Below are 72,089 nucleotides of genomic sequence, written 5' to 3'. Positions count from 1 at the left end.
ATCCATTATTATGAATAGCGACCCTCATCCCTATTATGACTGGCGACCCTCATCCCTATTATGACTGGCGACCCTTATGGTTAATGTAGCCTCTTCCTTTTCATGACTAGCGACTCATCTAGTATTATGAATACCGACCCTCATTGTTGATTATGACTAGCGATCCTTATGATCAATAACCCTTATGGTCCTTTATGAATAGCGACCCTTATCTTGCATTATGAAAATCGGGCTTATGACTCATGGTCCCTATGACCTTATGACTAGCGACCCTTTTCCCCTACAGTGGCGTAGCTAGGATTTTTTTCCCAGGGGGCACTGGGGGGTCCTTGCTTTTTCAGGGGGGCACCGGCCATTTTTCCGGTGTGTGTGTGTATGTGTCGGGGCGGATCCGACTTTCGCCAATAGGGGACGGGGCCCGAATTTATATTCCTATATTTTCCCGGATCAGTCACTTCTTACTTTTATTCTTATAAAACAACATAAACATGAAATAATCTCATAAGCCTTATGAAAAGTGCGAGCGCGAAGCGCGAGCGATTTTTTTTTTTACTTTCATGTATTTTTTCCTGAAAATTTAATTTTCTGGGCAATGTTATGTGTGATCCTGAACAAGATTCGTATGTAACTAGATGGTTCCTGCGAACGCCAATATATTTCAATAATGCGAGCGCGAAGCGCGAGCAAATTTTTTTGACACTCCGACCTAGAAATTGGTCATTCTAATTTTTGTATTAATAAATGGGATAGGTATGTAACTAAACAATTGATGCGAGCGCGAAGCGCGAGAGGAAGAAAATTGAGATTTTAGACCGAAAATTATCATTAATAATGCGATCGTGAATCATGAGTAGATGTGAAACTGGATAATTTAAGAACATTTTAAATAAAGAACATGCAGGCTATCGCGCATGTTTTAGATTTAGATCTAAAATCAATCTGGGCATTCTGAATACATTTGTTTAATGGAACATTATGGAATACACGTAGACAATATGAACTTGGCAAATTAAACAATATAACCACTCAGGGTGAGCTTAAAATGCTGATATGTAGACCATAAAACGGGCATTTAACGGACCACTAAAAAAAATGTAAATGATAAAAAGTAATGAAAGCTCGATGTCCGAGCTAAAATATGTTTTGTATATTGACTTCAAAACTTGTTCATAACAGCCTATTGAACAAGATCTCATCGAACAGGCAATTCTGGCGCGAAGCGCAAGCAAAAATTTTATATAGTAACATGAAAGATTTGTTTTTTTAATTGCAAGTCTTCCTCCTCTTATTTTCCTCTTCTTTTTTTCTTGTCTTCTTTTCCTTTTTCTTTTCTTCTTTCTCCCTTTTTTCTTTTTTTTTTTGCTCTGCCAATTTTTTTCTTGGGGGGCACCTGGGGGGCACACCAAATCCCAGGGGGCACGTGCCCCCCCAGGCCCCCCCTCCCCCCCGTAGCTACAGCACTGTTTCCCTATTATGACTAGCGAACTTTCGGGTATAGGATTTTGTACGTTATGACTAGCGGTCCTTATGACCAGTTAGTATTATGATTTATGGACCTTATGACTGGCGGGCTTATCCCGATAAATACGTGTATGCAAATGAATAACTACTACGAACGTGAAGCGCGAGCAGAAATGATCTGATGAAAATGTACTGTTAAAGACTGCTTGCATTTAGCCACGAAGGCGTTACATATTTTATAAATCAAATAATGTGAGCGCGAAGCGCGAGCTGAATTTTTTTTTAGACATTTTTACCTAAGGAATGGAAATTCTATGCACTTTTTGTAACTTGAATAGAATAGGAATATAACTAAACAATAAAATTTAAGCGAACGCGAAGCGCGAGCAAAAAAAAAATCGAAATTTGGACCTACTGAGCGTTTTGAACTGATCGAAAAGGTACATGTTAAGGACTGCTTGGACTTAGCCATGAAGACGTTACATTTTTCAACAATCAAATAATGCGAGCGCGAGCTGAACAAAAGTGACATTTGTACATAAAGAATGTAAAATTTGAATTAATTTTTTGTAATCGTGTACAGGATAGGTATATAACTAAGCAATTGATGCGAGCGGAAAAAAAATCGATATTTTTTAGACCCCCCAAAACGGGACACTCTATTCATGTTTTGTATATCATGAAAAGAATAAGTGATAGGGAATTTCATACTATTTTATATTCCGATCTGAAAAAAGTCAATTTCAGCTCTATTTCAAGCACTTTGTAAGAAAATTTTGAGGTGGATATGGATCGCACTTGATAAGAGCTGTTATTTTAATTATTTTTACTTTGAGTTTTTAACATAGGACCGGGACTTGTAGGACATACATATGAAAATGATGACTACCTTCCTATTCGTCTTGCTAAGTGCGAGATGAAACAAAAGGACAGTTTAATTATGAAATCAATATCTTATTCATTAATGCCTAATAAAGGCGCGAAATCTGATGATATTATGGTCTGAAAAATGGACATTTCAAGCACTTTTGTAATAATAAATAGGATGCATGAAGTAAATATATTGAACTATTAATGCGAGCCCAAATCGCGAGCCAAATTTTTGATAAACTGTCATGAAAAGGGGATCTTAAGTAGTTTGTTCTATAATCAATATTAAGACATACATAACTCGCCAATCAAATGCGAGCGTGCAGCGCTAGCTCATACGTTTTGACGATCAGACCTAAAAAGGTATATTTTGAAAACTTTATGGAATACACGAAAATAATAGGTACCTGATAAATCAAAATTAGCGAGCATGCAGCACGAACAGAAAATGAGAATATTTAGACCTAAAATTGACATTTTTACAGAGTACTTTTTAAAAACAATTTGTAAATCACACAAAATAATGAAAGTTCGATTTCTGAGGTGAAATATATTTTGTATATTGACTTCCAAACTTGATATTTAAACTCGCGAATATTGAACAAGATATAAAAATCACCCAACAGGTAATGCGAAAATTTTATATAGTGACATGAAAGATTCTTTTTATTTTCCAAGCCTTCCACTCGTCTGATTTTATTCACTCATCTTCCTCTTTTTCTATTTTTCCCTCTATTTTCCCTCCTTTTCTCTTTTTTTCTTTCCTTTTTTTTTCTTTTTTTCTACTCCACCAATGGGGGGGGGGGGCTGGGGGCTGGGCCCGCCTGGATCCGCCTATGAAAATAATATAGTGCGTATAAAAAAAGGACAGATTTTAAAAGTCTATACATTTTTGTTTCAAATTATGATCTCTATATTTTGGTGTCAATAGGTGCTCTGAAGTCTTATCCTTCAAATGCCATCAAAATAATTTAATTTCGTTCATGCTTGAAAGCGAAAACGGAATGTTTTTGTCTGGGGTTAAAAAGGAGGCTTGCGCCAAAATGGCATAAAATGATAAATATGATGGTCGGACTTATTGCTATTCTTGCTAACCTTTTCATTATCTTTGCCATAGTTTTCGAATTATGCGGCCAAAATTCGTTTGAAATCTACTTATTTGCTTGAATAGTTCTGTTATTCTTCATGTTTAATATGTACTCTTTCAGCTTTGAATATTCCTTTTTTAAGAAAAAACAATTTTTTTTTCAACCGAATTATGTGAGAGCGTCATTTTTTTTCAAATCCTTTCATTGTGTGCTACAAAGGTTATGGTGCCTTTGAACAGTGGCATACTGATGGGTGTGGGATCGGGGTGCCCACCCCCCCCCCAAAAAAAAAAAATAGATAAATAAAATGAGATAAATAAATAATAAAAAATCCTGACCATGAAAAAAGTAAGAAGGAAAATCACAGAAAACATAGAAAGTGAAATATGACATCATTTTCTGAATATTTTGTCAAAATGGCAAAATTGGATATTTCAATAAAATATATCCTTCGAAATCGACTCAATTATACACCATTGCCATTGGAAGACATGAATCCTTTCCTGTTTGTCTTGCCAAGCACATAATTAAACTTGAAGGATTCAATAGCCCCTTGAAAATAGGATTCATGTCTTTTATTAGGTACCTTAACATAATGTTTCAAATAATAAAAGGATTTGAATAATTACAAATTCTCTGAACTCATAATGCAAATCTTCTTTCTTGGGTTGATAAAAAGTCTTCTTTTCTTTCTTATGAAGAAAAATAAGTTTAAATGAAAAACAAAACAATTCAGGTAAATAAATAAATAAATTTGTAAATGAAATTTGACAGCATAATTTGAAAATTATTTCAAAAATAATGAAAAGATTAAGAGGAAGTCTGCCGATTGGCCAAAAGTCTACTCATCGAATTTCTCATTTCTGCCATTTTGGCGCAAGCCTCTTTTTGAACCCCTGTCAAAAACGTAACATGTTCGCTCAAGCATGAACAAAATGTATGTATTTTTATTGCATTTCAAAGATAAGATATCAGCAGAGCAGCTATTAATATAAAAATATCGATATAATTATTTGAAACAATTTTTAAAGACTTCAAAACTGTCCCGTTTTTTTATACGCACTGTATAGTTTCGTTCCGTTCATGTTTGAGCGAATGCGGAATGTTTTTGTCTGGGGTTAAAATAGAGACTTGCGCCAAAATGGCATGAAATGATATGATGGTCGGACTTCTTGCTAATCAACAGACTTCCTCTTAACCTTTTCATTATCTGTGCCACAATTTTCGAATTATGCGGTCAAAAATCATTTCCAAACCTTCTTATTTGCTTGAATAGATCTGTTGTTCCTTTTAAATGTTTTCTTTTATCTTTGAATATTCATTATTTAGACAAGAACAATTTTTTAACCGAAGTATGGGAGAGCGTTTTTTTTCAATTTCTTTCATTGTGTGCTACAAGATTATGGTGATTTGTACAGTGGCATAATAATGGGTGGGGGCTCGGGGTGATCCCCCCAAAAAAAAAATAATTAAAAAAAAAATGAAAAATCCTGACCAAGAAAAAAAGTAGAAATGAAAATAATAGAAAACATAGAAATTTAAATATGATATCGTTTACTGAATATTATGTCAAAATCACAAAATTTGATATTTTAATAAAAAAAGTGAAAATTTTTGCTTGCTCGCTTTACAACTTTTTAATACATTTTACACTATCTGAAATATCTTGCTCCTTCAAAATTGACTCAATACACCATTGCCATTGAAAGACATGAAACCTTTCCTGCTTGTCCTGTCACGCACATAATTAAACTTGGTGATAATTAAACTTGATTTAATAACCCCTTGAAAATATGATTCGTGCATTTTATAGGTACCATAACATAATTTTGTTTTACTTTCCAGTTATAAAAGGATTTGAATAATTATAAATTCTCCCAATATATAATGCAAATCTTACTTGGGTTGACAAAAAGTCTTCTTTTCTTACTTATGAAGGAAAATGCAATGGTGAAAGAAGTTTAAATAAAAAACAAAATGATTCAGGTGTCACGTGGGAAGTGACTTTTTTAATTATTATCTACTGCTGCTTGACACCAAATAAGGAATACGTAAAAACTGAGGATTACAGTTATGAAAGATTTAATCAAAGCTCTTAAAATCATTCTGTGGTCTCCTTTGATTTCTTTTACAATGATTTACATGAAAATATACATGGACATGGATAATGGAAAACAAAATATAACTTAACTTAAAACGGTAATCGTTGATGTGAGCCCCCATCATCCTATCTGGTCTGACATGCCCCACTCGGCCCTGGTGGTCGGTCCAGTTCCTGGCCTCCGCAGGTTGCGATGTCTCTTCCACTCTGCCTCGGCCTCCGCAGACTGTGTTACCCCTCGATGAGTAGCCCCCAGATAAGAGAGATGTGGCTTCAACGAATTAGTGGACGAGATCGAGCCCCCAATGATGACATGAATTTTGACCAGTCATGTCGGTGGAGAACCGGCGGCAGCTGGGGTCGTTATCTCGTCACCGACGTAGACCCTCAGTTTTAACTTATACTGCCTATACACGAACATCTGTAGTCTATTCTGACTTAGGTGGTTCTCCCTTAATTACTGAAAATAACCTCCTAATATACCCTACCGTTACTAGGACTAACTGTAAAATTTCTATAAAGTAATCCAAAGAATTTCGATAACAGATGAGTGCATAAAGCAACACATTCTTACAAATAAAAAAACACTTCCTGTGTATCTATACATCTACACTCATCAATGCAAGATCACTTTTGCTCATTTACGACACCTGTATGAAAAATGTTTCGCCTAATACGAAATATTTCGAACACCTGTATAACATATGACATAAACCTGGTACACTTGTACTCTTAAGAGGGGTAAAATTTCTATAAAGTAATCCAAAATTTTCGATAACAGATGAGTGCATAAAGCAACACATTCTTGCAAATAAAAGACACTTCCTGTGTATCTATACATCTACACTCATCAATGCTAGATCACTTTTGCTTATTTACGACACCTGTATGAAAAATGTTTCGCCTAATAAGAAATATTTCTAACACCTGTATAAAATATGACATAAACCTGGTACACTTGTACTCTTAAGAGGGGAGGGTATCAAGCGTTTCCAATGCTTGCTTTTAAAGTATTCAAAACACATGTACCTGTTTTTCTATAAGCCTTTGATCCCTAACCTGGATGAAGTAAAAAAAATGTTTAACACATGTTATAAACTGAAACATTCCACAATTAAATTTCTTTCCTGACATCAGGTAAATAAATAATGTTTTTAATTCAATTTGGAAGCATAATTTGAAAAGTATGGCAAAGACAATGAAAAGATCAAGAGGAAGTCTGCTGATAAGCCAAAAGTCTAATCAACAAATTTCTTATTTCTGCCATCTTGGCGCAAGCCTCTTTTTGACCCCCCCCCCTAAAAAAAAGTCTCGCGTTCGCTCAAGCGTGAACAACAATTATTTTTTAAATGGCCTTTCAAAGATAAGATCCCAGAGCATCTATTAATATAAAAATATAGATATAATTATTTGAAACATTTTTATATAGACTTTTCAAAACTGTCCCGTTTTTTTTTTATACCCAGCGTATATACAAAACATATTTCAGCTCTGATATTCGAACTGTCATTATTTTGTTTGATTTACAAATGAACTTTTAAAAAGTGCTCTGTAAGAATTTGTTTTATCTTCTGAATGTTAACATTTTCTGCTCGCGCTGCGCGCTCTCCAAATTTGATTTGTCAGGTAGGGGAAGGCGGGGTAAGTTTTGACACTTTTTTGCATTTTGCATGTTAGAAGCGATATGACTAATAATATTGTAGAAATAAGTACCTTGCCTTTGAATTTGATTCTTGGGAAATATTTTTCACCTATATATAACTTTCTACCCCCACAATGTAATTCATTGTGACCTTTGAAAAAAACGATATCAAATGGCTCAACTTGCCCCATATGTGGGGTAAGTTGTGCCACCTTCTGGGGAAAGTTAAGCCACAAAAGCTATGTACATAATTTATGCAGGAAGAAGCAGTATGTCAATTTTTTTTATTTCAAGTCTTTTCACTAGCTAATTCTCTATAAAGACTAACATTCTCTAAAAGTGAAAGAACTGTCATGTGAATTTACACATTTTTGCCTGCATATCAATGACTTTTCAATTTTTTTTTTAATTTTTTTTTCATTAACATAAGAATTACCATGGCTCAATTTGCCCCATGCTGGCTGGCTCAAAGTTCCCCACTCCGAACTTAATGCGATATTTTCACATCCACACATTTCATATGAATCCATCCTTTAAAAGACTATGAAAAGAAAGAAGATCCATACCTGGACTAACAATATTGTTCTTATTTCTTTATTATATTTAAAGACGTGTGTGGGTAAAAAGCACTCCTCTATTTTACACCTTTTTTTTTACTTTTTTTGGCTGAAATTTGTATTTTTCTGTCTAAAAAGGTACTTTTTGTTTCAAAGTCGAAAACAATATGGTTGGGTAAAGGGTTATGTAATGGGTCATCAATACATGACACCACCACAATGTCTGACTCATTCATTATTGGCCTGGGGGTGGTGGCTCAACTTGCCCCTATGCTCAACTTACCCCGCCTTCCCCTACCTATTATTTTCCTGTATTTCATAAAGTTCTCAAATATCCCTATTCAGGTCAAATTGTCAAAACTTAATAGCTAGCGCTGCACGCTCGTATTCTGATTGGTGATTTGATATGTAAATCTCAATATTAATTCTGAAACAAACTAATAAAAATTCCCATTTCATCAGTGGCGTAGCTACGGGGGGGCTTGGGGCACGTCCCCCCCCCCCCCCGAGATTTGATGTGCCGCCAGGTGCCCCCCGAAAAAAATTGGCAGAGAAAAAAAAAGAAGGGAGAAAGAAAAAAAGAAAAAAGGAATAGAAGAAAGACAGAAAAAAAAGGAGGAAAATAAGAGGAGGAAGATGAGTGAATGAAAAAATGTGAGGGGAAGACTTGAAAAAAACTTTCACGTTACTATATAATTTTTTTTCCTTGCGCTTCGGCCAGTATTGCCTGTTCGATGAGATTCATATCTTGCTCAATAGGCTGATATGGAGCAAGTTTTGAAGTCAATATACAAAACATATTTTAGCTCGGACATCAAGCTTTCATTATTTTTTGTTCATTTACAAATTTAAGTGCTATGTAAAATGTCCGGTTTATGGTATACATATCAGCATTTTTAAACTCACGCTGCATGGTCACATTGTTTGATTTGCCAAGTTCCTATTATCTACGTGTATTCTATAATGTTCCAATAAACAAATGTATACAGAATGCCCAGATTCTAGGTCTAAACCTAAAACATGCGCGATAGCCTGCATGTTCTTTCTTCAAAATGTACTTAAATTATCCAGTTTCACAGAAGAATATCAATAATTGTCTGCTCACGCTTCACGATCGCATTATTAATGATAAATAGAGTGTCCCGCTTTTAGGTCTAAAATCTCAATTTCCCTCCTCTCGCGCTTTGCGCTCGAATAAATTATTGTTTAGTTACGTACCTATCCCATTTATTAATACAAAAAGTGCTTATAAAATGACGATTTTTTTTTTAGGTCGAAATGTCAAAAAAAATTCCTCGCGCTTCGCGGTCGCATTATTGAAATATATATACCGTTTTCGTGGGTAACTGTAAGCAGTCCTTAACAGGTCCCTTTTCGATAATGCCAGAACAGTTAATAAAAATTTTGCTCGCGCCGTTGGCGTTCGCAGTAACCATCTAGTTACATACGAATCTTCAGGATCACACATAACATTGCCCAGAATATTAAATTTTCAGGACAAAATACATGAAAGTAAAACAATAAAAATCGCTCGCGCTTCGCGCTCGCACTTTTTATAAGGCTCATGGTTTTCCCCCTGAAAAAGCAAGGACCCCCCCATTGCCCCGAGGAAAAAACCCTAGCTACGCCACTGCATTTCATGACAGTTCATCAAAAATTTCGGCTCGCGATTTGCTCTCGCATTGATTGTTGAAAATATACACAACAAGAAAGTAAGTCCCCCTATATCAAATTGCTATAACTTTTGAACGGAATAATTTTGAGATATGATATTTCGCAGTTGATTTTTTACACTTATTAGACAACTCCTGTGGGAAAATGAGATTGATCGGTTGAGTCATGCATGAGTAATTAAAGATTGACTTTAAAATGACCATTTTTGAAAGTCACAAGAGTCGTTTTTGTAAAAACAAAGTTGGGCAAGGGCTATTTTTAGGTGAATTTTAAGGTGTTAATGCTGTTTTACTATCCATCATTTAGCCACTGCACGCACAATTTTGATATTGTCTGTTTATGGTTGTATGTATTGTGTATGTATTGTGACGTATTATCATACAGGGTTTATGGTAGTATCCTCTATAACTTGTTAAAACGTGTTGAAATGGGAAAATATTGGTGGCTCCCCCGATTACTCGCCCCTCCCCCATTTTAGAATTCTGGATTTGTCCATTAATTCAACTGATCCTGAGAAATTGTTTAGGAAAAAAATACAGTAATGGAGTATAAAGAGTATACATTCCCAGGTTTTCGATTGTGCTCGCTTTACCGTATGTTAAAAGTTCGGAAAGTGTGCGGTGATAGAAATGATGGATGATAAATTAAGTCACATTTGAAATTAACCTTCCTTATTCACTTTATTACCCTTCGAAATGACTGTGATATTGAAAATGTCCCTTTTCACACTTTGTTGCGTGCTCACTCATCCATAAAAAAACGAATCAATTTCATTTTTGCACAGAATTTTGCCCATATAGGGTGATAAACATTACTGCCAAATGACATTGCTAAAGATAGCCTTGAAAAAAAGTTCCATCATATTGAATAAGGGGTTAGTAACCCCTTATTCGATATGGTGGAACTTTTTTAAAAATAAGTAATACTTATTTTTAAACATATGCACCCGTAGTGAACACAATGTCTATGAGAGAGGAAGTCATAATTTTAACAAATGTGAAATGAGGGTTTGTTCCATGGACGATTTTTGTTACTTCTGCCAAGAGTCATTTCACGAAACTTCGCACATGACTTAAGAGAGGTCACGCTATTCATCACCTCAAACGATAAAGTATCGGTAATAAGGGATGGTCCGGGAAAGGTGTAATTTTAATCTTAATGAATAGAGTATAAATTCACTAAGCAAAATTTTGAAAATTTCATCAAAATCGGATCACAAATAACAAAGTTATTGAATTTTAAAGTTTAGCAATATTTTGTGAAAACACTCGTCATTAGGTGGGCTGATGTTGTCACATCTCTACTTGTTCTTTTGTATTTTATTATATGAAATTAGGTTTATTCAATTGTTCTCCTCCAAGAACTAGAAAAATTGGATTGACAACTGATTTAGTGCATTAGATATTTATTGCTGCAATTTATTCCATTATAAGGGAGACGTATTATTCACATAAGTATGAAATAATGAAAAAATTATGATTTTATGTAATAACATAAGAAAACGGAAAGTGGAGATGTGACATCATCAGCCCACCTAATGAATATTCATGACGACTGTTTCACAAAATATTACCAAAGTTTAATCTTCAATAACTTTATTATTTGTTATCCGATTTTGATGAAATTTTCGGCATTTTGCTCAGTGAATTCTCTTTGTATTAAGATATAAATATTTTCAGCCCGGACCATCCCTTTAAGTAAAATATATGGGTAATGGGTAATGAGTCTCGTCCTATTCTATTACTATACTATTGTGCATTTTTTTTACAGCTATTAAGATAATTCGACGTTTACACCAGGCGTTGACACTGTCATAATCGCTCTATTTTTTTTTTCAATTTCCTTTATATTTTCGTATTAGAAAACAATGATGCAATGATGAAGAAATATATATTTTTTTTAAATTTTCATCCATGTCCAGTCTTTGTATTGTGTTCGACGTTGAGGGGGGGGGGGTGGGGTGGTGATCGAGGCCATTTAACCACATGCATATAGAACTCAAATATTCACCTCTCGGGCATGTTTTAAAACAGAAATCAGGATTCATAAGATTAGGCCCATAAGAAAATAATGATATTGACAAACCATGATAGAGATGTCAAATTAGTACGTAAACTAAGCACACTCATTCTCCCTCTTTGACATGTTAATTACATAATCCTCATATCCTGTAAAACACATTTCATTTCATAGCCTACTCATAGTTACACATCCATAATAATTAAGATTAACTTTAAGAATTCGGGAAGTTAAATGATTTTAAGAAAGTCATGCTTTATTTAACTTCTATCCCTATCTTAATACCATATCTCATCCTACAATTCTACATCCTAATATACAGTGCGTCCCACATAAAACGAAACCGAGATTTATCGATGATTTATCATAACTTAATCACAAATACAATAAACAAATGACCTACCATTGTAAAGCTTAGAATCTCCTATTTCATCTGAAATTACTTAGATTATTTTTCATTCACGCATGAGTGAGCAAAAACAATTTGAAGAGGGAATACCAAAAAGTCATTTGGCGGGCTGTATCTGGGTTTCAAAAGGAAAACCACATTTTAAACAAGTTCAATATCTGCTCTTTAATTTGATAATTAAACTCAATTACAGAATATGGTCAAGAAATAACAAAGTTCTGGTTATTTGAAATAAGGCTTGAATTTCAATAATTTCATAAAATGAAGAGGTTTTACAGGTTAGCGTTCAAACTCACTCGACACTCCGTTTTGTTGAAGATTAATCACGCATTAAGTCTTTTGTTAAGGTGCGATAGCTTCTGTGGGGAACCGGTGAAAACACGTTTATTTGATGAAATTATGGAAATACAAGCATTGTTTCGTGGCAACATAACTTTTTTACTTCTTGACCATTTTTTTGTGATTGCGGCCCTTCCAACGGCGCCGTTGATCTCCGACCTTAGCGGAGGAAGAACACAGGAGAGAGAGATTAAGGTATCAAATAAAAGAGCAGATATTGAACTTTTTAGGCACGTGATTTTCTTTTTGAAATTCAGATACCCCCCGCCAAATTAGTTTTTAGTATCCTTTCTTCAAATTGTTTTTCCTCACTCATGCGTGAATGAGGAATAATCTAAGTAACATCAGATGAAAGAGGAGATTCTAAGCTTTACATTGGTAGGTAATTTGTCTATTGTATTCGTAATTAAGTTATGATAAATCATCGCTTAATCTCGGTTTCGTTTTTTCTGGGACGCACTGTATATCCTGAGGGAGAAATACAATTTCCCTTTTGTTTGCACCTTTTCGGAGACGCAATACTAATTTTTCCATATTGGTCGAAGATATTCAGACTGGTCGACAGTTTCAACGAGCTCATACGCGTTGTGGACGGTGCGAAGTATGGCTGTGTATCAGAAGATAATCAAACACGAATTCCCTTCTATTGATTTAGAGCTTCTGGATTACGTATCTGGTAAAACACATATCTTGCCCATCTTTTTAATCATGTTACATTTTTAGTAATAGTAAGTAACGTTCATGCGCATGCACGGCGTAGGTCTACATTTTCATGTTGTCACCCCTATGAACCCAGGCCCCAGGCCAGGGAGCTCCGCGGGCCGGAGCCCGGGCCGGGGCACCCATGGCCATGGGTACATTACCGTCGCCTTGCACAGGACAACCACTGGCACGTGCACGGCCCGGCACTTGCAGTACCTTTAGGGTTATTTTTTTTTTAAATTAGCAATAGACTAGAGATGTCATGCATCCATATTGTAAACACTATGAGTCAATAGGCTTGACCCTTGAACCCGCTCCATTGGCAATAAACATGATAAATATTATGTGACAAAAAAAAATGAAAATCCTCAAATCTCAATGAATTTGGTATCATTTGAAAGCCCTTACTAGAAAGACCTTTCAAATGATACCATTAACTAAAATTTCATCAAGAAATTATAAAGTTATTCCAGTTTAAGTCGTGCATATTTATCCAAATTTGTGGTCATTAATGTAAAGTCAATGGAGTGCATAACCGATTTTTGTGACCATTTTGAACCCAAGTCTTCAACGGGCTCTAACTTCTTTGTTTTTGAGCCCTTTGAAGTAATTTAGGTATCAATGGAAAGGTGAAAGAAAAGTCAATTGATGTGTAATCATTTCACTTGGTAATTTTTCTCCTTAATACATGTATGTGTAAAATAATTTCTTTTAATTCTAATTAATTATGCAAAATCACTATTACTCGCCCCTTTTTTTTGCCAAATGAAGGTGATAATGAGAGATAATTTATATATAATTTAGTTGGCATCAAAACAGCATCATGTAGATAATTTCCTAAATGAATTTGTTTAAAGTATTGTTTTTGTAATTTCTAATGTATTTCTTTGTTTTTCTGATATAAATTACAATTGGCTCTTTTTCAACTTTAGTATTGTGTACATGTATGTATGGGGTCTTTTTTTTACAAATGAAAAATATCATTCCTTTTGTACATGTACTTTGTATGGTATAAAAATACAAGTGTGCTTTTCTGATGTATTTGATTGTTTCACCAATTCTTTATGTATTTCATTGTTTCAACAATTTGTTTATAGATGGATAATGTAGCTTTCATTTTGGAGACCGTGGGCATTCGATTACAATTTTTTTAGGAAGTATGAGCAGCAGAGTCTGAGGGTGTTAAGATGTAGCATTGCATGTAATTCAAGTATCAAGAAGGAAACATAAAAATTAAGCTTTAATATATGCATTTCTTAGATATGTATGATTACAACAAAGGCCATGTTCGAGCACTCTTTTTTTAATGAAAAATAAGTTCATTTTCTAGCGTGAAATCACTGCACATAAATAAAGCTCTGAACAGCGACAAAAACAGGCATCAAAGCTCCAACACTCAAAACAAGAGAACAAAAGTGACACAAAAACTTATACAAATCCCATCCCCATTTCAACTTATGAACACCCCCCCCCCCCCCCCCCGCACCCTTCTTGAAAAAAAAAAATAATAATTATAATAAAATAGAAAAAAAATGAATAACATAGAAAAAAAAATAGACAATAGAGCCATGTGGAAGTGAAATATTTCCTCTGAGTTTTCATGTATTTTCTTACAAGAGTGAAAAATTAAACATATTTTTTGCATTTTAATCATGGGCGGAAATTGGCCCCAAAGGTAGGGGGACGCTGGCATCGGCGGCGAAAGCCAACAATTTTAGGGGGGACCACCAAATTATTTTGATAATCAAAAAAATACACCAAAGGTTATCAACCAAAAATTATAGGGGGGACGCAGAAAACTAAATTTGACAAGCAAAAAAAAAAAGAAAAGAAAAAAAAAGGTTATCAAAAAAAAAAATTGAGGTGGGGGGATCGTCCCCCACCTCAAATTAAGGGCGGGGGGGGGGTACACTTCCCCCAGCTTTCGCCTCCTATGGATGCTGGCAACTCTGACAAGTTAAAAAAAAAGTTTATCCCCAAACTGGTGTAAGGTCATTTTAACCCAAAAAAGAAAAAAAGAAAGAAATTTTTTTTATTATTTTTACATGTCCCCCTATTATTTTGGGTAGGGGACGTGTCCCCCTGGGATTTCCACCCATGATTTTAATTTTAGAAAAGTCAACATTGATATTCCACTGTCAAAAGCAAATCCAGTTTCCAAATGAAACGATAATCAACCACCTCGACTCTTGACTTGAGTCACATAACCTTGGGATGATAAAATCTTTCTGTGACAAATGTATGTATTAAAATCAATATCAGAATAATTATCTACGGTATAGTGACAGAGATTTCCCAAAAAAGGCACAACATTATCATCAAGTAAGCAATTTAAGATCTAGTTCAATCGAGCATGAACGACTCACTATCGACCGCTCCCATCACCCTGCCAACCGCAGGCGCATCGGGCAGCTCGACTGCCGAGAGACCGGCTGTGACAAGGGTAGCTGGCATCTCTTATATCTGGACTGCGCAATGTCCGAATGGTATGATTTTGGATTTTGTGAATATGTTAATATATTTAAAGTCAATTTTTATACCTAATCGGAACGTTCTTTTACTTACCATAAAATTTTTTTGAACATTTACGCGTCCAAATATTTGATGAACTTTCAAGCTCCGATATCCACACTTTACAGGCGAGTATCCACATTGAAACTTATATGTAAAGAAAGTGCACATCTTCAACTGTCTGTTAAAAGGCACGAGATAGCATCTACTATGTGCGCATGCGCATTAAACCCCATTTTTGACGAGCCGCCCAGACAGAGGCGATGCCACTTGCAGCAAAACCCGCGCGAAAACCGTGCTACCAAAACCAGCGCTCACGATGCTCCGTATTCGCACATACCTATAAATATGAGTTACGACATAGGCCTAGCCCTAGGCCACCCATGGGTTCATATCATCTCGCGTGCGAAGGATTATCAGTCATACACACGCGACACACACAACACTTTCAAAATACAGTGGGCTTTTGCCTACATAAAACATCATGTATGATTTGGTATTCCACATCCTGCTATGACACTTACCGAATCATTTAGATCCTTCCGTGACTTCTCCTTGAAGTTTCTTTCTAAAAATATGTATATTTTCTTGATCTTTAGTGAAGATTTCACGGAGATAGAAATCAGTCAGCGTGGATATCAATTTTCTCCCGAAGAGGGCGCACGATTTATATTCATATCAAAGACACGACAAGGGAAAGAATAGGCACCTACACTATTTTACACGCATATCGACGCAAGGCATTACGCAAAGTCCGTGAAGTGTCCAATCTTTTCATTGTATAGACTTTGGTATACCGTATACGTATTATTGATGTTCGTCAAAGCTTGTACTGCTGGTTTCTTTCCAGGCACGTATATTATTTTCATTTTTTTTATCAGTCATCTTTTTAAATTAATTGCAAATGAGTGTTATCATCACCAATAATAATCATTAATTATGTTTTGAAGGTATTTCATTCATTGGTGCCCATAATTAGTAAATTAATCATAAGGATTGCGAATTCAAAGAATTTAGATACAGTTATAAAATTACCGAGGAGCTGAATCAAGGTTGTGAAATTATTAGCGCCACCAACGGGCTTCCTTGTATTTCCGTGGAAGAGACAAGCAAAGTCACTTTCAAGGCCGAGGTAAGCGAAATTTGCTTTTTTTTAATGATTATTATTTTATTTTTTTCATATTTAATAAACTATTGCTACTTACCGGCAAGAGCCCCGGTGCGTAGCGAGAAGGAGTTTCGGCAAATATTACTTCAGCAATGAAGCGATGTTTGCCGACTACTTCGAAATCCAGGGTCAAACATGGTCTATTGTACGAGGTTAGTACATACTAACCTCGTACAATGTGTGAGTGGATCGAAGCTACGTACCAGCTACGTACATGTAAGTCATATTTGAGCGGGTTCAAGGGTCAAGCCTATTGACTTGCAGTGTTTACAATATGGATACATGACATCGGTCTGGTAAGAAATGTATAATTTTTATTATTTTAAAATTAATAAAATTTTGGTCTATGTATATACCACAAGTTCTAATGTTAAATATGAAGGGAATTCCCATATGGACTATGATCTTCTCCACACTGGCATAGCCTGCCTTGTCTAGGCTCAGTGATCAAATGACAATATCAAAATCATAAAAAATATGATCACTGAGTCCTCTATGCTAATTCCCTCCCACAGACATAGGCCTGTTCAATGAATTACCAGTACAACTCTCCTGCATTTTTTCCCTCCCTCTCTTCCCCCTCTCTCTCTTAAAACTTTCTCTTGTGGAAAAAAACACTTTACACCTTATACCAATTCTTTCTCCCTTTTCTTTCCCTCATTTTCCCTCCGTATTCTGCTCTCCTCTTCTTTAAAAAGAAATCAATAGCATTTCATCTTTATTTTGTTGTCTGACAATGGTATCCATCAGTAGAGAAGTACTGTTACATGTATATCTAGTTTTGAATCAACATTATCAACACACAGCCCCACACTCAAATGCATATATTGGACTGTTATGTACTCCCCAATGTGTTTTAGTGCATGTTGATGCAGACAATGTCACTCTAAATCTGATTGTTAGGGGCCAAGAAAGAAGTGATAATTTCTTTTTTGATTACTGTAAGTAACGGACTATAAACTGCACCCCCAACTTTGGACTAAAAAAAATCCTCTCATTTACATGTATATTTGAGGTACAAAGAAACAAAATCTAAGTTAAAGATTTCAAAGCATCCAAAGAGATTAACGGTATGCAGAAGTTTGCTGTTCTTGATCAATTCATCTACAAATGTTAGCAAGAAAGAAAGGTCCGACAATATTGGCCACTTATGTCACAGTCACAGTGTACACACACACAGCACTGCCGTTCTTGTACATTGCAAACTACGATACAGCAGGGCTCGACACTAGCGGCGGTCCGACGGTCCCAGACCGGTAAAAATCGCTGTCGGGCCAGTAGATTTTCAGAAATTGGAAGATTTACTGGTCCGACATGACCAGTAAAAAATATCATTGTCAGGCCAGTAATTTTTCCAAAAATAGCAAGATTTAAGGGTCCGACATGACCAGTAATAAAAACTATTGTTGGGCCAATAACTTTTCCAGAAATGGTCAGATTCACAGCAAACCATTTCCCCCCGTTAAATTCTGCCATTCACACACAGAATACACACAGAATGAATCGCACGTAAGTGTTACTAGAGTACTATACAGCATGCATACAGTGTACATGTAGTCTGCCACACAAACCACATGGTAAATTCTCCACTGGCCGCACGAACGAAGCCTGGCTAAACTCTGGCAGAAATCTCTCACATAACTGTCAAAATCCAAGGTTCATACTCATGAAAGGCTCTTATAATGTCCATATTTCCTAAAAATTGGAGCAACTCTGTCATTTGTAAGCAGTAAAAGGAGAAATTTTTACTTCTGTTTTGATTCAAACAGATCAGGTTTCGGGTGATATCGTCTGAATACATAATAGCCCCACATGTGCATTTATGTGTGTGTTGATACACTAATGGTATCTGACTTTCTTTCGTAGCTATTTTAAATGAGAAAAGAAACTGATAAGTTATTTATAATAGTTTTAGCTTTCTTCCTATCTTTCTTTCCTTCTTAATCTTTCTTTGTTTCTTCCCTCGATTTTGTGTTACTGTCTTTCTTTTTTAATTTCCCTTGTTTTCTTTAATTCATTTTTTCTTTCTATCCTTTTATAAAATATTTTCTCTATATTTCCTTTTTCTCTTTCTTTCTTTCTGATATTTTCTTTCTTTAGTTTTTGAGTCCATCCTATATTCATCTCTTCTCTTCTTCCTTTCTTTCCTTCCTTCTTTTTACCCCTTTCTTCATTCTTTGTTACTTTCTTTGTTTCTTTCATCCATCATTTATTTACCCTTTTTTTTTATTTCTTTTCTCAGCCCTTTCTTTCTTACATTTCTTACATTCGTTCCTTTCTTCTATCTGTCTTGTTCTTTCCCTTTTCCCTTTATTAATTATATCATTTTACCTTTCCTTTCTTTTTTTTTGACTACTTGCTTCCTTTCTCTCCTTTATTCTTTCATTCCTTCCTTTCTTTGTCTCTCGATCTTTCTTTTTTTTCTTCCTTTCATCTATTTTTTTTTATAATTGCTTGCTTCTTTCCTTCCCTTCCTTCGTTTATTTCTTTCCTTCTATCTATCATTTCACCTTTCCTTCGTTTCTTCCTTAATTCCTTCCTTCCTTCTTTCAATCTCTCCTTTCTTCTTTTGTCCGTCTTTCCATCTCTCCTTTTACCCTTTAATTTTTATTGCTTCTTCTTTCGTTCCTTTACTACTTTCTGGATTTGTTCTTTCTGTATTGCTCGCTTCATTTCCTTCCTTAATTTCTTTTTTTCTTTTCTTTTCTTTCTTTCTTTCTTTCTTATATTTGTTCCTTCTTTATTCCTTCCTTTCCTTCTTTAGTTCTTACTTTTTTTCTTCATTCACATCTATCCTTTCTTTACCTTTTTTTCTTCCTTCCTTTCTTTAATTCTTTCTTTTCCTTCCTTCCTTCCTTCCTTCCTTCCTTCCTTCCATCCTTCCTTTCTTTCTTCCTTCCTTTCTTTCTTTGTTTCTGTCTTTCTTCGTTTCTGTCTTGCTTTCTTTTTGTCCTTCATTTTCCTTCATTTTTATTTTTTTTTTTGGGGGGGGTAATGAAAGGCTAGAAAAATAAACTTGCACCTTTTCTTAATGTTTTCTTTATTTTTTGGGACCAGTAGATTTTAGGTTCGGACCAGTAAAAATTTGAAAAACTGGGTATCTACTGGTCCGACATGAATAGGTTGGACCAGTAGAAAAAATGGGTTAGTGTGGAGCCCTGGATACAGTACCAGTACATCTTATCAAATTATGATCTGTGTCTTTCCCAGCGTAGGAGGAAGAAATATTCACATTTCTTGCATCACAACCTCACATTCACTTTCAGAAATTTGATGTCTTAGCATGAATTTTGGATACTGGATTACAGGAAGGTTCAAGAAACAAAGAAATTGGCATTTTTTCCAGTTGTTTTTTACTGCTTCGTGCCGTCTCTCGATCTCTCGTGCGTGGTTTACATGGTATCTTATGAAAAGCAAACAGGAAGGAAAAAAAACAAGCTGGTGCGAAACGGGACTTTGAATAGCGCCAGCTTAAGTCGCACTAAAACCACATTACAACGCAATCTCTAAGCTCACTCAACTCTTGCTCAGCGCTGACAAAATATCACCGAGTATGCTTGGCGTCTCTTATAACTTAGCCAGGAAACTTCACTACTTTGAATCGAGAATAAAGTCAAAATTAGTGTCATGAAGGTGGGTGCGTTTGTTATGGACAATATTTAATTAAGATCGTAATAATCGCTTCCCAATACCCGCGGCTCATACCCCTCTAAATGACATTGCCTGGGCGGCCACGCCCGGCCACTCGATGTGTTGTGAACTGGCAGACATCGTACATGTACGGTTATGGCGGGCTGGCTCAGACCCGTCACTGTGTATAAACCGCACCCCCAACTTTTGCTTCTGTCCCGCCGAGAAAAAAGGTGCGGTTAATACACCGTTACTTACGTTACTCACAAATAACAGAGTTACACCATTTTTGAGGAAATGTGGACATAATGAGAGTATTTCATTGGTGTAAAATGTGAAATTTTGTAATTCTTTGGGAGAATTTACAGTCTAACCAAACTTTGTAGCTGGGGTGTGCAGAACGATATATGTTTCAGGCTGTGTGTATCTGTGAAGGAAAATAGTGCAAAAAATATGCTTCATGTACATCTATCGGCCAGAACGGTGAGGTCTACTGGGCATTTTTGCCCAAAACAAAACACACGTGTTCTGTGAAATCATGCCAAGTTTCTTGTTGTCTGTATTATATGTTAAGTGGCTTTCTTGTAATTTTGCACAAAACATTTGACCCCACTTTTAGGGGAGCATTTCCATGTACATGATTTGGAAACTGGTTCAGGAGGAATGTATTAATAGCAATGCTTGAGAAGCTATCTTCTAAACTGGTCTCCTGAACTGGTTTAAGGAACTCAGTTCAAATAAGGAGATGAGATTATGGTCACCACATCACATCTTGAAGAACAAAAATTTGCTATGCATGAGAATAAACATTTTGATGGGAAATACAGAATGCCATTTTGCTTTCCAAAGATTAGTAGCCTCAGTGGGAGCCCTGCCAAATGTATTAGCTGAGCAGCAGATGATAAATGTGTTATTTTCTACACTTGTTTGTAGGAGTGCTTGATGGAGGAGAAGAGTTCAATAATGTAGATGATGTGTATGAGGCTATAGGAGGTGTTCTTCATGAAGTCAATCTAGACAAAGATGAAGATTGTATAAGGACCATTTGTCGGAAACTCTACAAGACTCTACAGTTGTGAGTATTAAAGCTAGAAATCTACTTACAAATACAGTAGAGCAATTTTGTAAAAAAAATGTGCTGAACCCTGAATAAATCCCAACCTATGCAACCTCTGTATGTTACTCTTCAGTGTGTATGAAAAAAACTTACACTATGAAATAATATTGTAATATTATATTTTTGTAATATCTTGCCTTTTCAGCATTTAAACATTGGTACAGTTTTTTTATATTCATACGGTATAAATCTTTCCACTTTAGTGAGTACCACCTTCTTTTGAAAAGTTTGTGAAAAATGATTTCCGCAGAGCAGGTATTTGGGCTCCTTTCTTCAATTACAATTACGTAATTGAAGAAATGTTCAAATACAATTACTTTTCAATTAAATAAAAATTTTTTTTCAATTACAATTATCAATAATTTTGTCATTTACAATTTCAATTACTTATTTTTTAAGTCATCAATGAAATGTAGTGCCACCCATTTCAACACAATTCTACACATGTAAGTTAGAGAGAAACTAACAGCATGAAGGTTTATTAGTTTCAAGAGCATTGATCCTGCCTATTGCTTCATTTAATGCTAAAGTCAATTGACATTCTAAATAAAATGTAGATCTGGATGCTTTATTAATTTGTAGAAATCATGAAAACTTGACTTCTGAGTCGTGACATTGCTCATCATGGGCATATCCAGCTTTCACCTGTAGGGGAGGGGCAGGGGAAAAAGTATTTCCATCTACATCTTCCCTGATCACCCACTTAAAGCTGATTTTTTTTTTGAGGGAGGTATTCCAAATTTAAGAATAAAGATTTTATATATATATTGGTACAAACAAATGAGGCCACTGCATGAGTTACCTTTGCTAGTATGAAAAATTACATAGTTAATTTCTTGTTGGAACCTACCTTCAGCAAAATTTCTCAAATACTAGTATTTCAAATGGTCAATTTGTTCACCTCTTTATTAGCAATAGTGACTCCTCTTTCCTCCACATTTTGGGAAAGGATAGAGTTGCATGCAAGAGATATATAACTGTGGAAAAAGAGAAATAAGCAATCTATATTAAAAGTAAGTAATTAAGTAATGTAATTAAATGTAATTAAAAGTAATTGACGTCAATCACAATTTTTCAATTCAATTTACCTTTAAAAATTTAAATTACAAATTATAATTACAATTACTCAAAAAAAATGTTATTAATTACATAATTGATCAATTACTTTGTACTTGAGCCCAACCCTGGCTCAGTACTTGGAAATAGTTATGTGAATAAAAGAAGATGCTAATAATGAAGAACACGTGAACTTTAGCTAGGAAGATTGAATTGAAGATACAGGTATCTTTCAGCTTATAAGTTTGTTCCTTGCCCAAAGACTAATTTGGATCTGAATTTAGGGCATGAAGATGGCATTTTGAAGGGCAGGTTACATGTTGCAGATGTAAAAACAACTCTTAAATAATCTACAGCAATTTGTTAGAAGTCTGTAGCATGCAGAATAAGGGAGATATGAAAGAATAAAGAATTTGATAAAAATGGGTCTGAAATGGACAAAATGGTGCCTGGATGGTCATGCATGAGTGATTTTGGAAAACTGAGTGTTGGGTGCAAAATTAGGGATTCTGGAGAATGTTCCTACCAAAGTTGGAAGAATTTGGATCAGCGACATGGCCTTAGCAAGGCAAACAAAACCCATGTTTTAAATGAACGGGATTTCGGCAGAAGAAAAAAAAGATTACCGAGTAGGAATATGGAACAAGGCATTGTCGCCTTTAGGTGTCAATGCAACTATTGACAATCCCAATTACCAGTTATGCTGTTTTATCTTTTTCCCCCCATTTGCTCGGAAGGGGTTGTTCTTTCAGCTGAAAATATTGCAACTTCGTGAGTGGAAACCAAATTTCTGTGTAACTTTGTTAAGACCATATGTGACCAGCCACCCCACTTAAACTATTAAACAATAAATGATGAGGGAAGGTTTTCCGTAAATAGCCAAAGTAACAATTTGGTCTTCAAAAGGTAAACATGACAAAAGATTGTTTGATATCTAAAAGAGTAATTCCTTTCTTTATAGTCTTAAGATTTGAAACTGTAAAATTAAATAAATGACAACACAAAAGAGTGTCTTTGACACCATTTTGTGTACGTTTACTGGCTTTTCATTGAGATTGCACTGTGGGCACATCGAGTGAACCCTGAACTTCAAACCTTCTTTTCTCCTTTTTTTTTATAGCTGTCACTAAACTTCTTATAAACTTTTCAAGTACTTGTGTGGTTTATTGGTTATCATTTTGAAGCAGAGGACATGCTTTTACCAGCTCAAAAGAAAAAAAAATCAGAATTCTTTTTGAGCAACTTTCTGTAGGGTTTAGTGTGGTAAGATACATAACCATGTTATATCTTGTATAATCTGCTTATTTTAAGGAATGAAGGAGAAAACCAACAGAATGCTATTTTATTGGATGCTCCAGTGCAGCTTAGTGAACAAGGATTGCAAGATGGTTTGTATATATTGCTTTAATCCTAAGAAGACGGGGGGGGGGGGGGCTGATTCAGCCCCCTCGTAATTTTTCAAGATAAGTCCGCTGCGCAATTTTTTTTATCTCGTCGCTCGCTGATTTTTTACTTTCAAGTCTCACAAAAGTTTTGAGACCAAAATTGTGACACCCTGGTACGCGGTTTCGAAATTACGCAACCCAAAATTGCTCAAAAACATGAATTTGTGTACAAATCCAATGCTATTAGTGTTTTAGCCAAAATTCATAAATGTATCATTATTTTCCTTTTTACTGATTAAAATCAATTCTATCTTCTTTATGGTCCAAATATACTCCTCGACAATTTTCTTTGAAAAAACAATAAGAAACAAAAAGTCTTAAAACAAAGAATTACATAAGAAATGTAGAAAACAATAAAATACATAAGAAATTAAAGGTGATGCTGAAATTTTTTACGTTTGATCAGATCCCGATAAAGAGTCTGTGTACAAAAAATTAGACTTTTAGGGGCATTATTTAAGTAATAAGAGCAAACTTCATTTTATGCATAAATTATCATAATAATTCGAAATGAGATTTTTTGCAGAATTTGATCTTATATTTTTGGAGATTATGCCATGGGTAACACACATGCCATTTTGTCACGATCATGCGATCGACGGCCGAGATCATAAGGGGGGAGCTGAATCAGCCCCCCCCCCCCCTCCCCCAGTCTTCTTAGGTGTAAAATAGCCCAGTCTATTTAGGGTTAATAGTAATGATAATAAAGATTGGGGTTTTTTTGCCCTTGTGCATGGTTGCAGAAGGCATAGTAGTCTTTCCATCCCAAAGTAAATTTGATATCTCATTCTTGTGATAACGAGATAGTCATTTGATGTGATCATGACCTGATAAGTGTTGGATTCCAAGGTCAAAGGGATATTTATTGTCTTATTATTTATTGTGTAACTTGTTCTTATTTGATATTTTCATCAGTTTTGTTCACATTTGGTACAAATGATCCTTGAATAATAATGTGTGTTGTTGAGGATGATGGGGTCAAAGGTGATCTAGGGGTCAAAAGGTTAAGTTTTTGTACAAATTGCTCTCATTCTCTTTATTTCTGCTTCAATTTCGATCACACTTGGTTCAAATGGTCATTTTGTAATGCCACATGTGTATTGAGGATGATGGGTCAAAGGTCATCTAGGGGTCAAAAGATCATATTGCATCTTTTATTGATCGCCAAATCAGGTGAGACCCATGGTTCGTGAACCACTTTGTTTAAAAGAACAGTTATAAAAACTGTTGCTTGAATTTCTCGTATTTATTCTTTTTTTAAGCAAATAAAAATGTCCTTGCTATTTCCATTTTCAAATGATATAAAATTACCAAAGAAAAAAGTATTGAGAATGACAGAGACAGAGTGTGGGCAGAAACAGAAATTCAAAGAACAGAATATTTTGGTCAGGACTGTAATAAAACAATGTCATAGGAAGCGAAATTACCCCGATCGGAAAGTGTTGATCGGGAATGTTGAAACACAAAACAATTAAAGGTCAAGTCCACCCCAGAAAAATGTTGATTGGAAACAATAGAGAAAAATCAGACAAGCACAATGCTGAAAATTTCATCAAAATCGGATGTAAAATAAGAAAGTTATGACATTTCAAAGTTTCGCTTATTTTCAACAAAATAGTTATATGAACGAGCCAGTTATATCCAAATGAGAGAGGCTATGATGTCACTCACTCACTATTTCTTTTGTTTTTTATTGTTTGAATTACACAATATTTCAATTTTTACGAATTTGACGATTAGGACCTCCTTGTCTGAAGTACAAAATGTTAAAATAATGGAATTCCATGTGTCAGGGAGGAATGAAACTTCATTTCACATGACAATGACGAGAAAATAAAAATATTTCATATGTCATATAATAAATTACAAAAGAAATAGTGAGTGAGTGATGTCATCAACTCTCTAATTTGGATGTAACTGGCTTGTTCATATAACTATTTTGTTGAAAATAAGCAAAACTTTAAAATGCCATAACTTTCTTATTTCACATCCGATTTTGATGAAATTTTCAGTGTTATGCTTGTTGAATTTTTCTCTTTTTATTCAAATCAAGTTTTTGTTGGGGTGGGCTTGTCCTTTAAACAACCTCCAATCAACCGCTATTATACTGGTAAAATTCATATTCCAAAGAATACGAATTGTTTGACAATGTTCATAATTTCTTATAAGTGGTTTAATCTGGGCAATTAATCAATTTAAAAAGATAATTTATTAGTCCATTTTTGTTCCAGAAAGTTCAATTCTAAGTGACTTCAAACACATTTCCAACAATGAAATGAATACATGGGACTGTACTCTGTATTTTGGTGTTGTGAAATCACATGACATCGATCTTTCAGGACCAAGAAGGAACCAATAATGTATATTTTTATTTTCAGTAATTGACCAGATTAAACCACTTTTTAGAGAATATTGACTGTGGAAATACATTTCACTTTAAGAATGTAAATGTTACCAGTATAGTAGCACCTGAGAGCAGGTTGTTTGTCTCCTGTTTCAACTCTCCAGATCAACTTTCCCCCAAACACGTTCAGGGTACATGCGTTGCTTTTCTTTGAATTTTTGTAATTTTTTGTCTCACCTGCATAGCAGAGTGAGACGGCAGCGGCAGCGGCGTCAACACCAAATCTTAACCGAAGGTTAAGTTTTTTAAATGACAGCATAACTTAGAAAGTATATGGACCTAGTTCATGAAACTTGGCCATCAGGTTTATCAAGTATTACTGAACATCCTGCCTGAGTTTCATGTCACATGACCAAGGTCAAAGGTCATTTAGGGTCAATGAACTTACCATGTTGGGGGAATCAACATCAAAATCTTAACCTAAGGTTAAGTTTTTGAAATGTCATCATAACTTAGAAAATATATGAACCTAGTTCATGAAATTTGGACATAAGGTTTCAAGTATCACTGAACATCCTGCATGAGTTTCATGTCACATAACCAAGGTCAAAGGTCATTTAATGTCAATGAACTGTGGCCAAATTGTGGGTATTTGTTGAATTACCATCATAACTTTGAAAGTTTATGGATCTGATTCATGAAACTTGGACATAATAGTAATCATTTAAGTATCACTGAACATCCTGAGCAAGTTTCAGGTCACATGATTAAGGTCAAAGGTCATAGGGTCAGTGAACTTTGGCCAAATTGGTGGTATTTGTTGAATTACCATCATAACTTTGAAAGTATATCGGTCTAGTTAAAAAAAAAACTTTGACATAAGAGTAATTAAGTATCACTGAACAACTTGTGCACATTTCAGGTCACATGACCAAGGTCAAAGGTCAATGAACTTTGGCTATAATGGGGGTATCTGTTGAATTTCCATCATAACTTTGAAAGTTTATGGATCTGACTCATGAAACTTGGACATAAGAGTAATCAGGTATCACTGAACATCCTGTGTCATGTAAGGTCATTTAACTTTGGCCATGTTGGGGGTATTTGTTGAATTATCGTCATACATGTATCTCTGTTATTGGTCTAGTTCATAAAACGTGGACATAAGAGTAACCAAGTATCACTGAACATCTTGTGTGAGTTATAGTAGTTTTCAAAGTCAGCACTGCTGCTATATTGAATTGCGTGATGCAGGTGAGACCGCCAGAGGCATTCCACTTGTTTTGTATAGAATTTTATTTTTATCCTCATTCCTTCATTTCTGATTTTTTTCTTATAAATATTATTTTTTATATATTAATATTAACTTCACACACCCACACAAAGATTACAATGCATGTGCACAACAAAAAATGCAAGCCTGAAAGTCTCGCCCTTTAAAAAAACTTTCCTGTATTGATTTCATTTTCGTAAAGTGGTAACCTATGAAGCAGTTTAATCTCCGATCACAACCTGCCATTTGTTTTGGTAAATTTTTGAATTTCGTAAAACGAGAAAAATTCCAGCGGTGTTCCGTAGAACCATTGTGGATTTCAGATTCGATTCAGAAAAGAATCTATGCCTGGTGGGCGGGCCATACACCGTACGAGGGAGTTAGTCTGTTCTCATTGGCATTTACTTTATTTTGTTAACGTTACGTGATGATTCCTATTTTGCTTGAATCATTTCACCGAATTGTTATGTTGATGACATGATCAAATAACATGGTCACATAATCCTTAATAGATGAGGAAATTTTTTTTTTTTAACGAATGTACGCAAAACATGATAGCGCGCCATGACGTGATAACATGACTGAATGTTGCAAACCATAAACTGCAGTTTAAATATTACAGTAAGATTACAGTCATCTCTTTTCACCCCAGCCCATACAGTGCTTCCCAAAAAAAATTGTTGAGCTTAGAATCTCCTCTTTCACCTGGTATAACTCACAAGATTCATCATTCACACATGAGTGAGCTATAAAAAGAGATTCCCAAAAAGTCACTTGGCAGGCAGTATCTCAGAAAATTAAGTGTCCAATATCTGCTCTTTAATTGAATACCTCAAACACAGAAAATGGTCAAGAAATATATTTTATTTATTTGGATTAGGCTTGAATTGCAATAATTTCATAATATAAAGAGGTTTTACAGGCTAGATATCAGCCTTACTCATCTCTCCTTTTGCTGTCAATCATGCATTAATTTTTTTGTTAACCCTGCAATAGCAATGTTCAGAATTCTGTGAAAACATATTTGTTTAATGAAATTGAAATACAAGCATGATTTCAAAGAAAAGAACTTTGTTATTTCTCGACAATCTTCTGTGATTGAGGTAACAAATTAAAGTTCAAATTTTGAACTTCGTTAAAATATGATTTTTGTTTTAAAATTCAGTCCGTTCCCGCCAAGTGACTTTTTGTAACCTTGTTTTTACTCACTCATGCATGAATGTGGAATCTCCAAAGTTGCCTCTCTTCTCATGCATCTTATACTGAAATCTCACAGAATCTACCAATGATGACAAGTCTATATGGATGGCTACAAGAGAAAATGTTTCTGTGAGTAGGATTCTCTTTAAAATTAGTACACCCAATAATTGTTCAAGATGTTGATTGATAATGTTGAGTATTGAAGATACTGAAATATGTTATTGTGCTAAAAGTTATTACATAAGGACATACATGTAAGGGTTACCAAGTATCACTGAACATCCTGCATGAGTTTCACGTCACATAACCAAGGTCAAAGGTCATTTAATGTCAATGAACTGTGGCCAAATTGGGGGTATTTGTTGAATTACCATCATAACTTTGAAATTTTATGAATCTTGTTCATGAAACTTGGATAGAAGAGCAATCAAGTATCCTTGAACATCCTGTGCAAGTTTCAGGTCACATGCCCAAGGTCAAAGGTCATTTAGGGTCAACAAACTTTGGTAATGTTGGGGGTATTTGTGGAACTGTCATCATAACTTTAAAAGTTTACGGATCTAGTTCATGAAATATAAGAACAGCAATGTATCCCTGAATACCCTGTGCGCTTTTAAGGAACATGGCCAAGATCAAAGGTCATTTAAAGGTCAATGAACTCTGGCCATGTTGGGAGTATGTGTTGAATTGGCATCATAACTTGGAAAGTTTATGGATCTAGCTCATTAAACTTCGACATAAGGGTAATCAAGTATGAATGATTCTTTTGTGCCTGTCTTAGGTCACATTATCATGGTCAAATGTAATTTTGGGTCATTGGACATATTTTATTATCATATTAGTGTTTTCTTCTGTGAATAAATTCCATCAGCTCTTTTCAAAGTCAGCACTGCTGCTATATCAAATTGCGTATGCAGGCAAGACTGCCAGAGGCGTTCCACTTGTTCAGTCTTAAGACTAAAAATTATTCGACAGATTCTTTTAACTTGGTCCAAGTATTGGTATGGGAGTGACAATAATCTGATAGATCAAAGGTCACAGAGGTCATTGTTAAAATGAACAAAGATTTGAGGTATCAAATTGATGTCCTATATGAATTTAACAGTGAACATTGTGATTGCATATTTTGGGTAACAACTTCAAAGTTCATAGATCATTCATTGAAAATTTAGTGTAAGGTGTAAAATGTATTTTTGAGGAGAGTTTTATCAATATATTTGTCCGACAAGTTTTCTTGATTCGGCGTAGAAGTACTGTTACTATGGTAATTGTCGGATAAAACGGGACCTGTTATATAAAACGTCCGACAAGTACTTTCAAGCAACGCTCCCCAGGGAAGCGTTTCATGGAAGGACTTTTTCCGACAAGTCCTGTTTTATCTGACAATTGCCATAGTAACAGTGCCTCTCAGCCAATCATAATCAGGGAAAGTTGTCGGACAAAACTGTTGATGAAACGCTCCCCTGGTCTCACAATGTCAAGAATTCATTTTTCATAAAATCTATCATTTATAGCAAGTCAACAAGAAGAAATTAGAAAAAGCAGAAGCTAAACTGAAAGCCAAGCAAGAAAGAAGATTATTACAACCAGATCAACCAGTTAAACAAAATGGGTAAGCAAAACCTAGATTATGCTGTACAGTATTTTATATAATTTTGATATCAATTCTACATCTATAGAGTCATTAAAAAGATATCACACTTCAACCAATGAACAATGAAATGTACCACAATGAATATTATGTATTTAATTAATTTCAGTATTTTCAGTTTTCATCTTGCACTCTGAACTCTTTATAACTAAAAGAATGATAACAAATTATGAGATTTTGTATGTATATGAACTTTTGAATTATCCATTGAGCTTTGACTTCACACATCCAGTAAATCATTACTTCAGTGTTATATCTTCAAGAACTAATTATAAAAATTTGCTAAAACTTCTATTGTTATGTACCTGTATCATTTATCCTCTAAAGGCACTGAAATAGTTCTATACCTGATTATAGATAGAACAATGAAAATCACTATATACAGTTGAGGCCAAAAGTTTACATACAGTACACCCAGGAAATTCAAAGAAAACTTAACACTTGCCAAGCATAAAATTTACTGTATCTTATAAAATATTGTGCTATCATGACAAATTTGATATCAAACAGATGAGTATGGCATGCCTTTTTATCACATTGCTTTGTCATCAGGTGCTGAAAAATATTTAGGTGTCAATTTTTTCCCACAAATCTCATATTTTACACAAATTGAAAATAAAAACTTGACAAAAGCATTTCATGTTTTGTGCTACTTCTCAGCACAAACATATTTATTCCACTTTTTTGTTCAGTGGTGACATATGATAAAAAGTATAATATAAATCATAAATTTTACATTTTTTATATTTCTATGAAACAATGTTTGAAAATATGATAAACAATAGAATACATTTTGCACGAAAATTTATTTTTTATTCAAAGAAGATTCCAACTGAAATATAGTTTACTTTTGTCCCAATGGCATCCCAATTATGTGAAAGAGCTTAAAATGCTCTTTGATTTGATACCGAGTTCATCATGGTAGTATTTATATTTCTGAAGGAAAACAAACAAATATCACTAAATTCCATGGGTGTATGTAAATTTTGGCCTCGACTGTATGTGCAAGAGAACAGAATCAGAATACATATCAATGTCAAGAAGGTCTTTATCTGTAAACTCTTTGACATGTAGATTATTGCATAAATCCTAGAAGTCATATCTTATAACTACATAGATAAAAAATTGCATGTCTACTTCCAACATCAAGGGCTAACAATTACATTGCTCACTCATCTTTTATTGTATAAAACTGAACAAAGCAAATCAGAGGAAGTTAATGTTTACCTGATACAAGCTTCTTATGGTGAGAAAAATGTATTGGAATATGAAATATATGAACAAAGTCCTATCCAATCTAAAATTTGCCAATTGCACGTAAAGAATAGTGATCTCCACTGTTTGACTTGCTTGCATAGCAGAAGGTTTTAGGACAGTGCTGCCAACATTGAAATCATAATTAAGATTATATGTATTACTCTGAAAGTATATAGTCTAGATGATCAGTGCAAATATAGCAAGAATTGTTCAGATTATGGTAAAAGCATGAAATTTGGCTGACAGGTAGAGAAAACAGTGCTGAACATTTTTAACAGGGGGTGCCAACCTGACCTCTTCTCGTATAGCAACAGTTGCTAGGTAACATATTTACCTTGACAACTACCATTTTTGGGGTGTTATCTACATTTCAAATACTATATTTTGACTTCCAAGCTCCCATTTTACAATCACATATCAAGAAACATTCCAACCACGTATAGCAACAGTTGCTAAGCAACAAATTTTCCATAACAACTATAGATAATATTACTTAACACAACATCTGGACATAATGTTTGAATGAAAGTGGTTAGAAAATTGGTCAAGGTATGACTCTGGAGTGAAAAAATATATCAGATCCCTAAAAAGTTCAGAGACAGTCAAAATAATTATAATGCCTGCATAGTAGGCCTAATCTTATCTAGGTAACAAACCTGATTTTGATTTACATAATTTTACTATTTTTGCATACTTTTTACTCACACATGACTAAGCTAACACACAGACAAGAATCATAATTGGGTCATTGAATGTGCAGAGATCTCTCTTGTTATGAAACCGAAACAGGGTATTGTAGTGGATTTAGCATGGAACAATCAGAAAAACACCGAACCTTGAGGGAAAAGGGAAGTTGAATTTTATTGACATTAACTAATTGCTCCCAATTAAAAGACAAATCTTCTTGGGAAGTAATGGTGAGTAATACATACGCACTTGTCAGTAAAATTTTGATATCATATTGACTGACTTAAATATATATGTACAGTAGACCTGAAACAGCCTCAAAAATCATTTCCTGTATATGCACTGTAGAGCATGTACAGTAGACCTGAAAGAGCCTCACGAATCATTTCTTATACAGTGCGTATCAAAAAAAAGTTTACACTTTGAAAAAATCCTGTAAAATTATACATTTGTAATTTCCTAAAGATTTTCCCACACTTTAACATTGGTACTGATCCATTTGAGCAAATGACGGTATAACTGTCGAAAAAAAAATCCGCTTGAGTGAGTACCACTCACTTTTGAAAAGTTAGTGAAAAATTATTTGCGCAGAACTTTGAAATAGTTATGCGGATAAAAGTAGACCTTAACTCATGAAGAACATGTGGAATTTAGCTAGGAAAATTGATTTGAAGATATCTTTTACCTTTTTAAACTTGTTTCCTTGCCAAAAACACTTCGAAGAGTGCATTGCGCCCCATCCCACTTTCCCACACACCGAGGCCATCGTGACGATATTTGCTTTACACTGAGCTGTAATTTACATGAAATGGCTAAGGCTTAATTTTCATTTTGATAATCATTGTCAAGCTTGGGAAAAGTGTGGAGAAACAAGTATTAAATGAAAAATGAAATGTAAACCCACTTTTAATGATAAAAACTTAGTGAAAAAATGCTAGAGATGTCTGAAATAAACTTTTGTTCAGATTCAGTTATGTCCTAAGATCCAGCTGGCACAAAAAGGTTAAAGGTTATTCTTACTAAGTGTTGAAATGTCAATTTGGGCGGTAAAATTGTTACAAGATGCTTGAATGTATCCGGTTTATTTCAATTGACTAAAAGTGCAAGGGAAATGTATGAGAAATGTGTTTGATAAGGGTAAGTTTGATTTCGCCCTTTCCACTTGACACAGCGTGAAAACGAGCATTTCTGCGCAAACAGATTTCTGCGAGCTTTACAAAAATGGACAGTGCTCACTCAAGTGTAACATTCTGTCAAAACTTTTACTTTCATTGGATAGATGAGACCCAGATGTAAGATTATATGTGAAAAAATACCCACATGTTGTATATATTTTAATTCCCAGGTCTTTTTCAAAGTGTAAACTTTTTTTTGATACGCACTGTATATGCACTGCAGAGCATGTGCTGTAGACCTGAAACAGCTCAAGCATCATTGTCTGTATGTATGTTGCGCCTTTTTTATTTGATTATAATGCTGGACAGTTGAGTCATTTATTTTGCAATAGTTTCTAACTAGATAATGAAGAAAAAATATTTACATAATGTACAACTGTGCAGTTTCCAGTAGTTTGGGACTTTGTGCACCATTCTAGCGAATGAATAGAACGTACATTTTATGTGTCGCACATGCCTTCACAGAGTTGGGCATATATCTAGTCCAAAATTTAGGTTAAGACTGTCTGGATTGATTATAAGTCTGGAAGAGCAAAACCACTGCAAAGCATGCATTATGCTCGACAAAGAATATTAGAGGCAACAGAGGAATACATCAAGACAGTTACAGCCATCATCATCTTTGGTGTAACAATGAATTGTTCGTCAATCAGAGTGTGAGAGACATTTCTCCTCTTAAGGAAATTATATAAGGTGATAGTGCAATCAGCAAATTATTTTCCGTCTGAGTTCTAAGTTGGACATGCAAAAATTTATTGGAGATATTTAGAAGGAAGAAGCATATCAGAACTTAATGCTACTGTTCTGTGCCGGGGTTTTGTGGTCGAGTATGGATCACGTACAGCCAACCTGGGGCCTGTTGCAGAAAGAGTTGCTTTTGAACGCAATTCCCGAACACGGGTGCTTTCTTGACTGAAAATCAAGTTGCACAAGATTTTTTGAATTGCGTTTGATCGCAACTCTTTCTGCAACATATGGTACATCCTGCAAGATCTTTCAAGTAATGATCCATGAAGTTGCAGGATCCCAGCCAAAACACCTGCAATCGGAACTGACTGGTCAAAATCAACTTCTACGAGAGCTTTCAAGTCATGATAGATTCCGGAGCAGCAGGATCCAGGCCAACAAGCCTGGAAACAGAACTGATGGTCGGTCAAAATCAACTCTTGGGAGATCTTTCACGTGATGATAAATCATGAAGCTGAAGGATTGATCCAGGTCAAAATACCTACAACAGAATGGACAGGTCCAAATCAACTTCTGCACGGTCGAGTCATGATAGATCAATCATATAGCTACAGGCCCGGGCCACAGGATCCGGCCAATGTGTCTTGAAACGGAACTGATCGGTCAAATCAACTCTAGCATGCGGGATCTTTCACTCATGATAGATTACATAGCTGCAGGATTGATTCAAGTCAAAACACCTGTAGACAAAATTGACAAGTCAAAATCAATTCCTGCACCTGGCATTAGGTCCAGAAATGTTATGGAAAGCTAATATGATCTTCATTGCAGGCTTCGAAAGGGAGGGTATAAACCAAGGCAGAGTTTGTTGGCTTTCAATAGAACGACTACGTTAGCTTTCTGGCAGGATTTTGGTGTTTGAAATAATTTCTAACTTAGGTGACTCAATCAATTCTTGGTGGTCATATTTTCATCGCTCCAAGATCAGAGATGTTCAACTTGTAAGCACCCATGACCTCCTGGTGAGCTCTTGTAACTGTTCTTCTCTTGTTAAATGTTGGTCTTGTGGAATTCTTTCCAAGGGCATTTGTAGGTGTTATACAGGGTCTTAAAGGATATTCATAGGGCAAATACATAGCTACAAATTTCCAGAATGTCAACGGTTTCTAGACTTTAAATTCTCGATGATACAAATTCGATCAAATCTACCTACATTTTTAACATGCAGCAAGCATTACTATACCAATAATATGGAACCCATAGACATCGTCTTTGGAAATATGAACCATATCATGAGGTAGTTTAATTTGTGCAAGATTTTACTTCAATCACAAATCATCTATCAATAATCTTACCGTAAGACCTTTAACCATCGGTTGCTACAGAAAACGTGTTACATCATCTGGTATTTCGCATGGGCGTGCATACATGGTATGATTGGTCCTGGGTTGTTGTGATTAATGCTTTGATAGAAAAGATGTGGTTCATATGAATTATGATCATGAAAAAATACCCTATAAGAATTTGTTACTGTGGAAAAAATGTTACTTAGCAACCATTGCTATGGTGCTTATTAGGTATACCCAAGGAAAAATTCATCACATGAGGAATCTATGGGCCAGATTTAATTTCTGAGCTATTCTGAGTAAATCATATTGATCATATTCATCTGAATAATGACTAACAATTTGTTGCTATGGAAAATGGTCCCTTGGCAGCCGTTGATGTGAATAAATGGATCAAAACTGTTTTCATACAAAGGATCATGCTTCAGGTTAAAATTCATGCAACACATCATTCATGAAAATGTTACTTAAGCCCGATAAAGCTCAGTTACTAAGGTAAATATGTTACCCAGCAACTGTTGCTATGTTTTGCAAATTCACGTTGGCATCCCCTGCTAAAAGTGATAAGAATAACTTACTCTACCTCTGTGCCAATTTTCATGCTTTTACCATTTTCTGAACAATTTTTTCACCAGTCACCTAGACTAATATGGATCCACAGGGATGCCAACCGTCCTGGTCTTATTGTATTTTCTGTGATTTGAAACATATCACTCTGCAAATACGGTGTACAAACAAATAGTTCCAGTCATGATTTGGCAGTTCTGCAAACTCAGACGCCAATCTCCCACTCATTTACCGACGCCATGAATAGATGGTCTGCCACCACATTGCGTTGTGCAAAAACATGTGGCTGCCGTAATTGTTATTCCAACATTATGCACACGGGTATGCATTTCAGGGATAGCAAGATGGCTGATAATTGTGTTTGAGATGCACGCAATATCCATTCAAGCAAGTAAGACTTAACTGGTTATAGTGGGCAAAATGTGAGCACTGTATAGGCCTAGGGTCCGTTCCATTCATAGACGCTTGGCGTAGCGGCCTAGACCTTGGCTTTAGTGTGCTGGCTGCGTGTTGTTTGCGGTTCATGTGTGTGGTGCATTTCATGGCAGTGTTTGCTTGAAAACTTGATATGTATCTTCTTTTGGATTTACAAAGGATTAATGCACAAGAAAGGCAAGCAACAGATCTTCGCTTAATTTCACAAAAACAGTTATACATGTATGCACATCCTGGTGGGTATGCAAATGGAGGGGGGGGGGACTGATGATGTAATCCACTCATTATTTATTTTTCTATTTCATTATATGAAATATTCTAATTTTCTCATCATCGTCAAGTGAAACAAATTTTTATTCCTCCCTGATCATGTGGAATTACTTAAATATTTTGTGGTTCAGTCAAGTTGGTCATTTGTAAAACCTGTAAAAAATGAAATATTGTAAAATTCAAACAACAAAAAACAAAAGAAATAATGAGTGAGGGACATCATCAACTTTCATTTGCATATCACTTAGTTTTGCATATAACTGTTTTATGAAATGTAGGTGAATCTTCAAAACATAATTTCTTATTTTACTTCAGAATTTGAATAATTTTTTAGCGTTGTGCTTGTTTGATTTTTTTCTATTGATGAAAATCAATATTATTCCGGGATGGACTTTACCTTTAACTTGATAGTTTAATTTAAGCATTATTGTTACATACGTAATACTGGCAAGGCTGCTAGAGCCATTCCACTTATCTTAGTTAGATAATAATGAGAAAAAGAATGAAGACATTGTTGATATATTTTGTTTTTCTTTATCAGTATGGTTAGTGCATCAGCCAGTCAAGCAGTTAGCAGAAAAGATGTCAAAGCAGAGGCAGCAGGAACAGCAAGAGCAACAGACATTAGGATAGAAAACTTTGACATAGCCTTTGGTGAAAAGTAAGTTCTTACTAAGTAAGTAAGTTTTCACTGTCATCTATTTGTACAAGTACAGGTGTCTTCACTGCTTTGCAATTGACTTTTAGAGGTACATGTACTTTCAAAGGAGAAATTAGTAGCATTTGATTTTTGTCTCGCCTGCATAGCAGAGCGAGACTATAGTCGCTTTAAATCTTATTAAACCTATGATTAAGTTTTTGAAATGTCATCATAACTAAAAAAGTGTATAGACCTCGTTAATGAAAATGGGATATAAGGGTTATCAAGTATTAGTAAAAATCTTGCCTGAATTTTGTCACATGACCAAGGTCAAAGGTCATTTAGGGTCATAGAAATTAGACCAGGTTTGGGGATCAACATCAAAATCTTAACCGAAGGTTAAGTTTTAGAAATATCATAACTTAGAAAGTATCTAGTTAATGAAACTTGGACAGAAAATTATTCATCAGCGAAGCATCAGTGAACATCCTGTGTGAGATTAAGGTCACATGACAAATGTCAATAAACTTTTGCTGTGTTGGGGATATTTGTTGAATTGCCATCATAACTTTGAAAGATTTTGGATCCAGTTCATGACATGTGGACATAAGGGTAATCAAGTATCAATGATCGTCTTCCACTAGTCGTCTGTCACACGATCAAGGTCAAATGTCATATGAATGGTGTTTATGTGAATGATTATTCTGTAGTCGTTTTCAAAGTCAGCACTGCTGCTGTATTGAATCACATAATGATGGCGAGACTGCCAGAGGTGCTCCACTTGTTTAAAGTAATGATAAGGTTTAATAAATTTCAATTAACTATATCTTAGAAGCATTTTTAATGTGTGTGTTCTAGCATTGAGAAAGTAAAATTGAAATGAGGAGGAATATATTACCAAGTCAAAGATAATAAAGCAGGAGATGAAAGTTTACATTGGGATTTTTCATCCAAACCTTAACCAGATATAATGATAGAAAAATAAATTTATTCATTTTCAGTCTGGATTTATAAAACTGTGAAAATTTTCATGCACGATCTGGGATGTTTCAGCTCATCTGAATTGTTGGAAAAATGTCATTGCCACTTTGCACAATTGATTTTTTTTTTGGTTGAGATGATGATTACTAGATTATTTTGACTTTCTTACTGGATGAATCATAACATACATCACCTTCAATAACCAAAAATATCATTTACTTTTTAAACAGATATTGATTTTGAGAGTTTGTGACTGAATTGCAAATGAAACAAAGTATCTCTTTCTTGAAGGGCCGCTTCTGTTTTAGTTCCTGTTAGACTCGCCTTCGGTTTCATGTGATTTTCAGATGGAGAAAATATATTTCATTTTCCTTACTTTAAGTTGGTAATGTTCTGTGATTTTTTCTGTCCATCTATTTGTTCCTCCATTTTTTAAGCCCATCAAACAGATTGATCAAAGGTTCCCAGCAGAAAGTTGATATGCATTTTTTAAGGCCAATATGAAGTTAATTTGAGCAAGTTTCTATACTTTCTTGTAAACTTTCCCCATTTTTCCAGTTATAGAAAACATCTCATGGCTAGAGGTGTCTGAGAGGGCTCAAATTTTGAGCACAATTTTTTTTTTGGTGGGTGGAATTTTGCGTGGGTTTGTGGTCTCTATAACCAATCAGAGCACAGTATTCTTGTTTTTGAGTTGCTAAATTCATTTGGGCTCGAACAGAAATTAAGTGGAAAAACAACAACTTTTGTTGCATGAAAATAATTATTTTCCCTCATGTTTTAGATCAAAAGTTTCGCCTATGTTACACAATCTTTTTAAATATCCAGACACATGACCTTTCTTCTTTATAAAGATGCCAAAAACATGAAATTTGGCCAATATTTTAGAGCAGCAATGGCAAAATAAAAAGAGGTGTTTTCGTCGGCACCAAGCTCATTAACAATGCAAAAACCCTCTGGTCATAAATATCACGTGGATAAAATAAGCTACTTTTTGAGGGCTTGCCGACTGACTGTGTATATTTTTACTTTATATATATATATAGTATATATACACACATATCTATATATTTTTTAAATTTTTTTCAATTTATTTCATATTTCTTATTTTCTCTACACACCCCTAATGTATATAAATATCTTAACTTTGATTTAGTTATGATTGCAATATTTTTCTTGATTTCACTTTTCAACAGGGTACTTCTCAAAGAAGCTAGTTTCACTTTAGCATTTGGAAGACGGTATGGACTTGTAGGACGAAATGGAGCTGGAAAAAGTACACTTCTGAAAATGATTGCCAGGTGAACTACAAGCTTGATGTTATTCTTTATAAAAATAACAATCATATAGTGCTTCATACTTCCTGATTCTAATCACTTTTAGATGTAATTATTATTAACCTGGTCATTGGATCCATCACTGCTGCACAGTTAAAGTGCACCTTCTCCACTCTGTAGGGAGCCTGTAGAGTGTGAGTAAAAAAAGCACACCCCTTTTTTCTCGCCTGAACAAAGTTTAACAGAGACCTAGCAATCACTTTTCCTTTTGGGCCGCTGGTCTGTTCATTAATGTTTTTGTAATGGTTAAAATGATCATTAGGTAATACCCATGGGTGATATTCCTTTGTTTTAAATTGAGACTCTGATTTTTTGTCTCGCCTGCGTAGCGGAGCGAGACAGGTATCACTATTTCCGGCGTCGTCGTCAACAATTGTGTTATACACCCAATAACTTTCTATAGCTTTGAGGTGGGATCACCAAATTCATACCAGAGGTCCATCTCCTGAAGGCACAGGTCAAGTTCGAATATGAGTCGAATTTGAATAAGGTCAAAGGTCAATGAACTTTCCATGACTGGCACTGTGCTATGTTGTACACTTAATAACTTTCTATATCTTCGAGGTTGGATCACCAAATTCATACCAGAGGTCCATCTCCTGAAGGCACAGGTCAAGTTCGAATATGAGTCGAATTGGAATAAGGTCAAATCAATTAACTTTCCATGACTGGCACTGTGCTGTGTTGTACACACAATAGTTTCGAGGTGAGATCGCCAAATTCATAACAGAGGTCCATCTCTTGAAGGTGCAGGTCATGTTCAAATGTGAGCCGAATTTGAATAAGGTCAAAGGTCAAAGAACTTTCCATGACTGGCACTGTGCTGTGTTGTACACATAATAACTTTTTATATCTTCGAGGTAGGATTGCCAAATTCATACAAGAGGTCCATCTCTTGAAGGTGCAGGTCAAGTTCGAATGTGAGTTGAATTTGATTAAGGTCAAAGGTCAATTAACTTTTCATGACTGGCACTGTGCTGTGTTGTACACATAATAACTTTTATATCTTCGAGGTAGGTTTGCCAAATTCATACAAGAGGTCCATCTCTTGAAGGTGCAGGTCAAGTTCGAATGTGAGTTGAATTTGATTAAGGTCAATGAACTTTCCATGACTGGCACTGTGCTTGGTTGTACACATAATAACTTTTATATCTTCGAGGTAGGATTGCCAAATTCATACAAGAGGTCCATCTCTTGAAGGTGCAGGTCAAGTTCGAATGTGAGTTGAATTTGATTAAGGTCAAAGGTCAATGAACTTTCCATGACTTGCACTGTGCTGTGTTGTACACACAATAACTTTCTATAGCTTCGAGGTGGGATCGCATAACTCGTAACAGAGGTCCATCTCTTGAAGGTGCAGGTCAGGTTCGAATGTGAGTTGAATTTGATTAAGGTCAAAGGTCAATGAACTTTCACACTACTTTGTTCCTCTTATGAAATTAACTTTATAATTTTATACTTTTTAATACTAACATTTTACTTCAGAACTCAGTACTCTCTAGACCTTAACCAGATTTTGTGTATTTTACTTGTTTATTCTTTAAAAACTGTTATTTATTTAATGAGCTGTATTTCTTGGCACCATTTATAATTATAATATTCACACCACAATTCACCCCCTAAACTGCTGACAGCCTCAGAAGTCATATAGCATAGTTTTGACATGCAGTCTCTTCATGACTGCAATATGCAGGCGAGACAACGTTTGGCGTTTGCCTTATATTTTATTTTAAAGGCATACCTTTACTTTTTACCTTCATTTTTACCCAATTTTGAAAATCCATGCTTTTTCTCTATTTTTTTTTTCTGATTTGGTATTTTTAACGCTACCATATATATTACACCATGTGGCTCTAATTATGAGCAATTTCAGCACCAAAGAGCTTCCGGCCCAGTATTGTACTGGCGCTTTTACGGCATCCCTGAGCTGCCCGGGCCGGTGCAGGCGAGCTAGCATCTTGGAATTTGTATGCGAATGTTTGTTCGCAGGTCGTGATACGTTTCATCTATTCTTACCATGTGAAATTTTTTCAAGGGGAATTTCTTGCAGGCATCAAAAGTTTTCGTGGATAACCATTGTCTAATTTGCCAAGTTATCATTTATTATTGTGATCATGGTCATCGATATGGACATGCAAATGAATCGTTTTCTTGTTAACAACTATTGAGCTGCGACCTTTGTGAGTTTTTTTCAGCGTCGTAGTATATTCACAAAACACTTAGTATTTTATTACAACGGAGGATCATGCAAATTGTTGCATGCCATGTACTATTGTGATGGAATTTACTTCATAAATAGACTTTTTGTATGCACAAAATTGCACAATTTAAAGTCCCATTACTGCATAAATTCCCTACTGTGGGAGGGAGGACACCCCTCTTGGTCACATTACTCCCTCTGGCTTGATTGTTTCAATCCCTCACTTAAGTATGTCTTTTTTTTTTTCAAGAGTGAATATCACCCCTGATCCCACATGTGTTTTTGAGGAAGGTAGGTCAAAGGTCATCCAGGGTTCAAAATGTCAAGTTCTTGTTTAACTTGGTTTAATATCTTTATTTCTTTGTCAATTTTTTTCACACTTGGTACATATGATCCTTGGGTAATTCCCCATTGTGTGTCCATGAGGATAATGGTGTCAAAGGTCATCTCAGGGTCTTAACATTAAATCTCCCGAGGTATTTTGATTCTTGTCATTCCGGGGGGGGGGGGGCATTACAGCCCACCCTTAAGATCTCGGCCGAGGATTGCACGATCGCAACAAAAATTTGCATGATGGTAGAGAATGACGTAATCTACGCAGTTGCATTGGTAAATTTCACTGAATTCATATATTTTTATTTTGTATGAATTAATTATGCTAATTTATTCATAAAATCATACCTATTGCTCTAATTCACTAAATAAAGCTCCTAGAATGCTATTTTTTGGTGAAAATATTCTTTATAGCATTCCTAACAATTGTGAATGAAAACAATTCTGGTACCAAGACCGATTTCTTATGTATTTTATTGTTTTTTTAATTTCTTATGTATTTCTTTGTTTTTTACTTTTTGTTTTTTATTGTTTTTTCGATGGAAATCGTTCCAGACTTAATTTTGATCATAAACAAGGCAAAATTAAGTATAATCAGTAAAAGTAGAAATAATGACACATTTATGAATTTTTGCTAAATACATAATTTGCATTGGATTTGTACATCAAATCACGTTTTTGAGCAATTTTGGGTCTGACATGCACTTATATAATGTTGCGTAATGTCGTAACCGCATACCTTGGCATCACAAATTTGCGTGAGACTTGAAGGTAAAAAGTCAGTGAGCGGCGAGGTAAAAAAATTTTGCGCCGCAGATATATCACGAAAATTGTCGAGGGGAATTAGGGTTAAGGCAAATGATGAGGTCATTCATCCTTTTTTCAAGTTTTTGTGCAACTCGTACTCATTTCCTTATTTTTTTCATCTATTTTGATCACACTTGGTTCAAATGATCACTGGGTAATACCACATGAATATTGTTGAGGATGATAGGGTCAAAGGTCATCTAAGGGTCAAAAGATCATATTGCATATTAATGCGAAATCGTGCGAGATTCGTGGTTCGTGAACCATCTGTTATAATTGTGTATGTGCTACAAGACCATGTCATTATATTTCATTGTCACAAAAGCCATGAAAGGAGGCACATTGTTAGTTTAGCTTCCCTGTAATATCCTTCAATACTTAGAAGTATATCAATTGTGGTAGCTCCTGAAAAGGGCTGATTGAACCTTCTGGAAGAAGTCAAACAGCTTAACCTTGTGATGTTGCTGGAAGCAGCACTGGACTGTCTCTTCACAATGGCTCAGCAGGTTGGCCATGCCCTTGCTGATAGCAAAAGCCTTGATGTCTGCCACACTGTTGGCCACTTCCCAACGACTGGAAATCCTGGGTTGCCGGGGTGTTGGATTAGCAGACTTTCTGTCATCACTGTCTTCTCCCTCATCTTGGCTGGTTTGAAGACGACATTGGCAGTCCAGGACAGTAGAAGCCTGCTCAGTGTCAGTCGTAGCTAGGTTCTCATCAACAGTTACCAAGTCGTTGAGCGAAACTTGGAGCTCTTGCTGACATATGTCGTTCATACCATCAAAGGTTGTGCTTACATAGGGTAAAAAATATCAATGTGGATAGGTTTAGGTATTACAGAATGTTTACATGTATGTGATTTATTTCAATTGGCTGAATGTGCAAGACAAAATATGAGAAATGAAGTGCATGGTCAGTTTATTTTCATTTTCTTTCATTGACACACTGTGAAAAAGAGCATTTCTGTGCAAACCACTGTCTGCAAGCTTTACCAAAATGGACAGTACTCAAGTGTAACATTATGTCAAAATGTTTACTGTCATTCGATAGATAATACCTACATGTAAACCCAAGAATATGTGTGAAAAAATCCCAATGTTGTATTTTTTTCAATTCCAGGACATTTTCAAAGTGTCAACTTTAATGATATGCACTGTAGACTCTGTGAATATTGGTTATACAATAAAAAAATAATATGATCAATAAAGATTTTATAGTATTATTTAATCTGGTTGTCTGGGGTTTATAATACTGTCTATATGGAATATGTCATCTGTCATATAATTGATATACTACATGCAAACCAATTAATCACCTTTGCTGCAAGCATGTACATATGTGTTACTTTTTAGTATTGGCAAAAAAATATATAGAGATTGCATTAACTAAAAGAATAATGGCTTGTAGAATATCCAGCTTAAAAAAAGTATAATATAAGCTTAAAAGTATGTGTCAAAGTAAAATATTATTTAAACATATATCATAACTACATAAATCACCATTTCTGTTTCTGTCAGCTAAACAATCTATTATTCATACAACATTTTGATTTGTTATTATTTAGCCAGCTATTCAGATTTTGAGTTGAGTAGCCTCACAATGAATGGCAGTGCGCTCTTTTAAAGTGCTCATTTTTGTCTCAACTGCAAAGTAGAGTGAGACTATAACCGCCACTTCCCTGACGGCGGCGGCATCAACACCAATCCTGAACCGAGGGTCAATTTTTTAAAATGATTGCATAACTTAGAAAGTATATGGACCTAGTTCTTGGCCATTAGGTTAATCAAGTATTACTAACATCATGCCTGAGTTTCAGGTCACATGACCAAGGTCAATGGTCATTTTAAGGTCAGTGAACTCTGACCATGTCGCGGGAATCAACATCAAAATTTTAACCTAAGGTTAAATTTATGAAATGTCATCATAACTTAGAAATTTGTGACATTTGTACAAAAGGTTAATCAAGTATTACTGAACATCCTGAGTTTCAAGTCACATGACCAAGGTCAAAGGTTATTTAAGGTCAATGAACTTGGGCTATGTTGGAGGTATTTGTTGAATAACCATCATAACACTCAAAGTGTATAGATCTAGTTCATGAAACTTGGACATGAGAGTAATCAAGTATCACTGAACATCTTATGTAAGTTTCAGGTCACATGACCAAAGTCAAAGGTCATTGAAGGTCAATGAACTTTTGCCATTTTGGAGGTAATAGAGTGCTGTCATAACTTTCAAAGTTCATAGATATAGTTTATAAAATGTTGATATAGGGGTAATCAAGCATGACTGACAAGCCTTAGGTCGCATGATCGAGGTCAAATGTCATTTATTGTCAATGCATATAGTATTGTGTCATTATATGAAAGGTATATTGAATTGTGTCATGCAGGCAAGACTGCCAGAGTTGCTCTACTTGTTTATCTCAATAAACCATTTTGAATGAATGAAGTTGTTTCAATCTACTACTTTAATCTTGTTTTATCTTTACAGTCGGGAGCTTCAATTTCAATCTCACATTTCAATTCTTCATGTAGAGCAGGAAGTAATAGGAGATGATACATTGGCTATTGACAGTGTCTTAGAATGTGATGAACTTAGAACAAAGTTACTCAAGGATGAAAAGGAACTACACATGAAAATACATGAGAGGTAAAGTCATAAACATGATAAAGCTGTGGCTAGCGAGGAAAGGAAATGAGTAGAACAGGGAGTGGAAAAGACATTTAGAATCAAGAATTTAACCAATTCATTCATTAGTTACCAAATTAATTTATCTTGCCTTCAACAGAGACTTTCCTGTATGTCCGTTGGTCTGTCACAAAAATGTTTTTGTTCAAACTTGCTCTCATTTCTTTATTTCTGCATCAATTATGTTGACACTTGGTACATATGATCCTTGGATAATACCACATGTGAGTCTTTGAGGGTGATGGGGGGGTCAAAGGCCATCTAGGGATCAGAATGTCAAATGATATAAGGTAATTTCCTTCCTTTTTTTGAAGTTTTTGTTCAACTTGCTCTCATTTCTTTATTTATTCCTCAATTTTGATCACACTTGATTCATATGATCCTTTGGTAATACCACATGTGTGTTGTTGAGGATGATTGGGTCAAAGGTCATCTGTGCTTCGATAGATTGTATTACTTATCTTTAATATTGATCAGGAAAAATTAGGTGAGACTTATGGTTCACAAACCACCTTGTTTTAAAAAAAAATATATATTATGACCAGCATCAGAACGTAAACAATGATTGTCACTGATATAATATTATGTGTTTTCCAGTAGTGGGTGCACTGACCCAAGTCTTGGTGCTAAACTCTCAGATGTATATGCCAAGTTAGCTGAGATAGAAGCAGATAAAGCCCCTTCAAAGTAAGTACTATATCAAACCTTGCTCTAAAAGCTTCATCATAATATTAGTGTTGCCATTGGTTCTCTTAAAGCCAAATACTATCGGCCCTGATATGTGATAAGGTATACAAAAACCAAATCCCTGAATTTCTCCTATCTGTTTTAATAGACAAATTCTTGTTAACATACTTCTGCCATTGGGCCTTGTCAAGTTATGACAATTTTTTTGTCATAACTTTGTGTGAAAACAGCTTGTCTGTAGCGCTATCTTAATAATGCATCAATTTACACATCCAAAATGGTGAGAAAAAGCACACAAAAATGATACAATATAAATAGAAACAGAAGATGATCAAAAACGGAGAGGATGCGTGTATTGTAGATGCATTTACAAATTAGTGCTGAAATTTGATGTGATATTTTCCAATAAATTATTCATTGTACTCAAAATTTTTGATATCTTACATCTTTGTCAGGATTTCATTACAGTGAGTTAACATATCAGTCATAATCAGAGAGTGCATGCAAAGAAAGTTAAGATAGTCACGAGTGACAGGTGAAACTGAAAATCTTATTGATTTTACTTCATTTTTCTAACAGGGCAGCAATGATCCTGAATGGTTTAGGATTCTCTCCTAGTATGCAGAGTCAAACAACCAAGTAGGTTTACTTTACAGGGTTTAAACTTTTGAAAACATTGATTCACAGGTTTTCTGGTTTAATCCTGAATGTTGATATTTGGTGTATTTATTATTTTTCAAATAGATTTTTAGAAAAAACATTGGAAGGAAAATCATTTAATTTCTCTGCCAATGATAATTCTAAAACATTAAGTTGTGATGACATTTCTGGTTGTGTTTGTACATTTTTACAACATGTCACAGATACAAGTAACAATTGGGATCTTACAGCTTAGATTTCTAAATGGAACGCATAGTCTTTAACTCTTAACATGCCACGCACACTACTAAGCCAATGCCACAGTGCTAATCCGATGCTAATCCCCTGTGCCAGCCACAAAACCCCCCTGTGCCACATTGATTTTGGGATCGCGAGTCGTATTCACTCCTTCCAATAGTCATGATTACAATTGCTTGTAACTCTCTAACGATTAGTTTATCCACAAAATATTGTGTAGTAAAGTTGTAGGAAATTTCATACCCCTTATAATGATGTCCTCATTATGTGGATTGGTTATTATCTTTACCGCTAATATATGAGTTGTATCAAGTAGTTCCATTTTGTGGAGTGTTTTGTATGGATCAAAAACCTAGGTCTCTTCTCTCTCAGAGGCAGAGCCATATCTTGTAAAAAATGTAGAAATACTCGAAAAAGTCGAATGTAAACCGCGTGAGTAAGTTCATCTGTCAGAAAGCAGAGTTCACACTGCACACAATAGTGCTAATTACGGCGTGCATGCGATGCGCAATACAATGCAAAACGGCGTAACAATGATTGTTATTCCGAATGTGCGCAGTCATGCACGAAGCAGGCGAGGGTAGGAAACAATGCAAGCACAAAGCAATCAATAGTAGGCGTGCGAGCACGAGTGTGGCATGTTATAGTAGGATACGTAGCGTGCACGAAGCACTCAATGAGTTAAAATTCTTCTTTTGATTTTTCATGTAGTGTATGGAACTTCCCCCAGTTGCAATAAGTCTTTGATGCATAGTTACCAACCCTCAAGAAATTTACGATCCTCATCATCTAATCTCTTACAAATGTCAGTTGCTAAGAAATCATGAAGGAAACAGGTCTTTGATCATGCAGGGACTAACCTGTGTAATTCTCTTCCACTGGGTTTGAAAACCCAGACTTCAGTGACCACCTTCAAGGGCAACCTGAAAACATACCTGTTTAAGAGTGCTTTTTGATAGACATTGACTTATTGTTCAGATATAAATGTAAATATTTTTTTTTTGTTCTGCTCTGAAGCGCCATGAGCATCTAATCAAGATGGAAAGTTAGCTATACAAATCTCATGTATTATTATTATTATTATAAGAGTAACCATGTTTCCCTGAATATTCTGTGCGCGTTTCAGGTCACATGATCAATATCAAAGGTCATTTAAGGTCAATGAACTTTGGCCGTGTTGGGGTATTAAGAATGGGCATGTAAAGGTAATCAAGTATGTTTTGCACATGTCAAAGGTCATGTTGGGTCAATGGACATAGTATTTTATTGTCATATGAGTGTTTCTTTGGTGAATAATTTAATCTTCAATAGCTGTTTTCAAAGTGAGCACTGCTGCTATATCGAATCGCGTAATGCATGCGAGACTGACCGAGGCGTTCCACTTTTTTTATCATATGAATGTTGCTATTTTCGAATAATCATTTATTGTCTCGCCCACCAGAGGTGAAGGCGAGACTTAGGGATCCAAATGTCGTCCGTCGTCTGTCCGTCACAAATCTAATGACACATAACTCCACAACCGTAAGTCCCTTTTCAACCAAACTTGGATGGTTTATGGACTTGGGGGACTTGCATGTTATGCTGCAGTCGGAGGTCACATGGTAAGGTCAAAGGTCATTTTCAGGTCAACGTTAAAGTTTACATGCAAGACTCTCTTATGACACCTAACTCCGCAACCATAAGTCACTTTTCAACCAAACTTGGATGGTAGATGGACTTGGGGGACCTGCATGTTATGTTGCAGTCGGAGGTCACATGGTTAGGTCAAAGGTAATTTTCAGGTCAATGTTAAAGTTTACATGCAAGACCCTCTTATGACACCTAACTCCGCAACCGTAAGTCCCTTTTCAACAAAACTTTGATGGTAGATGTACTTAGGCAACCTGCATTTTTTGCTGCAGTGGGAGGTCACATGGTAAGGTCAAAGGTCATTTTCAGGTCAACATTAAAGTTTACGTGCAAGGCTGTTATGGCAAGTGTTATTCCATCCCAGTCATTTCACAATGAATTTTCGATACAATCTTGTTGCGTGCCCTCGCAAATCACGACATATTTTTGTTTATTTTCATAAGTGGGCGAGACACAAAATCGCTTTTGCCTTGTCTTTTCAAAGACAGCACTATCATTGTATTAAATTGCATAATACAGACAAGACTGCCAGAGGCGTTGCACTTATCTCTTTGTTTACTTGGTCAAGACTTTTTCATTGTTGTGGGTCTTGAGGCCAGCCTCGGCCTCGAGGACGGAGGTTAATCCTTGGCCTCAGATGCAATCTTCAGGTTAAGGCCGGTAGAATTTTTAGGGTATGCAAATGCTGAATGTTGTCAGTTTGTCTAAAATATGATATATTCAAAAGCAAATTGCATTAATTGAAAGATGAAATGTCATATTTTATAGCTATACATGGTGTATGTAACAATATTTCAAAGTGGAACCCTTCCATTTATCATCAAACTAGAGTGAAAACTTTGACTTTGCCTCAGGTTTTCGACATGTTTTGAAATCAAATTGTCTGTAGACTCCCAAAAAATTTGACTTCAAGACAATCTGAAAACCTGAGGCAAAGTTAAAAAAATCTAGTAATAATATGGTTAATTGGATAAGAGGTTATGTATTTTTTTTAATTCTAAATTTCACCTTAGGCCCTCTTTTATTGTAAATTTCACTGTAGGCCCTCTCTCATTGTAAATTTCACCTTAGGCCCTCTTCTATTGTAAATTTCACTGTAGGCCCTCTTTTATTGTAAATTTCACCTTAGGCCCTCTCATTGTAAATTTCACCTTTGGCCCTCTTATTGTAAATTTCACTGTAGGCCCTCTCTCATTGTAAATTTCACTGTAGGCCCTCTCTCATTGTAAATTTCACTGTAGGCCCTCTCTCATTGTAAATTTCACTGTAGGCACTCTCTGATTGTAAATTTCACTGTAGGCCCTCTCCCATTGTAAATTTCACTGTAGGCCCTCTCTCATTGTAAATTTCACTGTAGGCCCTCTCCCATTGTAAATTTCACTGTAGGCCCTCTCCCATTGTAAATTTCACTGTAGGCCCTCTTCCATTGTAAATTTCACTGTAGGCCCTCTCCCATTGTAAATTTCACTGTAGGCCCTCTCTCATTGTAAATTTCACTGTAGGCCCTCTCCCATTGTAAATTTCACTGTAGGCACTCTCTCATTGTAAATTTCACTGTAGGCCTTCTTCCATTGTAAATTTCACTGTAGGCCCTCTCTCATTGTAAATTTCACTGTAGGCCTTCTCTCATTGTAAATTTCACTGTAGGCCCTCTCTCATTGTAAATTTCACTGTAGGCCCTCTCTCATTGTAAATTTCACTGTAGGCCTTCTCTCATTGTAAATTTCACTGTAGGCCCTCTCTCATTGTAAATTTCACTGTAGGCACTCTCTCATTGTAAATTTCACTGTAGGCCCTCTCTCATTGTAAATTTCACTGTAGGCCCTCTTCCATTGTAAATTTCACTGTAGGCCCTCTCTCATTGTAAATTTCACTGTAGGCCTTCTCTCATTGTAAATTTCACTGTAGGCCCTCTCTCATTGTAAATTTCACTGTAGGCCCTCTCCCATTGTAAATTTCACTGTAGGCCCTCTCTCATTGTAAATTTCACTGTAGGCCTTCTCTCATTGTAAATTTCACTGTAGGCCCTCTCTCATTGTAAATTTCACTGTAGGCACTCTCTCATTGTAAATTTCACTGTAGGCCCTCTCTCATTGTAAATTTCACTGTAGGCCCTCTCTCATTGTAAATTTCACTGTAGGCCTTCTCTCATTGTAAATTTCACTGTAGGCCTTCTCTCATTGTAAATTTCACTGTAGGCCCTCTCTCATTGTAAATTTCACTGTAGGCACTCTCTCATTGTAAATTTCACTGTAGGCCCTCTTCCATTGTAAATTTCACTGTAGGCCCTCTCTCATTGTAAATTTCACTGTAGGCCCTCTCTCATTGTAAATTTCACTGTAGGCCCTCTCTCATTGTAAATTTCACTGTAGGCCCTCTCTCATTGTAAATTTCACTGTAGGCCCTCTCTCATTGTAAATTTCACTGTAGGCCCTCTCTCATTGTAAATTTCACTGTAGGCCCTCTCTCATTGTAAATTTCACTGTAGGCCTTCTCTCATTGTAAATTTCACTGTAGGCCCTCTCCCATTGTAAATTTCACTGTAGGCCCTCTCTCATTGTAAATTTCACTGTAGGCCCTCTCTCATTGTAAATTTCACTGTAGGCCTTCTCTCATTGTAAATTTCACTGTAGGCCCTCTCTCATTGTAAATTTCACTGTAGGCCCTCTCTCATTGTAAGTTTCACTGTAGGCCCTCTCCCATTGTAAATTTCACTGTAGGCCTTCTCTCATTGTAAATTTCACTGTAGGCCCTCTCTCATTGTAAATTTCACTGTAGGCCCTCTCCCATTGTAAATTTCACTGTAGGCCCTCTCTCATTGTAAATTTCACTGTAGGCCCTCTTCCATTGTAAATTTCACTGTAGGCCCTCTCTCATTGTAAATTTCACTGTAGGCCCTCTCTCATTGTAAATTTCACTGTAGGCACTCTCTCATTGTAAATTTCACTGTAGGCCCTCTCTCATTGTAAATTTCACTGTAGGCCCTCTCCCATTGTAAATTTCACTGTAGGCCCTCTCTCATTGTAAATTTCACTGTAGGCCCTCTCTCATTGTAAATTTCACTGTAGGCCCTCTCCCATTGTAAATTTCACTGTAGGCCCTCTCTCATTGTAAATTTCACTGTAGGCCCTCTCCCATTGTAAATTTCACTGTAGGCCCTCTCTCATTGTAAATTTCACTGTAGGCCCTCTCTCATTGTAAATTTCACCTTTGGCCCTCTTATTGTAAATTTCACTGTAGGCCCTCTCTCATTGTAAATTTCACTGTAGGCCCTCTCCCATTGTAAATTTCACTGTAGGCCCTCTCTCATTGTAAATTTCACTGTAGGCACTCTCTGATTGTAAATTTCACTGTAGGCCCTCTCCCATTGTAAATTTCACTGTAGGCCCTCTCTCATTGTAAATTTCACTGTAGGCCCTCTCCCATTGTAAATTTCACTGTAGGCCCTCTCTCATTGTAAATTTCACTGTAGGCCCTCTTCCATTGTAAATTTCACTGTAGGCCCTCTCTCATTGTAAATTTCACTGTAGGCCCTCTCTCATTGTAAATTTCACTGTAGGCACTCTCTCATTGTAAATTTCACTGTAGGCCCTCTCTCATTGTAAATTTCACTGTAGGCCCTCTCCCATTGTAAATTTCACTGTAGGCCCTCTCTCATTGTAAATTTCACTGTAGGCCCTCTCTCATTGTAAATTTCACTGTAGGCCCTCTCCCATTGTAAATTTCACTGTAGGCCCTCTCTCATTGTAAATTTCACTGTAGGCCCTCTCCCATTGTAAATTTCACTGTAGGCCCTCTCTCATTGTAAATTTCACTGTAGGCCCTCTCTCATTGTAAATTTCACTGTAGGCCCTCTCCCATTGTAAATTTCACTGTAGGCCCTCTCCCATTGTAAATTTCACTGTAGGCCCTCTCCCATTGTAAATTTCACTGTAGGCCCTCTCTGATTGTAAATTTCACTGTAGGCCCTCTCCCATTGTAAATTTCACTGTAGGCCCTCTTCCATTGTAAATTTCACTGTAGGCCCTCTCTCATTGTAAGTTTCACTGTAGGCCCTCTCCCATTGTAAATTTCACTGTAGGCCCTCTCTCATTGTAAATTTCACTGTAGGCCCTCTCTCATTGTAAATTTCACTGTAGGCCCTCTCTCATTGTAAATTTCACTGTAGGCCTTCTCTCATTGTAAATTTCACTGTAGGCACTCTCTGATTGTAAATTTCACTGTAGGCCCTCTCTCATTGTAAATTTCACTGTAGGCCCTCTCTCATTGTAAATTTCACTGTAGGCACTCTCTGATTGTAAATTTCACTGTAGGCCTTCTCTCATTGTAAATTTCACTGTAGGCCCTCTCCCATTGTAAATTTCACTGTAGGCCCTCTCTCATTGTAAATTTCACTGTAGGCCCTCTCCCATTGTAAATTTCACTTGAAGTGTGGGGTAAGCCCTTGGGCCTGTTGCATAAAACTTTTTACCTGAGAAAACTCTGATAAAAACTGAAAACTAAGTTAAGTCTGTTTTCTGCCATTGACTTTAACACAGGGCAAAATCTCCGGTAAAAACAACCTGAGTTTTCTCAGGTGAAATTTTTTTGGCAACGAGCTCTTAATTTTTCCCCTACCCAAAGGTGCCAGTTGCGAAGGAAACTGATTAATATCCCCTACCCTATGCTGTTACCATGTGAATACAGTTTCCTGAATGTTAATAAAATGAATCTTGCATGTCTTTACCCCAAGATAAACATATGTGCCAACTTCCATGAGCACTGTCTAAAAACTAGGGAAGTATTTTGATTCACAATGAGTTTTCCTGACTTTTTGGTCTTAGAATGTGGTAACCAGGGTAACACAATTTTTGACAAATGTGAAAAGTGTGCCTTTCATCTCTAGCTCTAGACCTATGTGTATACAAAATTATTACAAGCATAGGTGATAAAAGAAGAAGTTTAGTCCGTAAGATGTTTACAGATTAATTGTTGTAATATGCTTTTACCATTGTAACGCAGTTTAAAAAATAGTTTTTTAATATGAGATTTAAATGCTATATTGTATCATAATCATTTAATATCATTGGTATAGCCATCCTAAGTACTGGTTGCCATGAAAATACATTTTCTAGCAAGCGTTGCTATACTAGTAAGAGTTCATTTTTGCACCAACCCTTTAAATGTTCAGAATGTTATTTTGATCATGTATGCCAAGTTTCATGCTTTTATCACAATCTGAACATTTTTCACCAATTGCCTAGACTACATAATTTTAACTGTAAAAGCTCATTTTACTGAGAGTTTACTGCCTGTTCGTGGGCTTCAGAACATCAACTCCAACATCAAACTTGAAGTCACGATATTTACAATCCCTGGGGGTTGAGGTCGGTGAATGGGGAAATTACATGTTGATCGTCAAAATTAATATAGATGTAATGCTGGATTCAGCGGTCGACATTCAATGCCAGCAACAACATGATCTGCCTGAAATATGTCATATTTTTTTTTATATTAACCCCAACACCAGCCTGATTTAAGTGCCGCTTGTGTTGTCATTTTCATTTATACACCAACACCAGATTTCAACATTGAACTTGAAATCACCCATTATTAAAGTAGAATATGATGATGATGAATATTACTTCTAATATCATGATAGTTATTACTGAATAGTAAATTTCGTTCTCACCTTTTTTTCAGAGAATTTTCAGGCGGCTGGAGGATGAGGATAGCATTGGCAAGAGCGCTTTTCTCAAAGCCAGATCTTTTATTACTTGATGAACCAACAAACATGTTGGATATCAAAGCCATTCTTTGGCTTGAAAACTACCTTCAGGTATGCTATTTAGCAGAATTAGATAATCACATTGAACTCAGTAAATATTTAACATGGTTCCTAGTTTTAAGCTGTTATTAAAGGGGAAGTCCTCCCCCACAACAAGTTGATTTGAATAGAAAGAGAAAAATCTTGAATAAGCTTAACACTGAGAATTTATTTACAGTAGGATGTAAAATAAAGTTAATGTTTTTAGAATTTTGCTTAATTTTACAAAACAATTATCTGTACAAACTTGAATTGAGGGAACCAATAAAAGTGAATATATCGTGCTTTTATACTACATAATTTTACAGCAACCTTTCCATCTATTAGATGCTAAAGGTGCTTCAGAGCAAATTACAAAAAGAATAACAAATACATTGTAGATTTGAACAGCCTTCAATACATTGAAGGTTGTCTGTTATAAAGCATGTCTTCAGGTTGTCCATGTAAGTAGTTACTGATGTCTGGGGTTTCAAACTCAGTGGAAGAGAAATCTAAATCCTACATGAGCAAAAAACCTCCTCTCCGATGTTTTTGAGACCAGAACTTGTACATTTCTTGAGGGTTGGTAGTTGTGATGAATCAAAGATTTATTGTAACTGGTGGAAGGTCCATTGACTACATGTATGTGAAAGTCCAAGAGAGGGTTAGGGCATTTTGAAAAAATGCATTCTTGATGAATGCAGGGTCAACCAGTGAAGACTTATCAAGATAGGGGTGATGTGACTGTGCACGCTGAATAAAAGTTAATTGTGAACAGCTGCATTTTGTAACTTCTGAATTTTCACATTTTGAGAGTCTTATAGGTTGTTAATGAGACCATTTCCTCCTTGAATGTGTTGAAATTGCAATTTTGTAATGGTATTGTAATTCAACAAAGATTGTCCTTATTGTCAATTCTGTAAAAAAAAAGAGAATTATTCTGCAATTAATACAACAGATTGTGAAAGAAATAGGGATTGACTGATATCATTGACTCTCTCACTTGCAGGTCACTTTGGTATGCATATAGTGGTAACTGTTTTGTGAAAAATAAGTAGAATTCATCTTTACTTTGACAATATCTCTTTTATGGAAACAAAATAAATGAAACCAAAACAAATCAAACTGAACTTATGTCCTATTTTGTAACATCAATTTTTTTAAACAAATCAATAGGTATAGATACTCTTTAAGTGTTTTTTTAAATTAAATTGTTCCATTTTGATATGGAATATTGAGAATGTGATTTTTTATTTTTTTTTTCAAATAAATGTTATAATAAAGCACGTTAATCGCCACTATAGTATTCAATTATCTCAATTCATGTAAAAACAAGAGTTATAAATCATTTTATTGATTTTATTCCACTTACTAAGGACTGGCCTACAACATTGCTCATAGTCTCTCATGACAAGAAGTTCTTAAATGAGGTAGCCACAGATATGATACATCAGCATTCAAAGAGGTTAGATGCATATAAGGGAAACTATGATCAGTTCTTTAAGACTAAGACAGAAAAACACAAAAATCAGCAGAGGGAATATGAAGCTCAGATGCAATTCAGAGCCCATGTACAGGTAAGTAATCAATATAACTTCATTGTTTATACAGTGTTTACAGTAGCTTATATCTCAACCATTATAATTTTGGAGGAAAGAATATGACTTTTTTACAATTCTGTGCTCTAACTTCAATATGATTTTCCTATTTTCTTGATAACTTTGCTGTACAATCCTGTGGGAAAAACTATTTCTTTCCTATTTTTTAGCAAAATCATCCCTATATGGGTGTCGAGGTCTGCTTCTAGTGGAGGCTGCAGCTGTAGTCTTTGCCTTTTATACACCCGTCTTAGATGGGATACTAGCATGGATCCCAGGAAGCCTATTGATTTTGAGGTCAAAAGGTCAAGGTCACAGTGACATGTTTTCATCTTACCATTCTGTAGTCCTTGTAAACGCAATAACTTCAGTTTAGCTTAACCTAGGCTCATATGATTTGGTGTGTATGATGCTAGCATGGATCTCAGGAAGCCAACTGATTTTTGTCTCGCCTGCATAGCACACTAACGGCGTCGACGGCGGCGTCGTCGTCAACATTGAAATCTTAACCAAGGTTAAGTTTTTGAAATGTCATCCTAACTTAGAAAGTATATGGTTCTTGTTCATAAAACTTAGACATAAGGGTAATCAAGTATTACTGAACATCCTGCCTGAGTTTCAGGTCACATGACCAAGGTCAAAGGTCATTTAGGGTCAATTAACTTTTATGTTGGTTCATGTTGGGGGATTCAATATCGAAATCTTAACCAAGGTTAAGTTTTTGAAATGTCATAACTTTGAAAGTATTTGGACCTATTTCATAAAAATTAGACAAAAGGGTATTAGTATATCACTGAAGATCCTGCATTAGTTTCAAACTTTGGCCATGTTGGGTTTTTTTGAGGAATTGTCATCATAACTTTAAAAGTTTATGGATCTGATTCATGAAACTTGGACATAAGAGTAATCAAGTATCACTGAACATCATGTGGGAATTTCAGGTCACATGACCGTGGTCAAAGGTCACTTAGGGTCAACAAACTTTGACTATGTTGGGGGTATTTGTTGAATTACCATCATAAGTTTAAAAGTTTATGGATCTGATTCATGAAACTTGGACATAAGAGTAACCAAGTATCACTGAACATCATGTGCGAATTTCAGGTCACATGACCAAGGTCAAAGGTCAATGAACTTGGGCCATATTGGGGGTATCTGTTGAATTACCATCACGACTTTGACAGTTTATGGATCTGATTCATGAATCTTAAACATGAGTATTCAAGTATCACTGAACACCCTGTGCAAATTTTAGGTCACATGACCAAAGTCATAGGTCATTGAACTTTGGCCATTTTGGAGGTAATTATTAGATTGCTGTCATAACTTTCAAAGTTTATAGATAAAGTTTATAAAATGTGGATGTAGGGGTAATCAAATATCACTGACAAGTTGTAGGTCGCATGATCAAGGTCAAATGTCATTTATTGTCAATGAGCATAGTAATGTATCATTATATGAATGGTATATTGAATCGTGTCATGCAGGCAAGACTGTCAGAGGTGCTCTACTTGTTTATCTCAAACCATTTTGAATGAGTGGATCTGTCCTCTCTCCACTTCAGTTGTAAGGGTGTGTGCTTGATCTATTTCAATTTTCTTTTCTCCGTTCACCAGTGTATAATTGTTTTATGTAAATTCGATTGTGATATGGTCACATTTCATAAGTTGGGTATGCAAAAAGGGTGGCGTATGAACAATTTTCCATGCGGTGCCATGGATAAATTGTTGCTACATCACAGCATCTTGACCAAATTTATTGAGTAATCTCATTTTGAAGCTAGAACTATAGGCTAAATATATTACTATGAATTAGATCAATACAATATCAGGAACAAAAATTATAGCACATTAAGTTTGAAGTAACAGGGGTGGTGGAGCCGGTGGTTGCGGTAAATGATAAAATATTAATTAAACCTAATTAACAACTTACTATAATATGTAATATGACTGTTATCCTCATATTTCTGGGTGTTTTAAAGCAGGGAACAACTAAATGTCATAAAAATTTGACAATTTTAAAAATATGCAGCAATTGAATACATGTGTATGTCAGCTCTGATCTTCAACCTAATCAATTATTAAATCGGAGAGATTGGTTACTTATCTAATTTGTAATCTCAATTTTTAGCACAAATGTTGTGTATCATTGCAACAAACATTTCTACCCATGATGTTGTTGTTTTGCCAAGCATATAAATACAGTGACAGGTATTTTGGGGGCAAAAATGTGAAATTAAATACTGTTAATTAATTAGTATAATTAATATGCATACAATAATAGATAATTATTCGATTTTTTGTACAGATTTAATTATTGATGTTTCAAGATTATAACTGCAATTTACTGGGGTGATCCAATGTTGCATTAACTTTTGACACCATTTTATGTGCAGCAGGTCTAATTTGAGAAAAACACATTTCAAAATTCACATTTACATTGATGTCTATGTAATAATTAGCTGTTAATTAGTCATTTTAAGGAGAAATAAAGGTAGTCGAGACTTAAAACTTTTTCATTATTTAGAGAATGGTTATAGCTATAACATATAAAAAAATACAATTTTTGACCATTTTTACCCTGTTCGCGAAATTGGACCACCTTATGACATGCGACCATATGTTATATATTGTGTATCTGTAATTCTTTTATTAGTCCTGTACTTCATCCTAAAAAAACGAGTAACCTGGACTTATTTTCATTTGTATCTTCCCTTTGTTTTGTTTTCAATTAAGGTGATATTAAAAATATTTATATATATATATATATATATATATATATAGAGGAAAAAATGACTACGAAGTGGTCGTTGCTCCTTGCTTCTCCAATTAATCAAGCTTTCGATCAATGCATGATCTTCTTCAGGACTATAAATATATAAACAAAGTACAAATACAATACAATAATATAATAATACAATATGATGGCCTCTAAATAATCTAAACATGCTTCACGGTTACTTATAATTATTAATTATTTTACACTGTATAAACAAGAGAACATATTATATGATATAAAAAGACTTATTTTGACAATTGCCAGATAAAGATATATATTTATAGAAAGAGATATTAATTTTATGTAATTATATTACTACAATTGTCATATATATATATATATACAGAGATTTATTATAAATGTATACATGTGTAGGAGTCAACATATCTGAGGAATTATAAACAAGAGAACATATTATATGATATAAAAGGACTTATTTTGACAAATGCCAGATAAAGATATATATTTATAGAAAGAGATATTTATGTAATTATATATAGATTTGTTATTACAAATCTATATATAATTTTTAATGCTTAAAATGACCAAAAAACATACTCTGATTTGTTTATTAGGTTATTTTGAGCTTTTTTAAATTTTGATAGGTGCAAGTTATGCTCTTATGACCTTTGCATGACCTTTGTTGATATGATCTGATGACCCTCAACTTGAAGTTATGTTAATATGAATGATTTCTGGGTTACTATGACATGATCAATGATAGTATTTTAAAAAATGGGCCTGGATTATGTCATTATATCCTGATGATCTAGAAAAGTTTCACTTTGCATGTGATTTCCATGTCATGGAATTCACATGCAAATGTTTTTTTAAGATAATGTGACAAGAATGGTATTTGAAAGAAATAAGTATATGAATTATCAAGGAAACTCTGACGTGATTAATAGGTGATGTATTATAGACCTTATAATGAGTTTAATTTCAGGGATTGCTGCTCAGGAGATTGATATAACCTACATTATGACATGAGATGTCTATGGTTGAAACTAAACTTTTATGAAACAGGCAGAACATTGTAATGAAAAAACATTGTAAATGGGTTTTACTACATTTAGTAATATGTTTTTATTTGTATCAGACTTTCATTGATAGATTCAGGTACAATGCTAACCGAGCTGCCCTTGTACAGAGCAAAATTAAACAATTGGAAAAACTGTAAGTACATAAATTCTTTCTATATATTTTATGCTTGTTTGGATGTGAAGATCTAGATTATCATACTCATAAAGTAAAAAAGAGACTGTAATATTTTGATGGTTTTGGTGTGGTAATACTCATAAAGTAAAAAAAAAGGATTGTAATATTTTGATGGTTTTGGGGTGGTAATACTCATACAGTAAAAAAGATATGTAATACTTTGATGGTTTTGGGGTGGTAATACTCATAAAGTAAAAAAGAAAATGTAATATTTTGATGGTTTTGGGGTGGTAATACTATTAAAATAAAAAGAGATTGTAATATTTTGATGGTTTTGGGGTGGTAATACTCATAAAATAAAAAAAAGAAATTGTAATATTTTGATGGTTTTGGGGTGGTAATACTCTTAAAATAAAAAAGAGATTGTAATATTTTGATGGTTTTGGGGTGGTAAAATACTCATAAAATAAAAAAGAAATTGTAATATTTTGATGGTGTTGGGATGGTAATACTCATACAGTAAAAAAGATATTGTAATACTTTGATGGTTTTGGGGTGGTAATACTCATACAGTAAAAAAAGAAATTGTAATATTTTGATGGTTTTGGGTGGTAATACTATTAAAATAAAAAGAGATTGTAATATTTTGATGGTTTTGGGGTGGTAATACTCATAAAATAAAAAAGAGATTGTAATATATTGATGGTTTTGGGGTGGTAATAGTCATAAAATAAAAAAGAAATTGTAATATTTTGATGGTTTGTGGGTGGCTGGTGTTTGATGGAAAGGAATTTCCTTAAAAAAAACAGCAAAATTGATCAAAACTGTAGACATATTTAGATAAGTGCATCTTTAGGAAATGACAATTATCCTTGCCAGTTTGTATTAGTGAATATTAATGATAACAGTTGATAAACATAACCTTGACTTTTGTATATTGAAAAAATTGTATTGTGAATGGTTTGATGATGTATTTTGCTTTATTCCTTTTTCATATCATCACCAGCAGCATTATTTTTCTTTTCTTTTTTGTCAGGCCTAAACTAATTCCAGTGGAGAAGGAAAGTGAAGTTATACTAAGGTAAGTGGCAAGAGTCAAAATTCTTAAATTGTGTAATTTGATGTTGCGGGCTAAATTTAATTCTAACGAAGTTAATGGTCTGATTCAGTGTAGCATTGCAAAGCTGCCAACTATTCAAAAAGTACTATCGTAATACTATTACTGAGTACTTTCCATTTTCATATTGAATTGCGCTATTATGCTTGCAACCTGGGTTATATAATATAATATAGCTTGGTTATTTGGACCCGTCTCACAGCCCCCCCCCCCCCCCCGCCCTCCGAGACCGCACGAGTGCCGCAAAAAATGTTTAGAGTTTTAGTGTGGGATGAAATGTTTTCATCTCACCCTTTTGAAGTCTTTGTAAATGTGATAACTTAACCCACATGCTTACCATCAATTTGTGGTTGATACAGGCACAGCTATACCTACAGTATAAATTGCTGATACTTACATAAAATGATTTCATCATAAGAAGTATTTAGTTCTTGATGACCTGATATTGAAAGATTCCAAGAATGATATTTACATTTTTATCTTTTAATTTCTATAGTTCTTTTTAGTTTTATTTCTCTTGTATTATTTTTAAATGTTTTGTTCATTACTTCTCACCCATTGAGTTATTTAAATGTACCTTTTATTTTTACTTCTGAAAGGTTTCCAGCAGAGTTACAGAAACTATCCCCACCTATCCTTCAGTTAGATGAAGTCAGTTTCAGCTATGGTCCTGACGTACCCATCTTTGGCTCTGTAGACCTCTCAGCTAACATGGAGTCAAGAATATGTATCGTGAGTTTGTCTTAGACCCTGTCTGTCAAAGAGTTATGATTAATCTCATCAATCTATATTATAGAAATGTATAATGTTATAATTCTTCATTGAGGAATGTCCCTTTGGAAATAAGAGGAGCCTATTTATCAGTCAAGACATTAATACATGTATACATGTATCTTTGTATTATGTATGATTTCTCAATGTTTGTGCTGGGTTGCATAATTTTTATTGATCAATGAAATGAAGTTGATTTCCGGGACCCATCTTACTCACTGTAAGATGGGTCCTGGAAGTCAACTTCATTTCTTTGGTACCAGGAAAATGAATGGAACATGGGAAATGAAAAAGAAATTTTTATTTTAAAATGTAATGTAAATCTGCAAATTTTCACCTTAGGAAATTGGAAAGATTCTACCTGTGCCTTTGATATATATGATATGTATCATCAGACACATTATTATGGATGACTGAACCATGAACCACTGAAAGTGGTGAACTCATATGCCACCATATGTGTGTGATAGAGACATTCTATTTCTGTCTGTCCATCTTATATGCCACCATATCTGTGTGATGGAGACATTCTATTTCTGTCTGTCCATCTTATATCCCACCATAGGTGTGTGATCGAGACATTCTATTTCTGTCTGTCCATCTTATATGCCACCATAGGTGTGTGATGGAGACATTCTATTTCTGTCTGTCCATCATATATGCCACCATAGGTGTGTGATGAAGACATTCTATTTCTGTCTGTCCATCTTATATGCCACCATAGGTGTGTGATCGAGACATTCTATTTCTATCTGTCCATCTCTTATGCCACCATATGTGTGTGATGGAGACATTCTATTTCTGTCTGTCCATCTTATATGCCACCATATGTGTGTGATGGAGACATTCTATTTCTGTCTGTCCATCTCTTATGCCACCATATGTGTGTGATGGAGACATTCTATTTCTGTCTGTCCATCTTATATGCCACCATAGGTGTGTGATCGAGACATTCTATTTCTGTCTGTCCATCTTATATGCCACCATATGTGTGTGATGGAGACATTCTATTTCTGTCTGTCCATCATATATGCCACCATAGGTGTGTGATGAAGACATTCTATTTCTGTCTGTCCATCTTATATGCCACCATAGGTGTGTGATCGAGACATTCTATTTCTGTCTGTCCATCTCTTATGCCACCATATGTGTGTGATAGAGACATTCTATTTCTGTCTGTCCATCTTATATCCATCATATCTGTGTGATGGAGACATTCTATTTCTTTCTGTCCATCTTATATGCCACCATAGGTGTGTGATGGGGACATTTTATTTCTGTCTGTCCATCTTATATGCCATCATAGGTGTGTGATGGAGACATTTTATTTCTTTCTGTCCATCTTATATGTCACCATAGGTGACTTTTAATCACAGCCAAAACTAAGCCTCCTGTGAAGGTACACTTCCAATGGCTTTCACACCACTCTGGTGTTATTTTTATCCCGTCAGCACTTACTACCACGGAACGATACCTATGGCTTGTTGTCGGAAGACTTGGTTGCCTCAGCCTCAAGCTAGGTTCTCTTTTCTGGTTTGGCAACTTAGTGCTAGGATTCCTTGTATTCTCCCTAGCGCTTCAGCCTATCAGAGGCCAAGCTTCCCCACCTTTTTGTGGTGTGGTTCTGCCACCAGCCGTGCCTGTGGGCCCATAGAGTTTTGTGGACAAGTGCAAACCTCTGCATGCCGCTCCTTTTCGCGTCCGCGAACACAGGCACCTGCCTCTCAACAGGAGGCAGGTGCTTGCCGATCATCGTAGATTTCTGTTCAGCTATCGCCTCTGTTGCTGGTTTTACCGATGACTTGTTCGAACTCCAATCTACTTCTAGATTGTTGAGGTCATTCTTCTCAACGTCCTCCAAGTAAGAAGCTTGCGCATTATTGGGGTCTCCCTGAGGTCCTTGATGCCTCAACTAATTCACTGTTTAAGCCTTTGTCAAGTGCATTGCTTTGCAATTCTTCTTGATCACAATCGCTCTTGGCCAGAGGCAAAGCTTGTTACATGCTTTGTGCATTACCCCCCCCCCCCCAGATGGGGGAGGCGTTGAGTCCACCTGAATTGGGAACCTTCTTTGATTGCCAAGATTCACACATCTTTTCCGGCTCTGTTGGCCCTCTTTATGACTTCTCTTGAATTTTTCCTCTGTTCTAGAGTACAATGTGTGGTGTCAGGTCCGGGCGCACAAGTGGTATCTTGACAAGACGAATGTTTCCAAAGTGGAACAACTCTTTATCATGTTGCCACATCCTTTTTTCTGCAGCTTCCCATGATTTTTTGGGGGCACTTTTTAAAGGTGTCCCCCTTGATGACTCTTCAAGTGCTACTCTCTGGTGTTCTGCCAATTCCTTTACATCCGTCTACTTAAAGGATGTTCCGGCTCGTGAGGAGAGGTTTGCGTCCTGAAACCTTGAAGGCAGTGGCTTCCACATGTACATCTACCGAGAGTTTAGTTATTTCCTTTGTTTTGACATGCCTCCTGGTGATTTTTATCCATGCTGCTCTAGCATAAAGTTGATGGATACATCATGATTATTGAAATAAATCATGAAAATACTTACTTGACTTTCTCATTTACAATATAGTCTGATTTATCAATCTACCCTCCTTCCCCCCGTCCCCTCGCCTTGTATTGGAACATGTCACTACTGCGAGAGCTCATAAAGAGGAAGACATAGAGTGGATACAGTCAGAAGTGCATGGGGTTGTTCATAATGTTCCACTATAGTTCAGTGGGAGATGTATTTCTTTGTTTTTCAAACCTTTGTTGTTTTTTTATAAACTTTGTTGGGGACACTTTTGAGATCATAAATAACAAAATAAATCCATCTAAACCAACAGAAGTAAAAATAATCATACATTTATGATTTTTGGTTGAAAAACAAATTGACCTTGTACATGTAATCACGTTCTGGAGCAATATTGGGACCGACATGCGCTTACAAACTATTGCGTAATTTTGGAACCGCGTACCGGGGCATTGCAAATTTGGTCTCAAAAGATGTGCAAGACTTAAATGTAGAAAGTCAGTGAGCGGCGCATAAAAAAAAAATGCGCGGCGGCATAGCAGCAGAATTTGTGGAGGGGGGAGCCAAATTGACCCCCTCCTGTTGAATAAGGGTTAAAATGCTCTGTTTACCATAGCTAAAACCCTTTTGACTGATCAACTTCATATTTGGATCAGGTATGCATATGGGAGTGACAATGATTTTATTAGTTTTGGGGTTTGATATTTTTAGACATTTGATGATCAAAACTTTACTTACCCAATCAAGCATGTAAATTTTTACATATTCATTTTTGTCTCGCCTGCATTATCTTATCACACACATTCTTTTCCACTTCCTTTCAAGATTAGCCACATGGTCAATTATTAGTAACTTCTCACCACCATGCAAATTTGCAAAGATTCTCATTTTTTCCCCTCTTTGTTGTTTAGGTTGGTGAGAATGGTTCAGGGAAGACAACTCTTCTGAAGATCTTATTAGGTGAATTCAATCCTGTAACTGGTATCAGACACTGTCATAGAAACCTAAGGATAGGCTACTTCAGTCAGCATCATATAGATACTATGAATTTTGATAAGAATGCTATAGAGGTCATGGCATCTAGGTTCCCAGGTATATCTGAATTTTTTAAATTACTATATATAATATATATAAGTCCACCACAACAAAATGTTTATTTGAATAAAGAGAGATAGGTCCACAAGCTCAACACTGAAAGTTTCGCCAAAATCAAATGAAAAATGAGACTTTCTTATGATTGATCTAATTACACAAAACAGTTCTGTGTTTATCCTGTTTTGTATGCAAATGAGAGAGCAGATTACATCACCCACTCACTTCTGTATTTCTTTCATTTACTTATATGAAATATACATGTAGAATATGCTCATTTCTCTATGAAATGAAGAATTACCTTTGTTATATATTATTATTGTTATTTGTTGAAGAGTTTCTTAATTGTCAGATCTTCAAAAAAATGAAAAGGAAGAAATAGTAACATCCTTGAATCTCTCATCCTCGTATCATTGTATTACGCAAAATTTAGAATGTCTTTATTTTACTCATGATTTTAGTGACATTTTCAGTGTGATGCTTGTTCGATTCTTTTTATGCGTTGTCCGTCCATCCCCCCCCCACTTGGTTTCCACGCAATAACTCAAAATATTTTTAACAGATTTTAAAAAATTTTGGTGTGTAGGCAGTTGACACCAAAATACAGGCTAAGTTTGAATTTTGAGTCCGCAGGTCAAAGCTCATCAAACATGCGAGTTGGTTTCTGAGCAAAAACTTCAAAAATATTTAATGGATTTTAAAAAATGTTGGTGTGTAGGTAGATGACACAAAAATTCGGGGTTAATTTCGAATTAGAAGTCCGCAGGTCAAAGGTCACAGCTCATTATATATGCGAGTTTGTTCAAAGGTCTTAATTTGTTCATTACATTTATGCATATTGGTTTCTAGACAATATTAAGTTCAATCATCAGCATAATCTAAATCAGTCAAATTGATCCCTACTTGGAGACATAGGTTTGAATGAAATAAAATGGAACACAATCACAATTGGTAATAGTGCCCATGGTGTGACAAAAAAGGAGCAAAACCCATTTATAAAAGTGAAAAACATGTCTGTTCAACGGCATACAGATTGTGAAATTCACCTTTCAAGAAATCAGTGCGCTGAATATGGAAATGGCGCAAAATAAAAGATGCATCTATAAACGTGTTGCCATGACTGCAAGATGACAATGGCAAATCTCTGGCTCCAAAACGGAATCTGAAAAGGGCCTTAACAGTTGATGTTTAGCAGTAATAAATGTACCTTTTAAAAGTCAATTCCTTTTGTTCTTACAAAATCCAAAGAATATCTTGAGATGTAAACTACTATGGTTACAAATAGATTGGGTGCCAAAGTATCACCCTGAAGAATTCTAGAAGTTGTCACAAACTGTTAAGTATGTCCATCTACACTTTGAACTAAGGAAAGTGGATCTGTATAATACACCAATTTCTTGTATTATCTTTTTTGGGATACCATAATGTGATCGAATTTTATTCATATTTTAATGCTTTATGCTATCAAATGCATCTGAAAAATCAAGGAAGATGATAGTACCTTGTTCCGTAGATACTTGTAGTTCTTTAGTGATTTGCCTTATTGAGAGAATATTGGAGGGAATGGATCTTCTTTTGTGAAGCCATTTTGATTGTTTCTCAAAGGTCAAGTCCACCCTAGAAAATAGTGATTTGATTAAATAGAGCAAAATCAAACTAGCATAACGCTGAAAATTTCATCAAAATCTGATGTAAAAGAAGAAAGTTATGACATTTTAAAGTTTCGCTTATTTTCACAGAACAGTTATATGCACAACTCAGGGACATACAAATTAGACAATCGATGTCTCTCACTCACTATTTCTTTTGTTTTTTTATTGTTTGAATTAAACAATATTTCTTTTTTTTTTTACAGATTTGGCAATAAGGACCAACTTGATTGAACCATATAGTATTAAAACATGCTAATTCCACATGTTCAGGGGGAATTAATCTTTGTTTCAGTTGACGATACAGAGAAAATTTCAAAATATCATATACAAAAGAAATAGTGAGTGGATGATGTCATCAGTCTCCTCATTTGCATACCGACCAGGATGTGCATATTTCTGTTTTTTGAAATTTAGCGAAACTTCAAAATGTCATAACTTTCTTATTTTACATCCGATTTTCATGAAATTTTCAGTGTTTTTTTATTAAACTTTTTGTTGAGGTGGACTTTTCCTTTGAATCAGTGTGTGGAATCAAACAATTAAGAAGCATTGCATTATATATCTTAGCTGCAATTGGGGATGTTTTACCTCTATAATTATTACTAATAACAGTTTAATTACAGAATTTGAGTTTTGTGATATTATAAAGGGTTCTAGTGTATATTAAACAGCAGGAATGGTATCTGGCCAGATGAATTTGAAATTTTCACCTTCTCTGGAACACAAAGAAGCTTAGAAAGTGGGACTATTTGAATACCATTTAGGTTGATGATTAGCAAAATTAATATGTTGAAATCAAGGGTTGTCATTATATCTGTTATGTAATAATAATAATGATATATCCCTATGCTCTTCCAATCAGTATTATTACCCTGGCTTTAGCCCTGCAGTCTTTGCGATGGCATTTCAAGGAATAAATTCCTGCCCGATATCCATTTACCTCACCTGGGTTCAGTACAGCTGCACATTTTTCATCAATTTTTTTGGAAAGAAATAACGCCATGGCTGGGATTTGAACCCATGACCCTCTGTTTCAAATCCAGAAGACTAATCCACTGGACCACAATGCTCGACCTAATCTAAACCTCTCTCTTAAAGTAATTTCTGTGTAAAAGTGTATTGGCCAATGAGTCAGGGTCAGGTTAAAGCCAGGGCAATGATGAGCTCCTTGGGCATTCTACAGAGAATGCTTCAGATTAATAGATTAGTTGGATTATTTCTCTTTCTTTGTGCCCTTCCATGATAGGAAAACAGATAGAACAATACAGACAGCAGTTAGGATCATTTGGAGTGACGGGTGACCTTGCTACCAGACCAGTGTCCAGTCTATCTGGTGGTCAGAAGAGTAGAGTTGTATTTGCTCTAATGTGTGCTGGAAAGTAAGTGGTTTATTTTTAATTAAAGAATTTGCATCACTGTCATAGAATTGATCATTGAACCTATGGTCCATTGGAATGATCTATTATGACCCCTCCCCCATCAATCTATACCCATGAGTGAAAGCTGGAACGTTTCCAATATATGCAATGCAGTATAGACTCTGGCCTGAATATAAACATGGGGTGTTTCACAAAGATTTACATGTGACTAAAAGTCCTTCCAATATATTGATGTAAACATGATATTTAACACATAATCTTGTTGATGCATACATGTCATCACACAACTTCTGAGAGTGAATCTGACCAATGCTGTGATGTGTGATTTACTACATGCAACTGGGAATTATGTGATTATAGTCTTACCTTGTAGCAAAGTGAGACTATAGGCACTGCTTTTCAACTGACGGTGGGGGTGGCAGTGACAGCATTGTCAGCATTCAAATCTTAATGTTACAGTTTTGGAATGGCATTATAATCTGTTTCATGAAACTTGGACATGTAACGGTAATCAAGTATCACAGTATCATTCCAAATGGCCATTTAGGATCAATATCGTAATTTAGGAAGTTTTTGGACCTATGACATGGAATGTGGACACAAGGGCAACAAGTATCACTCATCATTTTGCACAAGTTTCAGGTCACATGATCAAGGTCAAGGTTATTAAGGATCAATGAACTAAGTATTTAGGGTTATTCATCATAGTGGTTTTACAAGTCAGCATGGCTACTACATGTATGTTGAGAGGGGTAATGCAGGCGAGACTATCAGAGGCGTTTCACTTGTAAAATATCAGATGTAAAGGGGAAGTTCACACTGGTTTTAAGTTGGTTTTGATAAAAGCACAAAAATATTAAAAGAATATTAAAGACATTTTGATAATATCTGTCAAAGAATAACAGACTTATGAATTTGTAAACTTTTTATTTTGTGATGTCACAGACTGCACCATATGTTGTGTGTATTATAGAAATTCCCAGATTGCCATTTCTCACAATTTTTTTTCTACAAAAGTAGTGATGAAAATCTAGTAATTTTAGTTGATTTCTTATACAAACTTTCACATCAGAAATATACTGAACCAAAACAGAATTTTAGTCATTTTGGCATGCAAAAATATTTATGAATTTGAGATGTATGCATAAATGTACATGTATAAGTAGTTGATAGTGAATGGATGAATGACCTAAGTTTTATTTAATTTGAATTTCAGTCCTAACTTCTTCATTCTTGATGAACCAACAAATCATCTGGATATTGAGACAGTAGAGGCTTTGGGTAAAGCACTATCTTCATTTAAGGTAATAAAACAGTTGAAGCTTTGGGTAAAGCAATATCTTCATTCAAGGTAATTAAACAGTTGAAGCTTTGGGTAAAGCAATATCTTCATTCAAGGTAATTAAACAGTTGAAGCTTTGGGTAAAGCAATATCTTCATTCAAGGTAATTGAACAGTTGAAGCTTTGGGTAAAACACTATCTTCATTCAACGTAATTAAACAGTTGAAGCTTTGGGTAAAACACTATCTTCATTCAAGGTAATTAAACAGTTGAAGCTTTGGGTAAAGCACTATCTTCATTCAAGGTAATTAAACAGTTGAAGCTTTGGGTAAAGCACTATCTTCATTCAAGGTAATTAAACAGTTGAAGCTTTCATTCAAGGTATGATTCAGTCATGATTCTTATATTCTCATCTTCATTCTTAAATGCCCTCACTGCAAATGCATAAATACATCTTACTAACTGATTTTATTTCTCTCCTTTTTTTTTGCTAATTGCCCTGTGCAAAGAGGAGTCAGAGTTCTACATTATTTGTTCATTTGGTTTGGTTTTTTTTTAACTTTGGGGGTCGAATCAAACCCACCCCGTCAACATTTTTCAAACTGATGAAATTTCCTATGTGATATTGTGTGGCATCAGATTAACTAATCAGCTAAATCTCCTTTCACCATTGGTGGTGCGACTGCTTACAACAGTTGTGATTGTGTGCAACATATATTGTGACAAAATGATCGCAAAGAATGCACTATTTTTATGATAAGTTTTCTATAAGCTAATCAAATCAAATGATTTCAGTAGCTTTTAACTGCTATCGCAAGTTTGCTATTAGAAGTTTTATGAAACTGACCCCTGATCAGGCTATTGTGAAGACATTTATATTAACTGAGAGCAGTCAATAATCCATCTGTTTTTTAGATGCTATGAGAATACCGGCAAGTCTTTTTTTGCTCTTTCCATGGTTTGTACAGCTGATTTATATTTTTAATTAATTTCTATGATTCGTAAACAATTTCATATTGCACATGTTTGGCAGGTTGTCTTGCATATAATTCATAATAAAACTGAATGTTTATTCCCTCTCATACAGGGTGGAGTCATTCTTGTTTCTCATGACGAGAGCTTAATCCGAGTAGTTTGCAAGGAATTATGGGTATGTGGTGAAGGAAGTGTCAGAGCAATGGAAGGAGGACTGGATGAATACAAGAAAATGGTTGAAAAGGAATTTGAGCAGCAGAGATAAACCTGGGATTGGATGAAGACAAGAACTTCAAACAGTGTAGTCAACTCTTCAATGGAAACAATCGTTATGAGCCATTAACATTGTTTTATCTTTTGTCAAATTGAACAAGGAATAAGAAAGTTATTGCTGTTTTTGAAGGACAAGTCCACCCCAACAAAAACTTGATTTGAATAAAAAGAGAAAAATTCAACAAGCATAACACTGAAAATTTCATCAAAATCGGATGTAAAATAAGAAAGTTGTGGCATTTCGCTTCATTTCACAAAACTGTTATATGCACATCTTGGTCGGTATGCAAATGAGGAACTGAGGACATCACTCACTCACTATTTCTTTTGTATTTTATTATATGAAATCTGAAATATTTTTATTTTCTCGTCATTGTCATGTGAGATGAAGTTTCATTTCTCCCTGAACACGTGGAATTCCATTATTTTAACATTTTGTGCTTCAGGCAAGGAGGTCCAAATCGTCAAATTCGTAAAAATTGAAATATTTTATAATTCAAACAATAAAAAACAAAAGAAATAGTGAGTGAGTGACATCATCGACTATCTCATTTGGATGTAACTGGCTCGTTCATATAACTATTTTGTTAAAAATACGGTAAGCGAAGATTTGAAATGTCATAACTTTCTTATTTTACATCCGATTTTGATGAAATTTTCAGCATTGTGCTTGTCTGATTTTTCTCTATTGATTCAAATCAACATTTTTCTGAGGTGGACTTGACCTTTAAATTGGCAATTGGTCGGGACGAATTTTCCATTGACTGTGTACTTACACTGTCTATCATAAGTACCGATTCAATTCGGGCAGTAGTTGAAAT

At 35.3% G+C, this 72,089-nt stretch overlaps 1 protein-coding gene across 2 annotated transcripts; it reads left to right on the top strand.

Annotated features, from left to right (window-relative positions):
• The first annotated feature begins 12,706 nt into the window (after positions 1 to 12,706).
• On the top strand, positions 12,707 to 71,445 carry LOC121427445 (ATP-binding cassette sub-family F member 3-like). 2 transcript variants are annotated; one of them, XM_041623838.1, is made up of 19 exons: positions 12,707 to 12,836; positions 21,105 to 21,246; positions 23,656 to 23,732; positions 28,683 to 28,735; positions 30,121 to 30,218; positions 37,223 to 37,342; positions 39,499 to 39,603; positions 45,473 to 45,631; positions 46,271 to 46,357; positions 46,937 to 46,996; positions 54,566 to 54,701; positions 56,045 to 56,245; positions 60,144 to 60,220; positions 61,239 to 61,283; positions 61,919 to 62,051; positions 65,527 to 65,707; positions 68,606 to 68,738; positions 69,955 to 70,042; positions 71,108 to 71,445. In XM_041623838.1, exons 1-19 carry the CDS (start codon positions 12,764 to 12,766, stop codon positions 71,258 to 71,260), a joined length of 2,121 nt encoding a protein of 706 aa, XP_041479772.1. In that variant the 5' UTR covers positions 12,707 to 12,763; the 3' UTR covers positions 71,261 to 71,445. The 2 variants fall into 2 exon arrangements, with proteins under 2 accessions (XP_041479772.1, XP_041479771.1); XM_041623837.1 differs by having other exon boundaries at positions 46,268 to 46,357.
• The last annotated feature ends 644 nt before the right edge of the window (positions 71,446 to 72,089 follow it).

This window comes from Lytechinus variegatus, chromosome 14 (genome assembly GCF_018143015.1).
Source record: "Lytechinus variegatus isolate NC3 chromosome 14, Lvar_3.0, whole genome shotgun sequence".
NCBI classification, from domain to species: domain Eukaryota; kingdom Metazoa; phylum Echinodermata; class Echinoidea; order Temnopleuroida; family Toxopneustidae; genus Lytechinus; species Lytechinus variegatus.
Note: the sequence above shows the minus strand (reverse complement) of the source record. Positions and strands in the feature narration are given on the sequence as shown.

Excerpts from the sequence above, each read along its gene's own strand:
- LOC121427445 (XM_041623837.1), top strand. The coding sequence starts at position 12,764 with ATGGCTGTGTATCAGAAGATAATCAAACACGAATTCCCTTCTATTGAT. Across the intron at positions 12,837-21,104 it reads GCTTCTGGATTACGTATCTG|GAGTGCTTGATGGAGGAGAA; the intron begins GTAAAACACATA and ends ACTTGTTTGTAG. Across the intron at positions 46,358-46,936 it reads GCAGATAAAGCCCCTTCAAA|GGCAGCAATGATCCTGAATG; the intron begins GTAAGTACTATA and ends TTTTTCTAACAG.